The sequence below is a fragment of the Cyclopterus lumpus genome, chromosome 10 (assembly GCF_009769545.1).
Source record: "Cyclopterus lumpus isolate fCycLum1 chromosome 10, fCycLum1.pri, whole genome shotgun sequence".
Classification (NCBI taxonomy): domain Eukaryota; kingdom Metazoa; phylum Chordata; class Actinopteri; order Perciformes; family Cyclopteridae; genus Cyclopterus; species Cyclopterus lumpus.
This window is the reverse complement of record NC_046975.1, coordinates 5,221,372-5,293,460: the sequence shown is the minus strand read 5'-3', so window position 1 is coordinate 5,293,460 and position 72,089 is coordinate 5,221,372. Positions and strand designations below refer to the sequence as shown.

The 72,089-nt window shown below is 43.2% G+C and overlaps 1 protein-coding gene across 1 annotated transcript; it reads left to right on the top strand.

Moving 5' to 3' along the window:
* Positions 1–34,233: 34,233 nt before the first annotated feature.
* slitrk4 (SLIT and NTRK-like family, member 4) lies at positions 34,234–36,804 on the top strand. Its single transcript, XM_034543729.1, has one exon. It carries the CDS (start codon positions 34,234–34,236, stop codon positions 36,802–36,804), a length of 2,571 nt encoding a protein of 856 aa, XP_034399620.1.
* The last annotated feature ends 35,285 nt before the right edge of the window (positions 36,805–72,089 follow it).

Genomic DNA, 72,089 nt, shown 5'->3' with positions numbered 1-72,089 from the left:
TAGGAGGGTCAACCATGTAATTATTGTCCCTTCAGCTCCGGCTAAAAGCACATTATTTGAAGCTGTTGTGTTTTGAAGTCAAATCTCTCAAGTTTCCCCTGTCTCTCAACTGCACAGTGGGCATTTGTATTCACCTCAATTTGATCTCACTGTGTTGTAAAGAAAAAGTTATGTGATGGCAGAACTGACAGTTTTACAACACAAAAAACATCCAAGAAGAAGTAGTACAAGTGGGAGCTTCACATTCCAGCTGCTGTTCTTTTTACCTCTATAAGTGCCCTTCTGAATATTCCAGGTAAACATGTATATCATCAGCTGAGAAACGCATGCAAAGCATTTCACTACTACATATATAAACGGGGACAATGGTGCCTCAGTATATAAAAACAAACCTACCATATCTGGGACAGTGTAGTTTGTATTGGGGTGACTTGAAATATGGATATGCATTGCAATTTCTCATATTCAACGAATTAACTTTGCGAATGAGCACGGTCTATTAGTGAGAGTTTTAGATAGATATCACCTGGATTCTGTATTTCACTAAACGTTCAGCTTCTAAAACAGTCTTCCTAAAGGAAATTCATGCACAAAAGTCCCAAAATGAGACGAATTGACCCGACCTTGTCAAATACAATGGTTGGTCTTGAAAGAATATCCAGGACCTCGGGTACCGTGGCCGCAGGAAATTCAGGATTCAATGAATTCAAGTTTAACAATATTTAATGGCAAAGATGATGTCATATAGCGTTCACGGCCGTGGAGCCAGAGTGAGGAAAGAGTCCACAGTTCTGTCTGTGAACAAAGGTTACGGTCATTAGCCATGCAAATGAGTTCACACCTAAAGGTTAGTTTGATTGGCTAGTTTAATGGAGACGTTCTGTTCGCTAAGCTAATGCATTCTAAGATGGAGGTCAAATGTCACACTTCAGGTCAGTCAGGAAGTTCCTTCCAGAATAAAACCTATTATCCTGCCTTCAGAATAAAAGTAACAACTCAGGTTTCAAACGGCATCCATCTTAACTATCCTATCCAAACAATAAAACATTGTTCATTCTCATGCATCATACAGGTAATTGTTACATTTGTCATCAACAAACAATAATAAAACAGTGATCATCTCTTACGCTTTATTATACATTCCTCCAGAATATTCCTCATAATATCCCGAATTAATCATCATATCTTTCTTTATGTATTAATTCATAACATAAACTCTTATTCACATGTGCATGTATATATATAATCCACTACAACTCTACAGTCTCTCCCTGCGTCTGGTATCAACGCAATGAGAAGAGACCACTTAGGGCCTGAATGCAAAACACTGCGCGTTCAACTAACTCCAATGTAAACCCACCTGTGTCATTATTCAACATTAAAAGAAACTGACCTAGCATATGGAGAGGGATAGTCCACACCATGGAAGGGGAGGTGGATGGTCAAACAAACACAGGACTTGTGTCCAGAAGACAGCATTTTGCGTTCCTTGCCAAACTAAAAGTAATTCATAATTTCCTTTTGTCACATTAGTCAAGACTCACGTGATTCACTCGTTGGTTCAATCGCTACACACATGACACATTGGTCAGTCGGTATTCGTGGCGTGAGTTGGTAGTCCAGTTATTGCCAACCACGCGAAATGTTGCTATTTAGGCTTTTCAGGGGATCTCAAGAGGTCTCTGAACACTGGGACCCTCTGTATTTGACACATTGTTCAATGTGCTGTAAATGAAAACAGCAGAAAGTGAAAGGAAGTAAAAAAAAAAAATTGAAAAAAACATTATTATACAGTAGCGTCTGGGAGAAGGAAAATGAAGGCAATACAAGGTTGTCACGGGGGAGAAATGTGGCGTTAAAGTTAGTGACAGGATGTGGAGACACCCACTCAAGACTGGGGACCTGTTGACAACGCACCGGGGATCAAGGAACAGGATTGACAGACAGCGTGAGGAAGAGTTTGACAGGAGGGACTGAAACGAGGAAAAGAGGAACGAGACGGCACGGATGTGAATCCTCCTACTCAGCGGTGGGACCCCGCTGAATACATCAAATGGAAAGGAGGGCGATTTGGGAGCCAGGTTGATGTTTGGTTTTCCTTTGTAGTAGTCACATGGACACCGCTTTCCTTTGCTTCGAAGAGACAAGTTAAACATTATTTTATTAATATAATGTGTCACTTCCCAGAAATATGTGGTACGTGATAGTGTAACATCTTACAGTGTCTGGAAGTGAAAGGGGCTGTCAGTTGGATACAAATCACATGGAAATGCTCAAGGAATGCACATTGTATAAAAGGGCCTGTTTTATTCTTGATATTGGTGTAGTGCTTGGCAATATCTATAAAGGATCCAAGTGGATCCTACATTTCTCATAATTCAACCAATAGCATATTTTTATTAGAAAATTCCTGACGATTAAAAATGTTCTAACTCTCCATGCCTCCAGTCACACAAACTATTAATTCAAAAGACATTCATAACTTCTGAGTCCTACAATTGTTGGCAACCTATTCCTCTTTTGTCGGGCAGGCTATACTCTGAAAGAGGAGGTTGATATCAGTGAATATGAAAGTAAATAGCTCCCAAAAACTCTTGCTTCCTACACATTTGATTCATGGGTCTCTCTGTTCCGTCAAAGGTCAGGCACATTTTGAATGGGCAGCGTGTCTATGTTCCCTCAATCCTATGTTCCCTTCACCCTATGTTCCCTCAATCCTATGTTCCCTCAATCCTATGTTCCCTTCACCCTATGTTCCCTCAACCCTATGTTCCCTTCACCCTATGTTCCCTTCACCCTATGTTCCCTCAGCCCTATGTTCCCTTCACCCTATGTTCCCTTCACCCTATGTTCCCTCAGCCCTATGTTCCCTTCACCCTATGTTCCCTTCACCCTATGTTCCCTCAGCCCTATGTACTCAGATGACTACGACCCTGCTCTACAAGTGATGAGCAGGGTCGTCCTTCAATCAGAGGATCGGCGGTTTGATCCCCGGTTTCCGCTAGACCATGTCGATGTGTCCTTGGGCGAGACACTTAACCCCCAAATTGCTCCCATAGCTGTGCCTACGGTGTGTGAATGTTAATCCTGACGGGCAGGTGGCACCTTGCATGGTAGCTCCTCCCATCCGTGATTGAATGGGTGAATGATGTCAAGTAGTGTTAAAGCGCATTGAGTGGTCGGAAGACTAGAAAAGCGCTGTACAAGTCCAGGTCCAGTTACCATTTACCTCTGCCGATGCCATAGCATTGTTTCTACGCCCAATTCTAAAATCTCGAAGCCCATTATTGCTCCAAAACTAACAGAAGCACATAGATTTTGTATTATGCAGAATGAAGCCACTGGACATTCCTGCTTGCAATATTCCTTTCCTACTAAGCTATGACCTGCCCTACTCTGCCTATTATCGCAATATCCAAAAAGAGTCACCAACAGATTTATACAAATTGTCAGTATTAATAGTACAATTAAGGTCAATGATCAGAATGATAAGCATAAGCCCTGACCATTCTTCACATTCTCATCATTTCCAGCACGCCTCTGGATGTCTTCCCTTTCGTGGCGGCGATGATAAGTCGCACTTGAGGAGCGGGAGACGACACAAAGCAGCTCACAGGCACTTCAGTATTTAACGCTGACGCTCGGTTTGACATTTCAGTTACTGTGATACATCGGAGGAAAACGAGGGGATGGGATGGGGGTTGAGGGAGTTGGCTTTCTCCTTTGCCGCTCCATCATTGTCACTGCATTTCTGAAGCATCATATTTTAATATAGCAAATAATCGAATTGTGAACCTTGTGAAACGGCCAGCACATTAGCGACACTTTTTGCAAGCTTGCTTCTTCTGCAGATTTTCAATGATGGAGATGATTATCTGCAGGCAAGCTGATGGATGTACGACTCAAGTCATGATGCGAGTGGCTGTACATGTATGGAACTGTGTAGTTCAGTAATATGCCGGCCTGAATATGTGTGTGTGTGTGTGTGTGTGTGTGTGTGTTTGCTCTAACCTCTCTATTTTCTCAGAGGCCGGACAGAAAATGTCAGCAAGTCAAAGCAATGAGAGCGCAGAGCCGACCTTTCATTCATCAAGCTCTAAAAACACATTTGTAGTCAGAAACATACTTTAAAAGTACACAAATTAAATTCTTCCTCAGACAAAATACAGACTGGATCACCTAAATGTCACATCAAGCAAAATATTAATATTCTATCAGAATGCATTCATTACATTATTAGGAATTGGCACCACATAGTAAAATAATTTTGACAAAATAAACAAAATAAAGGCACTTTGTTTAAGGATTTTTAGCTGCAGAGTAATTTCTTTGTCTTGATGCATTCTTGGGTTTTTTTTATTTTCAAAAAGGTGGAATTATGCACATAAGAGGAATCATACTGAAAAAAAAAAAGTTACGTAATGCTAGACAATCAATAAAGAAAAAAAAGAAAATACACATAATTAATATATTTAATGAGAGAGGGTATGTGGCGGCCCCCGGACCTCCCAACCCGACATCTGCACACGTCCAAAAGCGCTCATACAACCAGTGGTTACAGCTGAGACCCGCTGTCTTCACTCACATTAAGTCACTGCTGATGAAACCGATTTGAATTTTCTACATCAAAACAAAAGCTTTTAAATTACAAAAAAAAAAAATGTTGTTTTTAAATGTGCTTGTCGCTGAGCTTTGGTAAGCGGCTATTCAATAGAACAAGTCTGCCGTTACATTTTCCCTTTGTGGAGAATTTATTGGAAATGTAACGTGTTACAATCACAGTTTTACACAAATGAATGACCACAAAATATATCCCAACACGATGCAAAGTGTCTTCATATTGTAAACTTCGCTTGTCGTTGGCTTGTGCACACGTCTACACAGGACCCATCACCCTTAATGCGTTCTATTTCTTTAAAGGGTCAAATCTGCTTCATTGGCCCAGAGTAACAAAGGATTGCTGATCGCCAACTTTCCCATCTTCTTTCACTCCGGCTCACTGGTTAGGTCTATGGGATGCTGCCAACACTGACATTTCAAACCTCACAGTAAAGGCTTAAATGACACTTATCTGAGACTACAGATGTAATCACACCTTTGGTTTATTTTGGTTCCGGTTTAGTGTCAGGCATTTACTTTGCTGGATTCAGCAAGGATTACTGTCCTGGGAGAAGAACAGTGAAAAGTGGATTACATTAGATGGCGAAGCTTCCGAACTTTTTAAAGTCATCTTTTGTTGTCAACGAATGTTGGATGTAAACGTTACGTTACGTGTGTCGTTGCTGCGCCCCAGGATCCATGCGGGTGACGCCCAACCCTGCCTGCAAATGAGCCTCCAGCTGAGGCTGATTAGAGCTGCAGGTGGATAAGAGGCTGGGGAAGCCAGCCAGACGACCCCGTAGCAGAGTACAAGCTGTGTATTGGTGCTGTTGCGTGTGGTCGATAGTGTGCTATTTGTTGTACGGTTCGTCTTATTGTACATGTTGATACTGTGAGTATTGTCGCTTCCTCACTTTGAGGAAGTAGTTCTTGTTTTTCCTTCGGTTAATAAAACCACCTTTTTATCGCTTCATTGCCTGTGGGTTATTCTTCCTAGGGTAACGCTACATTCATTGTTCCTCCCCTAGGCTTCAGTCGGGGAACGTAACAATTATCCTGTAGAATCGTCCACTGTGAAGATAATTAAGGGAAATGGTCTGGGATGCAACAGTCAATATAACATATCAGTTTATTTCAGGGCCACTGCACATGAGTCTCAAACAGTGGTGCAAATTAACTCCGGTCACCTGTTTCTTCCGGAGGGAAAAGGCAACTGTAAATGTCATTGCAATGCCTTACCACCTCCTGGTTGGACTTTGATTTCTAGCATTATGTGAGTCACCTTCTCATTGACTGTGATCAACAAAGCATGCCGGACACAATTTAGTGCACCAATAACTAGTGGTGTCCCAGACTAAAAATGTACAATCTGATTGGTTGAGTCTTGCTCATTGACATATCTTGCTCATCCTCTATTCAAGCTTTTTTAAGAAAAATAAAGAAAACGACACAATATTTGGGCGACGTACATGTGACGTTCGTTTAGCTGTTGGATGGAAAGCTGTGTATGAGTAGAGAAGTGACGCTGTCTAATTTAACTTTTGGTCCGCTGCCCATTTTTCCACATTGATGATATTTATAGACAGAAGGTAAACAACATAAATGAGAGAGAGAAGCTAGCCACAAATGACTGCTTACATGCGCCTCCCCCAGATGATTTATGACAATTGTTCATCAATTCTAACGTTCTTATTCAATTCAGTTTATTTTTCTATAGCTCAAAATCACAAATTTTGGCCCTGAGGGCTTTAAAATCTGTACAAATACGAAACATCGGATCAGGAAAAACTCCCCCCAAAAAAACCTTATGCGAGTGCTCTGATTAATGGATCGGTCGGGACCGTAGATTAGATTAGATTTGACTTTATTCATCCCCAGGGGGAAATTTCTTGACGAAGCAGCCTTATGTTTTTGGTATATACATTCTATGTTAAATCAGAACCCATGTGGCCCCTAATTAAATTACCTTTTGACTCATTGCTACATTTTCCTGCCACTGCGGCGTTTACACTGTGGGCCTGGCAGCTGATTTCAGGCTGCGGTTCCATTGAATAGTCGACTCGCCAGGGTCACCTCCACGGTGCGCAATCATTTTAACTTGACCTTTTGACTTTGGCTCTCATGATTTGGCTAAATCAAATATTTGTACCCATCACATACTCGTGTACTGTCACTGTGTCTCCAGATGCAAAATGATGACTAGCTGATGCCCTGTGTCTGCAACCTGGGATGAAGCTGGTGACCACCTACTACCATAACTGACGGGAGTGATGGCTACAATGAGTAAAGTTAGACCCAGGCTGCGCTCTCAGCTCTATTGAAGGATGATAACACGTTATTTTCATTAGAACTTGTTCCAGTTGGCAAAATGAACTCAATTAGATGAGCAAATACGCCACACATCTAATAACCCACTGCAACGGTACTTAGGAGCGAGGTATCATGCAATGGCCTGTGAGTAATACATTTATTCTCCACAAGCTATCTCTTGGGGGGAGCACATTCAATCAGATGTACGCCTGTTTCAAATGTAGGTTCGTAAGGCCTTGGCTCAGACATAAACTCCTTACAGTGCAGGTATAACTATATACTCTTTGTGCATGGCCCGGTGTTTGTGTTTTCTCACAGCATAGTAGGTGTTTCTCTTTGGTTGCAGATAGACACAAACCTAGTGAAGCATGTCAGTCTAACACCTCTACTGCTGAATGTGAAGTGTGTAAAATATGCACACCCACCAGCACTGCTCCTCCAAACGGCAAATTTAATCATACCGGTGTATGTGTCTCCACCATTTTCATCACTTCTTCCTTAACATAATAAAATGGGAATGTAATCAAACACATAAGCTTCGCCAATTGAAATTCTCAGCAAAGCACACATTTTCATATATTTTTTTATCCCCGCTGCATTCTGATTATGTACTTACTCAATAAGCGCTCCTCCAGCCGTTGTGCTGCCATTACCTGTTAAAGTGGCATCACTGGGGCGTTGCGGATGCCTCTTTTCATTTGAACTTGTCATCAGTTAATGCATCACACCCCCTGGACTGAAGCAAATTCACTGCTCACTTCAGACATTTCTTCACATCACTGCGGCAAAAGGGTTTCATCTTCTAGCTGCTAGCGTGATACGCTACTGTGTTTTCATAGCATAGTCAAACACACTGTCAGAGACGTTTTCTAGCTGCTATAATTTGTCAGTCAGTTTAGGCTTTCCATTTCTGCAGTTGATACATTGCATGATGCTTTCTGGCCATGGCAGCAAAACACATTACCTTTTTAAAGAACGGACACAACAGTGACGCCATTGAAGAAACTAGCCGAGCGATGTTCAGGTCTACCAACAATCCATAACGGTAACACAAAAACTCTCCATTCAAAGAACACATTTACCTTTCAACTTCTGGGTCTTGACCTCTTTTGTCTATATCTATATGCTGCAAATGTAGACATTATTGTAAATGTACCACGGTAAAACCCAGAACGTGACCTTTTTTAATAAATCTGGACCTTTTTTAAAGCGACCTCCCGTAGTCAACGAGAGTCCCGATGCAAAACCAGGCACAACAGAGTTGGGTTTGAAGGAGGTTCGATTTAGAACGGTTATGGATGGGTTGGAATCAGGGGCTTTATTATTGTCGTTTGTAAATGTTCCCGTATCAGATGAAACTAATACCCGTAGTCAACGATAGCACCGACGCAAACACACCAGGACAGTAGAGTCAAGCTTTCTAGGATTCCGCCAGAGGAGCCGCCGTCGGGTTTAAATAAGGTTTGGTTATAGCCGATTGAGTTGGAGTTTGGGATAGGGTCTAGGGCTTTTTTATTGATTCTAATGTTCCCGGCAGTGGCGGCTGGCCAATAGAGGGCCACGGAGTCCTGGACTCACCTTGAGCCACAACAACAAAAAGTATACAAATATCATAATATTTATAAAATATACAAATTGTCAATATTTGTGTTTTGAAAATATGGAACACAGTAGTAATTGTAAAATAGGATATCTGCGCAAAACATATGCTTTTCCTGCACGTCCTCTCCCAGATCAACCGGAAGAAGACAACAGACTGGCTGAAAGGGAAGCGGCACACAAAGCTTCTGTAGAGCCGGAAGGTTTGGCTACCTGGATGCTGTCGTAAAAACGCTGTATTTTACTTTATAAATCACCGGGGACACATCCAGCATGGACAGTCACGGGAGTAAGGGACATGAAGCACTTGTCGGAAAAAGTTAAGAAAACATGAGAACACCAGGACACACATGATAACTCCGTCAAGCAGCCATATTGGGCAAAGTGAAGGTCACTACCAGCTGGACGAGGGACACGGGATTACGGTGAAGAAACACAATGAGGTGGAAAAAAACAGGCACACTTTAACCCTAACAAGATTCATAGGGGCATCTTAATATATAAACATGTTATATTAGTATGTGATTTATACTATACAATATTTTTATTTTATTATTATAATATATATATATATATATATATATATAACCCGTTCTTTGGCTGTGGGGGCGTTGTCGAGTCGTGACTACAAAAGTGGCTCGCCGGAGGGGAGGGCGAGCCGCTTTTGTAGTCACTAATATTAATATTTGATGGGATGCGCCACTTCTTTCAAATAAAACTGCCACCGTTGCTTCTGCTGATGTAAAAGCTCTGTGGTTAAGATTAACCGAGAGGTGTGAGGGGGCTGATTGGGTAGGTGGCAGATGCAGTTAAAGTAAGACATTTTGGGAGGTGATATATATATTTGAATCATGCATAATATTAATTGTTAAAAGAACAGGAGCGGAGCATGATTAGGAATTGTGTCATTATAGCGATGGGATAATGTAGTTTGATTTTAATAGGTTGGAAGAGGTTGATAACAGTAATGGTAATTAACAGTGTGTCAGATATACTTAACTCTAAAAAGTATAGGTTATAAGTACATTATTGTTGTAGTCAAGCCGTTGTTGGCGGGGGTTGACGAGAGAGGTCAGGGAGTCCGACATACTTCACTGAGGCATTCAGATCAATTTCACTCACTGCTGTAGTCAAACATTTAATTTCTAATTCTTTGACAGACTGAGACCCCGTTTACACGATGGGAAAACGCATATATTTTCATGCGTTTTGGCCTTTCATTTACACAAAAACTGAGGTTTTATCACGGAAAACGATCATTTCTAAAAACTCCGGCTAAAGTGGAGATTTCTGAAAACTGTTTTTGTGTTTGCGTGTGAACTCGGTCAAACAGAGTTTTAGGTTGTCAAACGTCACAGTATGCGACTAAAAATGATTCACGTCACGTGAGCGTCCGATGTTTACAGTTAGTGTACTTAGGCTACTGATCATGGATGGAGTCAAGGTAGTGCTCATTTGTGCGTTAGTGCAAACCCTTTTGGCCCGTTTGTATTTACAAACACAACTGATTTTTTACATCGAGGAGCAGAGGTTAAGAACTGCACGGAGGTCAGCAGTCCTTCTTCAGCTTTCTATACTCCCAAGACGTAGGTACATTGCCTGCCAACGAAAAGGAAGTTGATCGTGTTTTTCGTAGTTGTTGTTGGTTTTGAGACTTCTGATTGGTTTGCATGTCTTTATCCTTCTCGTTACACTGCAGACTACAGGTTTGGCATAGTTATGATGGCGCCCGGGGGCGTATTTATGCGGGTTCATATAAACGGAAACTTTTTTGAAAACGACCTTGTGTGTACAACGTTATTTTTGAAAACGGAGGGGCAGAAATATTTGTTTCTGTAAATACCCGGCTATGTGTGAATGTGGCCTGAGAGGCATATAAGAGTTTTCAAATTGAGCTGATCTCCTAGTGGGAAATTTACCAACTGGCAAACCCAAGCCAATGATAAAATACAGACACATTTAAGGCAAATCGGATGCAATCACATCAAGATTGATGCAGTAAATATGAAGTATTTAGAGAGCTGTGTGACAAGTTTAAGCAATTTTGCCGCACAAGGGATAATTTCACCTTTTGATGAAGCCTTGGATCAGTGGTCGGACCACCGTGTTACACAAACGAAACTTCCATTAAAGTTTGTCCGGGCCTCTTTGAGCGCTATCAATCACGAGCATAGCTTATGTGTGTCTACTGACATTGAGGACAGCAAGGCCGGTAAGTCAATTACTACAGATTGTTGCAAAAAAATAATATATATAATGCCACAAGAACAACAAGAAGTTGGATAACATGAACACATTGTTAAGCATTGAATGAAATCAAAAAAATATATATATGCCAGTGTGAGTATCAGGCTAACATCACATGACAGGTTGGATTATTTAAAGGCGACATATCAAGAAGAAATGTTAGGGTACTGGAATGTCTAGGTTTATTTATTTGCACAATTCAAGCAATACCATTAAAAGATAAACAAACATAAAAGAGATAAATGAATATCACTGCACTGTAAAATGTAATGTTGACTTTACTTGAAAAACGTGAGGAAACCGATTGCCTCAACATTTCTAAGTAAAGTAGCTCAATAATTTTAAGTTCATAAAGCTTGAAAAAAACGAGTTTAGGCAACTCATATAATTGCAGTAAACATTAGTATAGTTAACTCAAAATTATTAATTAGGCTAACTATAAAATTTAAATTCAGATAACTTAAAAGATATGAGTGAAGTTAGCTCAAAATCTTTAATTATGTTGACAATAAATAGTCAATTCAGATAACTTAAATATATGAGTGAAGTTAACTTAAGATCTTTAATTATGTTGACAATACATATTCAATTCAGACAACTTAAAGATCCAAGTTATATTAAGTAAGCAGTACTAATATTAAAAAGTTATCTTTACTATCTAAGTATCCACATTACTAGGAAATAATCAGGAAACCAATTGCCTTAAAATTCTCAAGTAAGCTGAACTACAAACTATAAGCTGTTAAAACAAAGATAGAACAGTTATAATGGAAGACAATGTTTATTTATAAGAAAAACACACATTTCTCAAACAACGTGCTTAAAACGTTAGACATGTTGCCAGATTAAGTTTAGTAACTGATGAACACAGTTTTGGCAAATTTGCAAAATTCAAAACAATCAAGCAGATGAGTCTGTAACTTCTAACATTGTTACATATGTTTGACATTAACATCCTCAACTTTTATAAAATCAAAATGCCTTTTTATCACTCTGAAAAATGGTGAACTGTCGTGTTTCTGAACTTGACCATCATGATGTGTAACAAACAAAAAGATAAACTCAAACGACTACATGACCAAAAAAATCATCATTTTCTATAAAAGAGTTCTATTGGAGATGCACCATGCACATTAACTTACTGCATCAGTAGATTTTTGAGCGATTGTATTTTCGGTTTTAGGGTTTTCGGTCCAAGTGAGAGAAGCACCCTGTGTTCCTCAGTTGTTGAGGGTACTCCAAATTCAGGGCGTAAATAAGTCCAAAGAGTAGCTCCATGGCATGCGGAAGATTCTCAAGGTCACCCATCACTACTCTTCCTTCCAAAACTATGGCAGTTGTAGATTCCAGGTGCAGCGAGTGAGGAGAGGCCACAGTGCCTTCGGCAATCACCGTCAGGATACCCATGGAGGTGGGACACATGTCCAGTTTGGTCCGATAGTTGCCCATTTTAAACTTAAGGCTATTTTTCCAGCCGTTACATACATTGTAGGAGCCTGGCTCAGTGAGGCATGGATGTTTTTGAATGAGTGCAGTTGCGACATCATTGAATTCTTCATCTCTGGGGTATGCCTTGAAGCTGTAAATGGTTTTGGCCAATTTTTGAATTTGCCTAAAATCAGGTAGACATGAACAAGCACCAATAGACAAAATCATATCTGGACTGTATTTGATGCTATCAATGCTCACAGATGATGCGACAAGGACAGTGCTCTGAGCAGCATACCTCTCCAGCAAGTTCTGAATATTCTCAGGGAAAGATGAAACCAAAGTAACTGTCACCTTGTCCATTTGTATGGCTGGCTTAAAAAAGGAGGACGAGTCCATATGGTATGCCATCATTTTTTGATGTCCGACAGCAAGAGTTTGTGGGATGTTTTTGAAGTTTTTTGTGTTGCGAATGACTTGTTTGAAGAATTTATGCTTTCCCTCAAAGCGCATTGTCCACATATCTCTGAGCGGCCCATACATCCTCATCAACTGCGAATAATGTTCAATGAAGTGGTGCTTGGGGCGCAATCTGAACTGAGGAAATACTGTTAAAAGTAAACCTCTGTGCTCTGAGATCTTGGCATCAAGGAAATCAAGAGTCTCTTCTGTGACTCTAAACGACACAGTTATTTCTACGATGTCCTTCAAAAGCATTACAATTTCCCATGTGTGATCATTTTCTGGGACATCAAAACCAATCATGAGTGGGAGAAGTCTTGTAAGTGCCCAGTTTTCATGGCCGTTACCACCAATGGTACCTCTGGAGGCATATGTGGCTGAGATGATCTGAGGCTGATCAGTTCTGTCTGTGAATTTGTAGGGGAAAAGCTTGATAGCTTCATTTAAGGACTCAAGGGAGATGTACTTCTTGGAGATCAAATCATTAATGCACAAGGACATCTCAATGGGGATTATACCCTCCAGGAGGTCATGCATTATGTCTGGTGGAAACCCAGTGACTGTGTGGAAATGTTCCAACTTCTCTGTTAAAACACAAGGACGTTTCACACCATACTCTTTCACCAAATTTGGATTCTGTAAAACCTCAGAAACTTGCCTGTCATGATTCTGTTTGGTTCTGCGTTCAAATGCTCCTGACTGGACCTCCTTCTGCTGAATGTCGCTCTTCTTTGCCATGCAGAATCGACAAGGATGCTGTACGGTGAAACCAGCCAAAGAATGAGCACCTAGGTTATCAGCTGACACATAGAGCACAGTTCCTTTCACACACTCGCCTAACTGCTCAACATAGACTCCATGTTTTTTAAGAGTATCAATATCTTGAAGAAGTGGGTGGAGGACATCTGCATAGCCATACTGTTTGACTGCACTTGCTTTGCATAGTATTGCTAGCTGAATAGAGTGAAGAGAGGAGCGATGTTTTGTGGGAAGATTGGCAAGAACCCAATAAACACCACACAGTTTGTGTTTCTTTTTTGAAGTGCCCAGGGGATTTGCAATCTCAAAATCATCAATGTAAAGACCTAGCACAATTCTTAAGGTCTCAGTCTTAAAAAACTCATTTCCATCTCTATAAGTGTTAAATCCATCAACACTGTCATCATGAGTCAGAATTGTATCCAGAACATCAGCCCTGTTTAACAGTTTTTTGTAGCAGTTTCAGAATTGGCACGTAAGTGAGTGACTGATTCTCTTTCAAGCCTGTATTCAACTGGCGTGACCATCGGAAATTTTTTCTGAAAATATGATGTTCTTTTACTGGCCGTAGAGAGTGCCTTGCCAGCATCAGTCATCTGCAAGAACAGGTTATTCTCTTTGACAGCATTCACAATCTCTCTTACAACTGAATCTGTGTCACTGATGCCATGTTTATTGAGAATTTGCTGAATGGCATTACGCAAAAGGGGCTCTGTTAGAAGAACAATTTGATTCAGTTGTTGGATTACCTCTTGTAGTGCCATGTCAGATATATGCAAGACTGCCTGCAGTTTAAGAAAGAGTGAAGCTAATTCATGCTCCAGTTGAGGCTGTAAAAAATCCAAATTTTCAGCTTCAGCCTCTTCCTCATTTTTTTCTTGGAAATAATCTTGAGGATCATTGGAAAGAGACTCTTTTCCTGGTACATCTTGTGCCACATCTGGATCTGAATTGTGAGGCATTATGTGCACGCCAATGTCAGACTTTAACTGCTTCTGACTGGGAAGCCCATGTAGTTTACATTTATGAGCATTAAATGTCGAGTAGACATTGCTCTCAAAAGTGCAGTTTTTATATGGACACTGAACTGTTTCCTGTTTTTTGAGATGTTGCTGCAAATGGGATAAAAAAAGTTCTTCGGTGGAGGGCTCTTTACAGTTTCAGAGAGGACAATGGAATATCACAGGGATTTCATCAGCTCCACTCATCTGCCCATCATGATTGTCACGGGAGTGAATTCTTGTCAAAGCACTTTGAGGGCATTAAATGACTTGAATGAACACAGACAATCCGTGTAAAGACATGGAATTGGAGTCAATCTGGCATAGCTTCCATGTTTTATGCAGTAGTGTTTCAACAGTTGAGCCCTCTTTTCAGAAGAAAACAATCAGTACTTACACTTCCAATTCATTCTTTTCAAGATAATAACAATAAGTGCAATATGTGAAAAACTAAACAAAACAAGTTCAAATATTTGTCAATAAAGAGTTTTACATTGTTTTCAAAACAATAACGTGCAACCTGTGCAAAACAAAATGAGTACAGTGTGTCAAGTTGTATTAGTATTAGTGACTGCAATGAGCTGCTTTCCACTACAAATCTTTTATTAAATGGGGTTGCAGGCTTCTTAATAAAAGGTATTTCTGCATTTCCTCCCACCTGTAGTACCACTGCGCCCCACTAGAGGGGCGCGCCCCACAGTTTGAGAACCACTGACTTAACCTGCTGCGTTCACACCAAACGCAGAGTTTACTCGCGTGAGTTTGGACGCCCGACAAGTTGTGCTGCGTGCCACACCAAACGCGCGACCAGATCTCATGCAAAGTCAATGCACAGGCGCGTTGAGACGCGAAAAGGGGGCGTGGCTTATCTCCATAAACAGCTATAACTACCACCGTCCGCCATGAAATAAATAGCCACTATTTCTACTCTATACTTGTTGTGTAAATCCCACAAACGTCGGAACACCAGACGCCCTCATATTTGGGTTCATAACATCACCCGTCGCCGCACACAGCTCAATGAATTTCACCGTCTTCTCCAGGAACTGCGTCTGGATGACTGCCGCTTCCAGCGCTACTTCAGGCTAACCTGTAGCTGTATTAAAGAGCTTGGGCGTCCGCAAACCGCTACGATGTCCTCCATGTTTTTCTGATTCAACAACGGCAGGACAGTGACGGGTGGAGCATCTCAACGCTGATTGGCTATCGCCCGAGGCGATTTTTATCGGCCGACGTCAAAGTTTAAATATTTAAACTCGGGCGAAAAATTAGATTTGCGTCTAACGCGCCGACGCGAACTCGCATCTAAACGCGAACTCGCATCTAAACGCGTCTGTGCATTGACTTTGCATGGGATCTGGTCGCGCGAAAAATTTGCGCCGCATTTGGTGTGAACACAGCATTTTAACATTACATTTAATCTTAATTCAATTACAGCAACGTTGTGTGACTCCCGTAATGCGGTGCGTTTAGTGCACATGAGTGAGACAGCAACGGTTATTAATAACCGCTAACGTCCTGTCTGCCATTAAAAAAATGCTTAGCGATAAACTCCTTTCGAATTGTGACTCGTTTCCCCACGAGGTCTCTTCCACCCATTTACCACCATCGACAATAAAAAAAGACATGCTTAGCGAATTAAAGAGTGGCCCTGAAAGATTGACATTATCATTGCACCCGCTAATAAGCCCGCTAAGTTTGCTGATACAAGTTGTGGTTATATTTACACTAAAGCTCTTCTAGAGGGGTTACACATGGTGGACTTGACGGGCTAGCTAGCTTAAACGCTAACGTTAGCTTTAAAAATAGAAGACATAAAGTTAACATTCAACTACTGATATAGCGAAGAGACAACAACGTTTACTAAATAGATGAACGGTAGCGTTTTATTATGAAGCTGACACTTTCCTTTAAAATAACTTCACACAATGGCGCTTTCTTCCCGCTTCGTCATTCCACCTCACGAAAAGAACGTCTTCAGTGGTCGACTGCGTATTCGAGTCGAACGCTGCCGAGTGTGGCCGAGTTTCTCCGAACTTTGCAAATGGGTCCTCCTCACTCGTTTTTTTAAAGTAAAGGTTACTTAAGATGATAAGTTTAATAACTTTACTCACCAGAAAGTGTTCTTTACCAAGTTTCTTTAAGTATGGTCAACAAATTAAGCAGACATGAGTTAAGCTCACTATTTTTTTTAAGCAATTACATTTTACAGTGTGTGCAGAAAGAAGCAAAACGCCAACTGGGCTTATTTGAAGCCTCCACCTGTATAATATTAAAATATTTTGCAAAAGTACAAACATAAAATCTGCATAAAATATCAAAAGAAAACTAATGAAATTGTGCTGTGTGTGCATGTGAAAGTAAGCATGGCTTGTTCAGGGATGTTGGATTATACCCTGAGGTAAGTGAAAAAAACAATAAATGTAGATATAACAGCTAAAACAACACTAATACATAACACTCTTACAAAACAGCAATAAGAATTTCTTTTAGGCATTTTTAAAAACATTTTATAGAGGGACATTTTTTTGTTATGTGGTAAAAGTCATTCCATAATTAGAATGAAACTCAAGTATCAGCCTTAAATGGTGTTTTGTACTCTTTTTTTTTTTTATACAATATATCCCTTTCAAATTCTTCTGATGTCATACAGTTTTGTTTTGCATAAAAATGCGACAATTGATGTGCAAAGTGCAGTTGATGTGTTGCTTTGGCTCATCATTCCAGTGTCCCCACGAGGGCTTTCCACTTCTCAGGTCATCGATCTGTGACCTCTAATGAGCCTAAAGCAGCGGATCCTCTTCTCTAAACTGTGCACTGTTTTGCTGATGTCTCTCTGAAGTGGTTCAGGACTCAGAGGATGTCTGCTTGCTGCTCCGATCAGTCCTTTCGGAGCGAATTTGTAACCCCGTCACACACTCGCAGCGGGTAATCTTTTCAGAGCATCGACCCAGCGGCGTCTCAGATCAGGATTTTCCTTCCAAATGTCCGGATATAAAATGACCTGATAATCTTATAGTGTGTCCCCAGCCTCAGAGTGATAGATGAGATGGGCATGTGGGTCAGATGGACGCTTGTGTAACAGAAAAAAGGTTGGTAGAACTCTTCCAGGGATGCTGACAACCTGTCTGCAATATAAGCATTTATTTACAATGAACATCAGAATAGTCTTTCAAGTCTTACAAGTCTTTCACGACTTTCTCAGATCTATGAAATAGAAAAAAAATAAACTGTCCATTGTTTTCCTGTGATTATTGAGCTTCCACACAAGTTTCTTTTTGTATTTCCCCCACTATTTACCATTACACATCACTTTGCTGTATGCTCGAGGGCAACTGAGCCAACAGACCACGCTGCTTGACTGCTGCTATTGTTTCCACACAGAGCTCAGTGACTCATGGCCTGTGAGTCACTACCGTTTGTCTGCAAAAAGAAAGCCCTAAAAAAACACTTTTTCATTCTCCCATGTGTCATTATTACGTTCATTTTTTGTCAAGGATAGTTCAGCCTTTACTCGCAGATCATTGAACTCCTTTTTCTTTCTATTTCTGATAAGATTGCACAAGTGTTACGGTGGTTCTACTCTCCACAAGTCAGTCAGTCAAAAACAATGTTGATTGGCAGAATCCGTTTTTGGATTCCTTTTTAAAATAAATTCTAGCTATACACTCTGGATTTTGAGTTTCTTGCTGTTTGGAAAACGCATGTGACCTATCTACTTACGCCAAGCACCCAGTTCTGCATATTGGAATTCAGAACGTGTTTCCAAAAAAGCACCAGTACCATACACTGGCCCTGTGTAGTAGTCTAATAAGACAGAACGTATAGACTATTTGTGCTAATGGCAACCCTCCTTCTTCGTCTTGCACGAGATAAAACAATGTAACGCAAGTCGAGAACTCTTCCAACTGTTAATTCTTGATAAGGCACAACGTTAATGTTCAATACAAAATAGCACATGTCAGTGTCAGGGAGGCTTTGAGTGTTCTGGCCGCCGTGCACCCCGGCACCATTGAACTGTACACTCCGGCGTCAGATAATCTGAGAGTTGGCTCTCGGCCCCCGGAGCCTGACCGCACAATGGCTCCTTTCTCTTACTCCTCGCCGTCTTATATCATTATCTCCATGTACTGGGGGAAAGATAATGATATGTACATCGATTCAACCTGGGTGACATCCCTCGAAGAGTCACCGAGCAGACAACCCTCTCTCTCCCCTCTGCTATGTTTTCTCTAACAATGATTTATAAATAGGGTACTGCTCAGCATATCAAAAGACACTCACGACGAGATTGAGTGAGAGAGAGAGAGAGAAACGGAGATATGGAGAAAGAGATAAAAACGTATTGGCAAGACGCAAAGAAAGAAGAAGAAGATACAGAGTTTATGAACTCTGGTATCTGTGGCACTGTCACTCAGAGACCGTGTTGATGGAGTGGTTAGCAGACGGGGCTGCTTTCTGCGTTAATGAGAACCTCTTGCTTTTAGGCCTCCGGCCTTCACAGACAAATGTCACTCAGAGATGCACGTACCAACCAGGGGGAGGGGAAAAAAGACCAAAACAACGACAAAGAGATGCAAGGAGATATTAAACAACTATGGTCATTTGTGCATCTCTTGGTAAAGAGATACACAACAACCACAAAAAAGAGAAAACCACAGAGACAATAAAACACAGGTGTCAAACTTGTGGCCCGCGACAGCTTGAAAGGCATACGATCTTCTTCAAATGTAAAGTCTATGCTGCTTTACAGTGTATGGTGACCATAAACTACATCTCCCACAATGCATGTCGATTTTGTAGCCCGAGAAATTATAGCAGTGTTTCCTTATCGGCGTTTTAACCAAAGCAATTTTCTAACGTGATTGTGTTGAACAAGATCGATTTTATATATAATCACAAAATGTCAAGGAAGAGAACAATTGATACAGAGGGAAGGCAATTTAATGAAAGATGGGAAACCGAATACATGTTTGTGCTCCAAGGAGAAAATGTTTTTGTTTTATGTGTCATGAGAAAGTGTCGGTGATGAAGAGAATACAATTTACGTCGGCATTTTGACACCAAACACAGTCTCGGTAAGCTAAATTTAGCCTCCAAGAAAAAACATCAAGCTGTCGAAGAATTAAAAGGCAGACTGCTGAATTTATTTACAAAATCTACAGCCAAAAATGATGCAGCTGTGAAAGCTAGCTTCATTGTGGCTGAAGAAATCGCCCGAGCTTCCAAGTGTTTTTCAGAGGGTGCATTTTTGAAGCATAAAGGTATGTGACCAGGTGTGCCCCGAACAGATACAGACTTTAAAAAATGTCAGTTTGTCAAGAAACACCATCGCAGACCGAGTTACGGAGCTAGCAGGAAATCTAACAACACAGCTAGCCCGAAGAGGCGAGCAGTTAGTTGGCTTTTTTGTTAGCTGTTGATGGAAGCACATACGCCACGGATACAGCGCAGCTATCCCTTTTTAGAAGCGGAGTGAAGGCGGACTTGACTGTCAGTGAGGAGCTCTTGGTTGTAGCTGCCATGCATGGGACGACGACGACGGGTAGGAACATTTTTGATGCAGTGGAGAGTTCCATAAGTAAAACAAAATTACCCCGGGAAAAGTTGGTGGCGTTAACTACCGATGGTGCACCTGCAATGTGTGGTGAAAAAGCAGGCTTGGTTAGCTAGTGAAGGAGAAATGCAAAAAGATAACTGCCATACACCTCTGATAAATTATCATTGCATTATCCACCAAGATGCTCTGTGTGGAAAGGTTCTGGAACTCGATGCTCTAATGACCACGGTCCTGAAAACCATGAACTTCATTTCGGCGCGTGGGCCTGAATCACCGTCAGTTTCAGTCGATTTTAAAGGAGTTGGGCTCCGAGCATAGAGATGTGCCGTGCCACATACAGAAGTACAATGGCGGAGTAGGAGCACGGTCCTCAAAAGATTTTTCGAGCAGAAGAAATTGCTCAGTTCATCCATTTTCAATACCGCTTATCCTCATTAGGGTCGCGGGGGCGCTGGAGCCTATCCCAGCTGACATAGGGCGAAGGCAGGGGACACCCTGGACAGGCCGCCAGTCCATCGAGGGCACATGTAGGATCAATTAACCTGCAGCATGTCTTTGGACTGTGGGAGGAAGCCGGAGAGAACCCACGCTGCCACGGGGAGAACATGCAAACTCCACACAGAAGGACCGCTCCGACCGGGAATTGAACCCGCAGCCCTCTTGCTGTGAGGCGACAGTGCTAGCCACTACACCACAGTGCAGCCTTCAGTTCATGCAAAGTTAAGGAAATCCCTGAACTGTCAGATATTTACCGTCTACTAAAGTTTGATCTTTGAGTGATGTGGGTTTCTTGACCTTAAATGAAATGGATGTTATTATAACAGAGAAATTTGCTTTTTTCCATTTATATGAATGCATGCACAATATGAACTTGAAACGATAATCAAATGCAACAACAGTTATATATATATATAATGTTAAGGGAGTAGTTACATTTATACTGTTATAACCAGCCCTTTGAGGGCAACCATAATGCTGATATGGCCCACAGTGAAAAATAGTTTGATACCCCTGTACTAAAGAATAAAGAGACACAAAACGACTACAAAAACCCACAAAGTGACACAAGACAACTTCAGACTTAAATATCTATAAAGTCATTGTGTGGGGCCGTGGTGGGGTCTTTTGCATGTCTGTTCCCAGGGGCCCATTGTCCCGTAATTCTCCACCGATTAGTTTGCATAGTTCTTGTGTGAAGCAACATGACCACTAATTCGGTAGTTGCTTGGTAACAATAAAAAAGAAAAGTCATAACTATGATTTCATTAGATTTGTGTGTTTTTGTTACCTTAGAATGAGCCCTTCACATCTATATATTCAAGTGTGGGTTGCAATCTGCACTTTAATGCCATTAAATCCTAAACACAGCTCAAACGTGAGCCATTACCATGCAGAAATAATAATTTCACATGTGAAATGTGCAGATTTGCTGAGTTCACGTGTGGTTTTATTTGTTTTTGGGACTTAAAGCTCATGTTTAATAGTGTACATGTGGTATTTTGTCCATTTGTAATGTGAAATATAATTTTATTCAATTTATTATTATTGTTATTTATCAACAAATTAGCCTACTTTATACATTACTATATGTAGTGTGTGTGAGTGTATTTATTTATATAGCTACATATTGATCTATTGAAAACATTACTCTTGTGTTTCCTCATATAAGGTATGTCATGGCTGCTAGATACACAGCTGAAATGGTCCTACAGATGCTGGATGATGGAGAGACAGTAACGGGGTTGGACTCTGATTCTGAAATTTCTGATGATGAGGACCCAGACTATTGTCCAGGTGGCAATGGCAGTCGTCCACCTGGAAATCCAACTGAACAGGATCAATCTGACTCAGAAGATTCCTCTTCTGTGTCCTCTGAAGAAGATTGATTGGATTGACCCTGCTTGCAGGAAGTGAGAAGAACTGGGATGTATCAGTCTGTGAGTTGTTTGGGAGTCCTCTACATAATCCCATGTACAAGGCCACTATGGCTGTTGGAAGATTTGAAGACATTCGCCGTACCTCGATGATAAGAGGATCAGAGCCTTCCGACTGGAAACAGACCATATGGCAGCATTCCGCTATGTATGGGACCTGTTCCTTGTCAACTGCAGACAGCGATTCATCCCCAGTGATTGTGTCACTGTGGACGAACAGCTTGTGCCATTCAGGGGTAGGTGCAAGTTTCTACAGTACATGCCAAGCAAGCCCGCCAAGTACGGCCTAAAGATCTTCTGGGTTTGTGATGCACGCATCCCCTATGCAATACACAGGGAGACAACCAGGGGAAGAAGTTCAGAAGAATCTGGAGGAAAACATTGTCCAGCAGTTGTGTAGTAGATTTAGAAACACAGGTCGCAACGTCACCATGGATAACTTTTTCACCAGTGTGCCTCTTGCACAGCATCTCCTGGAGAAGGATCTCACTATTGTGGGGACTCTACGTCAGAACAAGCCAGACATCCCTCTTCTGATGAAGCCTTCAAAGTCCAGGGAGGTTCACAGCACAGAGTTTGGATTCAACGACAGCCTTACCATGGTCAGCTATGTCAGAAAGAAAGGAACAGCTGTTGTGCTCCTGAGCACGATGCACCACGACAAAGTAGTGAAAATAGCAGAAAGAAAAACCCAGAAGTGATCACATTTTATAACAAGACGAAAGGAGGTGTAGACACCACTGACCAAAGGAGCTTGTCACACCACACATGAGGAGTCGACTGGAAGGCTGCCCCCAACTGCAACACACGATTATTGAAGCAACGGAAAGGTGTGGGGTGAGAAAAGCCACAACCCAGCCACAGGAAAGAAGCAGACAGGGCCAACCAAATAGAAAGAGGTGTCAGATCTGCCCAAGTAAAAAAGATCGCAAAGTCAACAATAGGTGTGGGAAATGCAATGTACCTGTGTGCAATGATCACAGCCAGAAACAGGTAGTTTGTCTGAGCTGCATACAGTGATGAGACAAGAAGGCAAAACAGGGAAAAGAGAGAGGAACTGTCGATGACTGGACAGTTACACACACACACACACAATGGATATTCACATTTTTCTATTGTTGTTCTGGGTAAGTGTCTTTTTCAAAAATGTTAAAAAGTGAAAGATAAAGATATTTCAAACATGAAATCATTCTTGTGTGGTCCTAAATACAATACTAAATATTACTATTAAGTGATTATTCTTAACCAAAATTACAAAAATGGCATAAAAACACATTGATTCTAATATGGGTCATTGTTGACCCACTTATGGAAGAGTGTAGGGTCCAGTCACTCGTGCATCTAAGGGTTAAAATATGAAAATGTGCTTTTTTTGGTAAAGCTTGTGTACGGCTTTTCATAACAGTGATTTAGAACAGCCAACGAGATGTTTGACACTCCCGAGTCATTATGCCAAATGATCCTATTAATATAGGGAAACAAACTACATGTACTTCTCGTCTCCGTGGCTCCTCTGGCCAAATCTTTTGCAGGAGCACACAGATATACAGGAGCCCTGTTTTACTGGTCAATATATGGATGCAGCAAATTAGGGAACAAAGAGTTAAGCGTCAGACAAGAGTTTTGTTTTTTTCCCATACAAGGTCACTTAAGAACTGGCGGGTGTATTGATCACAGTAAAGGGGATGCTGCAGACACAACATCTATGTTGTTAATTTAATGCTTTTGTAAGCATCCAAACAGCCAGAGACCAGCAGGACCGTCCAAATTAAGTAGGATATGGCAAGGAAACACCCTGTTTCTGTATTGTCCCACTTTCTGTATGACATTAAAGAAAATAAAGAGAAGCCGTGTCTAAATAATAATCCACCTTTAACTCTTTTTTTATAATCAGTTAAAGGAACAGTTTATCATTTTGAAAAGTCATTTAGAAATGACACTGCATGTAATGTCATCCCCGACACGTCGAAAAACTGACGCTCGAGGGGACACGAGGGATTCCAAGCTTCAGTATTGGACGCGTTGGAGGTTGAAAATGTGCTGGCTGGTTAGCTTAGCATTGTAAAAACAGCTAGCCGGGCTCCGTTGAAAGGTAACAAAATGAACACACCTCTAACATGATTTTTACGTCTTTGCAAACCGCGGATACGAGGAATGTCAACATTTCCTTTATCAGGCTCGCATGAACGCGCAACGCGAGCAGTCAATGTTGTGAAATGATTGGCTAGGTTCAGGAAAAAAAAAAAAAAAAAGATGAATTAACAAAGTAACGAAACAACGGACACACTTAAGTTGCAGCAATAAATAAGTATTCTGTAAGACCCAACTACCTGCTCTAAGTGGACTTTCTCGTTATTAAACCTTGTAACTTTCAATTAACGTTTGCTCCGACCGAACGCGAAACCATGCGCACTCGACTTCTCAGTGGTTTGAGAAACTACTAAGCCAAAAACAATAATTCCTGTGACTTTGCTGTACAATGCAGGTAATGATAAAAAAAAAAAAAAATGACTCAAAGAATTCATCCAAATTCAGCCCGGGATTCCTATTTGCTGACTGTAGATCTAACACTCAGCTGTGTGTGACCAGACTATCCCACAACGGGGCCTCAACTGTGACTGCGACCGTCCATCGGAGTGCAGTGAACGAAGCCCCCCCCCCCCACCCCACCCACGTGTTCATGTGGGACACGCGGGGATAGGTCTGAGTCTCGGCTGAGTCCACCGGGGACGGCGAGGTGCGCCTGAGCCCAATTAACCTCTGTCTGTGTCTATGCGTGTCTCGGCGGACGAGGGAGACGAGCCATGGACTAACATGGCACGCTCACATGCTGAGTACCAAGTACCCTGTGAAGACACCACGGACAACTGGACACATCCTCAAGGGGGGTTTGGTGTGTATTTACAGTACGTTGCTATTACCAAGACACAACATGGTTTTACTTATAAACAAGTATTACTATTAAGTTAGACTATCTCATTCGGCTTTTCTATTAACCAGTTACCTTAAACCATGGGCACGTTGTCGGCTTTTCACTTATGTTAGTTAGATATTAAACACATCTTTTCTTTTTATCCGTTATCTACTTAAACATAATTCAGGACTAAATGACTGTGTTGTTTCTAAACACTGCCGTGTAAATGCCACACTCAATTATCAATCACCTTCCCCCAGAATGCACCTGTGCAAAACACCTGGAACCAATTCGATCACTTTTTCTTTCTTTCTTTGGAGGCCAATAAATGGAGTAATGGACTGTAATTTAAAACAGTATTTTGTTGACGGAACCACACACAGTTACTATGTCCAGTTAAAGTCATATTTAGGACTGAGAATAAACCCATTGCATGTGTGTTCATACAGCGTGCCAGAAATGAAAATGCCAAATACTCTGGTTCAGTGTATATTGCACATTAGTGTTCAGTTGGCATGTGGAAAGAACTGTTTATTTTGTGTTTGTGTGTAAAGTTCTGATGAAAATAGAGTTAATATAGCTTTAAATTAAGTGTTTTGCTTTTGCGAGATATATTTTTTTTTATGTATGAGGGCCCCAGTTTCAAATAATGATGTTTCTGCTATTGCAAAAAGAAAAAGAGAAAAAAGCTGTAAGCAGCACATCTCATGTCCCCCTTTCCCTCTCCGGGACATTAAACAGTCCCCGTAGTCTCTGTGTTGGCATATTTCCACACACTCTGTACACCTCAGCTGTTTGTAATAAATGGGGTAGCACCTCACTCCACCGGTGCACGCCGCTGAATAAATAACGAGCTATCAAACACTGCCGATTTATGTAAAACTGGCCGGCATTGTGAGCATTCATTGTTTTTCCTTCTGTCGTGGTTTGAGCGGAGTAATGGGCTCAGAACAGGGCGTCTGTCTGTCTGCGGCCCACTGTTTGTTTGTTTTTTACCCATTCCTTACTGCTTTTGTCAGGTTGCAGGTAAAAGAAGCACACTTATTATTTTTGTAGATTGTTATATTTAAATACGATTTGAAGCTAAATGTGTCGGACTAACCAGGCAAAAAAAGTCAAAACGGATGAAAGAAACCGTAGTCTGAAAACAACGTGTTTCTTTTCTTCTTTCCTATCCTGTTAATCGCCACTGTTTCTTAGGAATATCTAATTTGCGACACACAAGAAGAAACAAATGCTGCAAAGGAACCGAAGGTGACTCCGATAAGCATAACAGCATTTTAATCACCTTCTCTTATCCCCCTCATCTGGATTTCCACAGCTGGGCAGTCAGAACAAGCTTTGAAAAGATAATGACAAACATGTTCAGTTTATTTTTGTTGAGAAAATATAAAAAGACCAAAGCGTCTTCCAAAGAGATTCAATAATCACTGGAATGATCAAAATAGAAACACAGACATAAACTAGACAAGGTGCACTCAGTAGATTGCAGATCACCGCCAGATGTGTCTGCAGCTCCAGCTGCTGTAACATGTGATTGAATTCATTCAGCCCACACCTGGCTAACCCCCACGTCTAGACACCAATAAGGCATCGACAAAGAAGAAAAGAACATTTCATTTGAACTCAAAAAGCAGCAGCGATGGAGGCATGCTAAGTCATTGTATAAGACACGTCATGCAATCTTGCCAGAAACTAAATTAAACTCCCCCGAGCTGTCCGACCGCGGCGACGTATGCAACCGATGGGCTGTACGACTTCATTAAACGCACCTCCCGCCATCTCAGAAACGAGCGGCGACGTACGCAAGCCCAAGTTGTCGTCATGCCATCTCGTCGTCAGCCCGCTTAAAGGCTGCGGCCGGGTACAGCAGTGTGTGGACTGCTCCGTTCCATTCTGTTCATTTCTGTTCAGCCTCTCCTCTCTCCCCCCCCCCCCCCCCGCCCAAAGCGCAGATCGGGGATCGGCGATGCACTCGGCTGTGTAATCACCAGCGGCCCCTAACGACGTGGGCGTGACGACGTTACGACGGGGGCGTTTTGGAGTCAGCAGGCTGTGAACAGCCGCATGAAACCGTTTTTTTTTTTTTGTTGAGAAATTGCGAGTCACCGCAACCTTGAGCATGCGTCAATAACTGGCCACGCAGAATATTATGCAGTTGGCCGCAGCAGAATCTGAGATCATACATGTAGCTGGGCCCAGCGGTCTAAGGCTGCGCCAAATTGTAACAGACATGCAATGCAAGATGAACAATAAAGAGACGCAATTCACCATAACGCCATGGAAATCATGGACCCTCCAAAGAGGGTGGTCTGTCCAGGGGCCTGCATGGTGCATTTCTCAATCTGAAATAATAATAATTGCTATTTGAGTGAGTCACTCAGTGTACTACGTCTGATTGACATTATCCGCACCATCATCTTGCATATTTGTAATCAAGTGTGTGCATACTAGTAACACTAATAAGTAATAAGTCATTATTTTGTCATACTTTTCCTTCTGATAGAGATGCCACTTCTTCTGCCTTGGGGTTGGTCTATTGCGTCTTCTAGAAAGCCAAACCTCAGAACTGGCAAACACCCTCAGCCTTGCCATCCACTCGTTATCGACTTGTGGCTCTTTGTTTTGTGCTCCTCTAAAGATAACACGGAATAAAAATATAGAAATAATAACAATAGCTAAACATACACATAACCATAGTGTGCTGAACAAGTGCATACTTAACAACAATGTGAGCTATTAGAGTGCATAGCTATGAGTATAGTGGCACAGTAACTACACTGATAATGTCAGTTATTTATACATAACTATTTATTTATAACTGTCAATATTCGGACGTTTGAGTGTGATCACTGGATGCATTACAGTAGTGTTTATACATTTATGGACCTTAATGTTGTTGCCGGTTATGTTATTACACATTACGTTAGCGCTCGCAAATTTGCTAGCGTTGGCTCGCTATGCGAATGTACAAATGACAACAAATTACTTTATAGAAATACAAAGTTTATGACCATAGGGGAATAGAATAAAAACGTGCAATGTAACAGACGAGTTGCCGCGCTTGCGCGATCACTGACTGCTACACCGTTTCTCCAACACATGCTATTACATGTAGTTACGCTATTGCTAGCAGATGTAACGTTTACGAATAAAATACACAGATACTGTAAATATAATGTAAGGAAAACTTACGTTTGACAGTATGTGTATGTCGTCGACACGTCCAATGTCATGCCTGATCTTGTTCGTGCTACGTAACCTGCGCGAGACTTGTAGAGTGTGATTGGCCGAATCCAATGTGACACCGCAGCTCCAAATCATTGTTGAGCGAGCACAGCGATTGGGTGCTAGACAATAGATGTTGCTGGCCTCGCCCGATCCAGGTAGGATTAAAGTTCCAGTCTTTCTGGGTGCGAGGGTTCGAATCCCACCGCTGCCATCGATTTCGGGGGTGGTAGAGCAGTGATCTTCTTTCAATCAAAGGTTCAGCGGTTCGATCCCCGGCTCCGCTAGTCTATGTCGTTGTGTCCTTGGGAAATACACTAAACACAGATTTACCCCCGCAGGCTCTTCCTGTGGTTTGTGAATGTTAGTTATTCCTGATGGGCAGGTGGGACCCTTGCACAGTAGCCTATCAGGGTGTGAATGACGACAAGTTGTGTTAGTGCGTTGAGTGGTCGGAAAACTAGTAAAGCACTATGCAAATACTTTACCATTTACCTTATCCGTGGACACAAAGACAGGTGAACACTCACTCAGGCCTGTATGCATGGACCTTCTGGGGGAGATGATAATATAATGTAATTTTCAAGACCTCAATGGAGGCAGAAGACAATTGTTAGTGGCAAACTCCACAATGTGGGGCCAACAGTATTTTCAACCTGAAACAGGGTTTAGACTTTCTTCCTTTTTAAATCATATTTAGAAACACTGATTTAAGAGGATTTAAGATCATTATTATTAACATTAGAAAAGAAAAAGGAGTGCAATATATTGGCTTCCTTGTGTGTCTAATGCGTTTTCATTTGTAGAGAAATAAACTGTCTGTCTTGCTAATACCAGATTGGTCTCTTTAGTTTTGCGTCCTGCCACAGCTGTTTGCCAGCTGTGGTAGGACAACAGGTGTCTGCGATCCTAAAACAGGCCGGCGCCATTGATCAGCCGATCGTGGCGTGTGTGTGTGAATAAAAATAAAAGTAAAAAAATTAAAAAAAAACAATTCTAGGAGGAAGCAGAGTGAACAGTCACCCGAGCAGTTTCACCTGCATGTCTCGTTGGTGCGCTGCAGTTACATTTCCGACCAGACGGGGGCGACACATCAAACACTTAAAACCCTTCAGCTCAGGAGGCACTCACAGTGGCTGCAAGAGGGGCCGAAGCAAAGAGCAAATTAGGGGTCTGCGACACACGAATCTCTTTTATTTATTTATTTTGACACATAATGCTTTTATTTTGTGGGATTAGAGCAAATGAGATTGAAGGGTTTGTCTTTATTTTATGTTAACCCCCACCCCCCCCCAGTGTTTGGACACAGGAAGCAGTGTCTCGGCCACATGGCCAGACTACCAACGACAGCTGAGACGGAAGTGGAGGCTTTGCCAACTGTCTGGCTCATTCTTCTAGTAGGCCTGCTTCCCTCAGGCCACTCACAGCCAGTGCAGGAACACGTCCAAGGCTGTCAAATATCAGCACACACTTGCAGCCCCCATGTGTTAATCTACACACACTGGGTAAGGGGGGGGCTGCTCGATGCGCTGCTTCCATGCAGGTGGTGGCACTGCTCCTTTAAGGCCCACACCCCAGTTTTGATTGTTTTGTTTTTTGTTGCACTGATACTTTAGATTGAATTATTATCCCCGATGAATGAAAAACAATTGAGGCTGAGTGTTCTATCAAAACAGGATAACTTGCATGTTGAAGGGTTCTTAATTACCAGCAGGCTTCTGTCGAGTTGGGGGGGGGGGGGGGGGGGGGGGGGGCAGGAGGATTGCATGAAAGGAAGACAAAAATGTCAAAAATGCATATTCACAATCCACCACCCGTCCTTCAATGTGTGCATTCTTCTTTTGTGCAACGGCACAATGTGTCCGTCAAGCAAGTACAGTTTGAGAGACACACTGAATACATCATCTGAGCACAGTTTCTGATGAAGGCGATACATTACATGAAATTATGAGCCGCACAGAACACAAATATCACAATTCAACTCCGCAGCTAAATGGATGAATTAGTATGTGCTACGACTGCTGTCACACGTAATATACATTTCACTATTTCATTATTTTTAACATGGAAAGGAAACTGGGAAACACTGTTGATGATGCATTATAGACTTGTCAGTCATAGACAAACGCACACTATGGTCTTAGATGTTCCTGAGTGACCAGCAATTATGAAGTGATACTTGAACATATTGGACTATGCAATGCTTTGTAATGTGTTTTGTTTATAAGCAGGTTGTAACATTATATTATAACGCATGATGAGTCAATTATCCATTATGGATCTCAAACCTCTTCATAAGCAGGAGGCATGAATGTATTTTTGCATTTTCAGTACACGTTGCCTATTAAGATTTAGTTTTGGGAGTCAGTATTAGGACAAAACAATTCCAACAATTTTACTAGCTTTTATGTGCATGTATTACATGGTTGTTCAAATAAAAAAAAATTCAAACAGTACATATATATATGTGTGTGTGTGTGTGTGTGTGTATATACTGTTTGAATTATATATATATATATATATACTTTCAAACGGAAGTGGTTTTGTCACATCTCATCACAAACACATAACTTTTGTGTTCAGTGGGGGGGTGACTTCACACTAGCGTGTCAACCACACACACTTTAAACCAAACACACCGGCGCCGCGGGGCGGGGCTCTGTTGACATCCACACTTCCCATCTTCCCTTTCTTCAGCTCGGCTTTTTTGTTTTGTTTGCGTGCGTCACGTGGCGTCGGTCAGCCAGGAAACCAGAGGTTGCGGGGCTTCCGGTGAGACCCGAAGAAACTCTGTTTCGGGTTTCAGGCGCGACTCACTTTTTGTCTTTTTGCAGCTGGGAAATTGTCAGCTGCATTGTGGGGGCAGGAGCGTGCCGGGCCGCGCTGTCACGATACACTCCTCCCGGGGACTCATCACGCATGAATAAATAAATAAACGGGGGAGGTGGACGGAGAGAGAGAGATCGTGTCAGTCATTTAAAGTAGCTTGTACAGTTGTTGGAGGAAAACAAGAAGAAGAAGAAGAAGAGCGGTGTAGCCGCGCGCACCTCACGTGCGCTCGTGTCCATCTCCTCTCCATCCAACTCCTCTGCTCCCCGCTCCGATCTCTCTCCTCTCCCTGCAAAGCACACAGAAAGAGGGGGGAGAAACAAATGTGAACCGCGTGAGCCCTCTGATTGACTGATTTCCCCACCTCCTCCTCCCCTTTTCTCCCCCCTCTTGCAGCCCGTCTGACTGCAGCACTCTTGAATAATAACCCCCTCTCCTCCTCCCTCCCTCTCTCTCTCTCTCTCTCTCCCCCTTCTATTTAAGATGCCGCTCACAAGGCGCGCTCCCGTGCCAGGTTTTAAGCACACACACACACACACACACACACCGCTCTCTCTCTCTCTCTCTCTCTGATCGGACCTCGGGGTCGCGCTCAAGCCGTGTCGCGCAAGTCAAGTCCAATGCGACGATTTGGCAGTTTTTTTTGGGGGGGGGGGCACTTTCATCCCCTTGGAGGTTGCAATAAAAAATAAATAAAGCAGCCTCCTTTTTAAATAAAAATACAGGTTGATTAGAATAAAGTGTCTAAAATAACGCCATTAAAGTACGCGCTCAAATAACAGATCTGTTTCAAGGTCTGAAGTTATTTTTTTCTCCTTCATTTTCATCGGGCTATGTAAGAACCCCCCCAACTCACTCCTCCCTCCCTCTCTCCTCCCTCTCTCTATCATCACTCTCTCTCTCCTCTCTCTCTCTCTCTCCTCCCTTTCTCTCTCTCTCCTCCCTCTCTATCTCTCTCCTCCCTCTCTCTCTCTCCCTCCCTCCACTTCTCTGCATTCACCTCTTAGTCGTGTGGGAAGCTCGGTGAATGCGGCTGCAGAAGAGCCAGCACACTTGCGCGCCTGATACGGATACTGTTCTGTCTCACAGGAGGTGTAAGGGGGGTGGGGGGGGGAGACCACAAGCTCGCTTCCCTTCTCTTTTAACTCCCTCAATTTTCTCCCAACTGGATGTTGTTGTTTTTTTGATGGGGGGGCATTAAAAAATCCCCACATACACTCCTGCTCTAAAATAATTAGTGTGTTTCATTCCTGTGCACGGATGGATGCGCGGAGTTTCCAGCTCCTCACTCGCACCGCAGCGGACTAAAAGGCTGAATAGCTGCATTATTCATTTTTCTTTCTTTTTTTTACGCACCGGTTTCTGATGACTTGTTTCTCTCTGTGCGTGCCTTTTTGAAATGCGTCCTTTTTTTCCCCCTTTTTAAAGAAAGAAAAAATCCCTCCCGTCGGGTGGAGACTGAAATGAGAATCTCTTCTGCTGCCGCCTGCAAATAAACTGCTCGGGAAAATCAACTGTTTTTTTTCCTCCTCTTTCTTTATTTTTTGCAAGAGGCTGGTGGGGGGGGGGGGGGGGGGGGGGAGAGGGTGGTCCGGGCAGAGACCAGGATTTTAATGCTGCCTCGATGGAAAATATTAAACTGATATGTCGAAACTGATGGGAGTGTTTTGGCCGCTTTCGCCCTCTGAAGCGTTACCTCCGTGTGCAACTTCTCTCGAAACTAACCAGCATTTTTCCATTGGATCGTTGGGGGGTTGCTGAGCCGAGCTGAAGCCAGACGCACAGTGTTGGCTGTCCTCTGTCCCTCTCTCTCTTTTCCATTTTTTCTCCTCTCCTCTGCTCATCCTCCTTCTGTTCAGTTTCTTCCTGTAAAAAAAACTCCAAGCTCCAAGAATGACAGACTTATTTCACCGCATCACCGACCGCCTTGCGTCTTTTTTCACACCTTGGAGCCGCCGGACACGCTGTCAAGATCTCTAAAAGCTTTCTCTCTTTTTCTCTCTCTCTCTCTTTCAGTCTTCCCGAATCTCTCCCCCCCCCCCCCCCCCCCCCCCCCCCCCCCCCCCTCCTCTGTCACTGTCTCTCTCTCTCTCTCTCTCTCCTGCAATCAAATGAATGCTCTCCCATGGAGGTAGTGCAACCACCTTGGGGACCGAACGACCAGAGGGGTGATTTTTCCAAGCAAGAGGAGCCCGTCAGCCAGAGACGCATCGGGTGAAATCGGAGCCCCCCCCTCCCCCCCTCACCTCTCTCCCCTCCCCCCACCTCACCTCCTCCTCCTCTACCCCCATCTCCACCACCAGTTTGCTTGGCTCGGTTTGATATACAGTAGCCTACGTGGGGATATAGGGGGCTGGAGGAACCTGTAACTGTACGCGCTCTACTTCAGCTGCTGGGCCGACTGTTTGTCTCCATCCATGTCTCACCAATGCTGCCCCGTGTCTCCAGAGGGAGCCGCATTCAAAACCGACTCAGGTTTGGGTAAGTCTGTTTATTTTCTTCTTGTTCTTTTGAAGATATCAGTCCTGTTGAAGAGTATTTTTATTCTCGTGTCACATGCAACGGTTATTTATTTGTGCGGCTTTAATCCTCTCAATATGTCAGCAACGGGCACAGTACCAATTCTTCATCTTTTCCCCTTTGCGCTCACAGTTGCTTTCCTAAATAACCTGAATGTGCTGCTCAGTGGTGGTGGTGCGGCGGCTGCTGCTTGCTTCAAATGAGACCCCTTTCAAAAAAGAAAAAGAGAGAAAACTGCAGCCGGTTGACTTTGATTATGTGGAAGACGCTGAGAGGTGAAGAATAACTCGTCGTGCTGCTGTCTTAGACGGTTTCCAAGACGATGCTCAATGCTTTGACTGGCAGAAATAAGACGCATAGATGTGCAGCAGTTCATGGGTTCAAGTCATTTCTAGAACATGTAGCACTTTTCCTGCAGTCCCCGAATAGTCTGCATCAAACATTTGTGCTGTCCAGATCATTAGGGCCAATCATTGTTTCAAAGCCAAAACCACTCTCTGCAATATCAATAAAAAAAGTGCAATGGTTAGAAATGTGCACCTTTAGCATGGTGATTTGCTTATTGTTATATTTACACAAATAAGTCATGATGCAATCCCTGAGACTAATGTTAAAGAATGGATTACATATTGCAATTTCAGTGTAATCAATATCAAATATGCATTTTTTGATGGTGTGCTTTCTGTGTGTGCATGTGTGTGTGTACATCTTTGCACTTGTTTGCACATACGTGTGTGAACCTGCGTGTGTGTGTGTGAATGTTTCTGCATGTGTCTGTCCCTTTTTTTTCCTCTCTAAAAGGTTACTAAATGGTTTTCTGGGGGAGGATTTCTAACCGGCGAAATGCTGCTCGTACTCCTGCTGGCAGCCTTTTCTTCCTCCATCTCCGGCTCCCTCTCCTCCTCCCCCTCGGACGGACCCCAGATGGCGGACCCGTCCGCCTCGGACTTGATGGCCGAGACCTGCAGCGCCTGCTCCTGCATGTCCGTGGAGAACGTGCTGTACGTCAACTGCGAGAAGGTCACCGTCTACCGGCCCACGCAGCTCATCCCGCCGGCCTCGTCCCTGTACCACCTGAACTTCCAGAACAACTTCTTGATCATCCTCTACCCAAACTCATTCCTCAACTTCACCCACGCTGTGTCGCTGCAGCTGGGGAACAATAAACTGCAGAACATCGAGGGTGGAGCGTTCATGGGTATGAGCGCGTTGAAACAGCTGCACCTGAACAACAACGAGTTGAAGGTGCTGCGAGCGGACACTTTCCAAGGGATAGAAAACTTGGAATACCTTCAGGCTGACTACAACTTGATAAAATACATTGAAAAGGGAGCGTTTAACAAACTGCACAGGCTTAAAGTGCTCATCCTGAACGATAATCTCATACAGGCACTTCCTGACAACATATTTCGCTTTGCCTCGCTCACACACCTGGATATAAGGGGGAACAGAATCCAGAAGATTCCCTATTTGGGGGTTCTGGAGCACATTGGTCGTATAGTAGAGCTGCAGCTAGATGACAATCCCTGGAACTGTACATGTGATTTAGCGCCTCTCAAGGCATGGCTTGAAAACATGCCCTATAACATTTTTATCGGCGAGGCCATATGTGAAACACCAAGTGACTTGTACGGGCGGCTTCTGAAAGAAACCAACAAACAGGAGCTTTGTCCCATGGGCACAGGAAGTGACTTTGATGTTAGGATGCCTCCGCCCGATAATGGGCAGTCGCCCTCTAAAATGTCCCCAACCTCTGTGGCTCCACTAGTCACGAAAACGCCAAAAAACACTGACTCATCCAAGATTTACGGTAATGGCATTGTGGCTGGTTTACCCCCTTTTGGAAGAAATAGCCAGATTATATCTGTTCAGACACGGCCCCCTCCGATGTTGTGCCCACAGCCCTGCAGCTGTAAAGCCCACCCTTCTGACTTTGGCATCAGCGTCAGCTGTCAGGAGAGGAATATACAAAATTTAGCTGATCTCCTTCCCAAACCCCCAAATGCCAAGAAGCTTCACATGAGTGGAAATTACATCCGTGACATAAGCCCGGTTGATTTCCAAGGGTTCGAGGGCTTAGATTTGCTTCATCTAGGCAGCAATCAAATTGTCACAGTCCAGAAAGGTGTGTTTTCGAACCTCACTAATCTGAGGAGACTGTATCTGAATGGAAACCAGCTTGAGCAGTTACACCCAGAGATGTTTTTGGGCCTCACAAACTTACAATACCTATATTTGGAATACAATGCCATAAAAGAAATCTTAGCGGGTACATTTGACTCCATGCCGAACCTCCAACTCCTGTATCTGAACAACAACGTCCTGCGGAGTCTGCCTGCTTACACATTTGCGGGTGTCTCTTTAGCCAGACTCAATCTGAAAAACAACCACTTCATGACCCTACCAGTGAGTGGGGTCTTGGACCAGCTGCGATCATTAACCCAGATAGACCTGGAAGGGAACCCCTGGGAGTGTTCCTGCGATCTTGTCGCCCTCAAACTCTGGCTAGAGAAGCTCAGTGATGGAGTAGCTGCCAAAGAGGTAAAATGTGCTTCCCCGGTGCAGTTTTCCAACATTGAGCTGCGCCTCTTAAAAAATGAGATCCTGTGTCCCAAGCTGGTGGCAAGACCGCCGTTTATTCTCACCGCCGCCACCCCGGTTTTGACCACAGTGCTGCCCACCGGAGTTGGCAAAGCACCACCAGGAGGGCCCGTGCCCCTCTCCATCATGATCCTCAGCATTCTCGTCGTGCTCATCTTCACTGTGTTCGTGGCCTTCTGCCTTCTAGTCTTTGTCCTGAGGCGGAATAAAAAACCGGTGGGCAGGCAGGAGGTGCTCGGGAATCAGGAGTGCGGCTCCATGTCGTTGCAGCTCCGCAGACACAGTCACAAATCTGGCAAAAAGGGCTCCATCCCGGGGGACGACCTGGGAGGCGAGACGTTCATCCCGCAGACCATTGAGCACATCGGCAAGAGCCACACTTGCGGCATCGGACGCTCCTCGGACATGGACGCCGGGTTCAAGTTCGCGGACTCACAGAGGCAGAAGATCATCCTCCGGAACAGCGCCGACAAGGACAAGGACTCGCTCTCCACCCTGGAGCGCAACAAACGTCTCAGCACCATCGATGAGCTGGAGGAGTTTCTCCCCCACCGAGAGCCCAGCATGTTCATCCAGAACTTCCTGGACAGCAAGAGAGATTTCAACAGTATAGGGATGGGCGGCTACGAGATCCGCTACCCGGAGAAAACGCTGGATAAAAAGATGAAGAAGTCGTCGCTGATAGGCGGGAACCACAGTAAGATCGTGGTGGAGCAGAGGAAAAGTGAGTATTACGAACTGAGGGCCAAGCTCCAAGGAACGCCTGATTACCTGCAGGTGCTCGAGGAGCAGACTGCGCTGAGTAAAATGTAGGGATTGTTGTGTTGGGTTTAATGCATTGATTACACACACAAACACACGGAAGTAAGACACGCATACAGGCAGACAGACAGCCAAACACATCTGCCTTTCTCTGGTTCTTTCTCCCCCTCTGGCCACACACACACACACCATTCAACCCCCAAGATCTCTAGTTTTCTGTCTTCATCTCCCTCTGCAGCTACACACACGCACACACACACACACACACACAGAGAAAAAGTGCCTTCTGGAAATCCTTAATGACCAATGCAGAGATGGACAAAATGGCTCCACACTACAAAAGCTAGAATTGGCGTGGATCTATTTCACAGTAAAAGACCTTTCGGATTATCCATGCCACTACATGTATGAATCCCACATACATATACCACAGGACACCCTAATGAGCAACCAGACAGTCATGTTATAATCTTTATTTTTTTTGTTGCTGCTATTGAAATGGGTACTTATCATCTTTTTTTCTTTCTTTTTTTCTTCTTGTTTTTTTCTCCTCCTTCTGTTATTCCCAACCAAATCAAAAGGGTCTTGAAAACAGTGCTTGAGAATATACCTCGCCGTCTTCAACCCCTCATTTAAACATAAAGAGAGAGAGAGAGAGAAGACAAGACGGCACGCGGTTGTTGTTCTTTTGCTCTGGAAAGTATCCAGAATCACCTCTTCTGGGATGAGATTAACAGAGTCGGTGACTCAATGGATGCTACTATTTTTTATTCGCGGGGATATGTGTTTGTTCTTGGGAATGCCCTCTGGAGTCAGAGGCAGACTCTCTGCCACCTTGTCTGGATTACACACCAGTAGCGGGACACCTGCTCCGGGGTTTTTTTTGTGCAGGGGGGGATTTCCATGACTTGTTCTCTTTCTGTAAGGAGCCATGTTAAATATAGTGTCTTCTGAATGGAGTTGTGTTTCTCTTCAAAGTTGCTACTTACAGTTCCTGTATGTTTTGGGTGAAATCTAACGGGGCACACACACACACACACACACACACACACATACTGTCAGAGGACGTTGTTTCTGAAAAATGATAAAAACCCAAGGCTAAAAAAAATAGAAAAGAATAATAATAATTACAAAGCTGCTTGCCGTGTAAGCGTAACCTGAAATTTATTTTGTAAGTCTTACATTATTTGTATCTGTGGGACTGGTTTGTAAATTACAAGGAAGGACAAACATCTACACACACACACACACACACACACACACTGTACGACGGAGCATCATCATCAAGAGACAGAATTGTCAAAACTATAATTCAACCGGTGATCCACCTCCCCTTGTCAGCTCTCAATTCGTAGTAAAAGAATTTAACAACATAGTTAATTTATTTTTCTATGCAGGAATTATTTAAAGAGTTATCGGTATTATTTAAAAAAAAAAAAAAAATTTAAAAGAGAGAAAAAAAAACCCAGAATAATACACAAAGAGTGGAAAGGACTTGACAGAGGGATGCATCTGAGCTAATTCCGGCCTGCAGAAGTGACTGTTGAGTCGATTCAAGGGTTCTTGTTTCTCCCGGTTCTCCGGAGAACTCGACCCCGTCGGACGAGGGTTGTGAAATGTGATCTGTGATGTTTCCTTTTCATTGTGTCGCACGACAAGACGAGGCCTGGTAGAAGTCTGTGAAGTCTCGAGCCGTTTCCTTATTCTCTTATCTCCCACAGTATCTTGTAAAAGGTTTCTTATTAACATTATGCAACCAAAATAAATGTGCATTAAACTCGATTATGGTTCCAGAATTGTTGGGATGGTGATCTGAATGGGGACGAGGAAGGCGGCTAATTGAAGCTCTAAATTGTTCGATCCGGGCAGAATCATATCATGAAACACCATGTGCAATATTAGTAAAAGAAAAAGGAAAAAAATAAGAAAAAAGGAAGAAAAAAAAATCAATATTTGCTCGGTCATGACGGCTTCAAACCACTTTGTTTAATTTATTTAATTTTGAGGTTATATTGTCAAGACAAGTTCTATTTCGAAATTCTTTTCTCAACTTAACTCTATCCGGTCCTTATTTAAAAAAGTATTGTTACGTTGAACTTCTGAGTGTTTATTGACATTACAAATGAATAGAATGTATCTTGGAAAGTATAATAAATACAATTTTCTATCGGTCATAAATCTCCTGTATATTGGTTAATTTTCTCTTGTATAATCATGTTGAAATCAAGGTATTAAAATCAGCACCTATTTGCACTGTGTCCCACTATTTCTTTTAGTGCGCATCCTCTCGGCTTCTCACGACTGCTTTACTTTTAAGGAGAAAAACAACAAACAACTTCTGCCGGCGAAACCGGCAACTCCTCCGTTGCCCCGGCTAGACCTTTTTTTCCGAGGACACGTTGGATTGCGCAACAGCTCGGTGTAGGACAGAGTGCGATCCGTTCAAGGAAACCCGCTGCTGGTTACGCTCCAGGCCACGAAACCAGCTGAGCGTTTGCGTTCTTCGTTTTCTCTGAGCTCAAATTAAAATTTAAGCGAAACTATTCGAGCTGAACCAAACTTCCGAAGCTTGAAAACATTTACACAATGTGTTTTTGTTGTTTCGTTCTGGTTCAGGTCTCCTTGTGGCCCTGGGAAAAAGATGGCAGTTAGTCCGTTTTCAAGTTGTTTGCCCCTGTTGGTGTAGCGTCATACACATTCATTTCTTTCTGTTCTTTCCACATCTGAATATCCCGAATCGTACTTTTGGCTCAGGTCTTCTCGTCTAGCAGGTATCATCGCTCCATCTGTTTTTAGGCACATATCAAACATTCATGCCCGTTCCACTTTAGGGTTAAAAATTCAGATTTCCTGTTTCAGTGTTAATCCAACCTATGGGGCTTTTGGGAAACCAAGTAGCAGAAAGTATGACTCATCCGGACGCCAGAGAATTGTCCTCATTAATTATGAATCCCCTTGGCAGTTATGAACTAAAATAGGGATGTGGTGGTGTTGGCGTTGGGGGTATACAAGTGTGATACGGCCGCCCCCTCGGTCCCTCTCCCTCCTCCATCTTTCTCCTTCCCTTTGTCACATTTCCGATCATAATGTTCCTTAAATATAATTTGTCCACTTAAAAAAGAAGAAAGACTGGCTGGAAAAGTGTCTTTTCCGTCCAACATTTTACTGCAGTCACTTGGCTCCTGGGCAGGGTTCTGTTCCTGGAAGCTCAAGGGGTCCTTCAGGTGATATATATATATATATATATATATAATATTTCATTAAACTCGCCAAACACGCGTACAATGAAACCTGCACAAGAAGCCTGATTGTTTTTTTCTCACTTTCTTAATGAGAGACAATGATGCCATTCTGTTCTAAACTGCTCTCTGCCATGCCTCAGAGGGCATTCTGTTGTGACGGGCCTTCTTGGTGAAATGCTGATGGGAGGGGGCAATGGGGAGTGTTTGGAAAGCAGTGCTTGAATAAGAGGGTGCAATGCGTTATGTCTGGGATTGGCCACAAGGGGCGCTGTGAGCTAAGGACAGCGCAGAGAGAGGCAGATGGTGTCATGGGGCTGCGGGAGGATTGCTGTTGTCTGAGAGATATTTGTAATTTATTCTATTTCTAGTATTGTCTTAATGTGGCTTTTATTCTGGGAATGCAAAGGTGAAGAACATTTCAGAGGGTGCACTATGGTTTATGATGATTTTCTCAAAATCTGCAGGTGAATTACTTTCTATTTTGCACTGCATGACAGTACATTTTACTCTAGTTTGTCATTGACACTTTAGGATTCTTGTTTTTTTTAATGTTCCTTTCTGGATTGGTGCTGGATTATTTTGTCTGCTTTTGTCTGAACACACCTTTTACACACACCTTTTATTTGGGTGAACACACATTGTACACACACCTTTTATTTGGGTCCAAGGGGTTGTGAGATGAATAGAAACCTGACAGATTATTATTATTTTTATTTATTTAATGTGATGTAACTTATATTGTAAGCCAAGCAGTTAACAAATAATTAACTTTTTGAAATGTCAACATGCCAAGAGAGCTTACAATTACAAGAGAGAATACACTGGTTATTTTTTATGAAAAGACGCTTGTGTTGTGTGCAAATGTTACTACAATATGCAGTCTTAATTAATGTCTTTTCATCTCTGTTCTATTTTCTTTCTTGTTTTGCTGTACATCATTCTATTCATATTCCGTATTTTTTATTATTGAAAATGAACAGGAATAATGCATTTATAAGGTAAAAGAGAAAATGTGATTAAAGCAAACAAAAAAAACTGGACTCATTACAATATTGTATTAATGAATTAGCAAGTCAGTAATCTTAGATGGACACTTCTACACAGAATGTAAGAAAAAAAACAAATTTCAATGATATATAATATTTCAATGTGAATACATTTTGGTACACTGATATTCTTTTCTACAGCTGTCAATCATAGAATTTCTTTTTTTTTTTCTTTCCATCAAGGTATAAATATTAAACAGATCTTCATGACCTTTTTAACCCACGGGTATCCTTAAAGTGCTTGTTTGAGTGAAATGAGAAACAACAGGTTTGTTACATATAGTTGGAGTATTACAGCAAGTGTGAATATTCAAAAGACTTCTTAACTACATTGACATCTTCCAAAAACACATTGTCATGTATTGGTATTTTCAATCTTGATACGTGTTTGCATGTTTGAACTTCTCTCATTTCACAACATTTTCATATCCATGCGGTGCATTTAGGTTTTTTTGTTAATACTTTTTGATGAATCCAGGCACCATTGGTTTCCATTGATTTCTTTCTTGTATAAAAGTCAATCAGCAGTCTATTGAAACTCGATTGTGTTGTGTTATTCAGCACAGTGAACATCAAGTCTGCATCCGTTTGGGTCAAAGATGCATGATTGTTGTATCCTCGTGCAGTGTGAAGGGGCACTTCACCAGTGTTACACATGAAGGTCGGTCTATTTGTCACAACAAGAGCTATTGAACCTGGAGAAACAATTGTGTAATGGCTTCTGTGGTTCTGGAGGAGCTTTGTTAAGTCTGAAATAAATAACCTTGATCATGTCATCAGGGCTTCAGACGACAGTTATGAACAGTGGAGACATTTACCAGGACATTTGTTCAGTGGCCCTTCTGATACCGACCCCACTTGTTAGTGTCTATATGACAAGCACCCGACTTTCAATTAACTCCAATGTAAAGCCTTCTGCATCATTATTAGACGGAGCAACTGGGAGGATAAACAGCGAGGAGGTGCCGTTGAGGTTGGATGAGTCAAACAAACACTTCTGTCCCTGAGATCAATGTGTGCGTGCTGCCTGAAACCAAGTCAACATTGAGTTAATCTACCGTTGTTTTTTTACACATACTTAAATAACTCAAATTACTTAACCAACCTACTTATTTTAATCCAAACCATTTTTCTAAAACCTTACCAAGTGAGAACCTAAAACAAAGTATATATATATATATATATATATATATATATATATATATATAAAAAAAAGTTAACTGATTTTCCTGTGAACACAGAAGTTAATTCTTTTAAAGACACTATGCATATGCGGAGTGGAAACTGACACGTTCACAATTAGAACAAAACCAATTCTAAACTAATGAATGCCTGGAATAACGTAAAGAAACTGGCATTGTTTTCACAATAGTAAGTTATGGATTAGTTTGAATACATTCCAGAATAGAAATCTGAACATTGGATGAAGCCAGGTTCCAAATTATTGTTTCATTGTGTTATATTAGAGCTGAAGATTTTTAAAGAAGGAACTTACAAAACAAAATGTTCCAGAAATTGGGCTATGATTGACGTGTGAACAAACCCCTCTTGTCAACCCTTCAGAATATAGACATATATGAAACTGGAAAGGTTGGTGTATGTAAGTACTACTGATGTGTATAGTTCTGGCTCAGAGTCTGAGAACAACCTCATTTTGAGAAAACAGCCTTTAAAAATATGCATTTTGAAATGCCATACATTTTGAAAGACGCGACAGGAGAATAGCGTAAAAAATCTTGAATAGACATCACCGTGAAACTTCCCCAGTTTATTACTTTCATGAAGACAATCATTTTCATGGAGTCTTTCACGTTGGGAGTATTGACTCCGTCCTCGTTGTTCCCTGTTTGCGCTGTATGAACTGTCACCTCCCCTTTAACACCATTTGAAGCTGTGGCGGCTGAATTCCAACAATGTGCTCAGGAATGGGCTTTTTTTTTTTTGGCACCCGACGCAGACAGGCGGACATTTGAGGTGGGATGAAAGGGGATTGCACCCCCCCGCCCCCACACCCCCCCGGTTGTGACAATTTACTCAAAGCATCCCCAACGAAAGGAAAACAATGCCTCGCCCTCCCCACCAGCTGCCGCATTAAACGTGGACAAATCCCCCAGGGCTGCTCCATTGAGGCTACTCGGCTGCCATTTCCCCACCATTTAGGGACGTTAACGAAAGCCCGATGTCTCTCCCCGTTGAGTCCATCACAGCCTCCACAGAGTCAGCGCCTCAAGTGATGACAGGCACAAGGAAGTGCGTGTGTTGCTTTCACCACCCGAGGTCATAAACCTTTGCAGTTTCAACAGAGGCTCGACACCTAAACACGAGACGGCGGCACGCTCTGATGTGCTCTTCTTGAAGTCTTTTTTTTCTTTCTTGCTTTAATTTAATGCCACATATTAAAGACCGTACTTAAGGTTGAATTTCACAATCCCCTCCAGAGCCTATTTGGCCTCCGTGTCCACACCATTAAATTAATTCCCATTCAAATTCTGTCCTTTGAATATTACTTCTTTTTTTTTTTTCCCCACCACCTTTGTCCGGAAAGAATATCGAGTTCCTGACCAAAATTGATATCGAAATTAAATAAGAAAGAATTGTCACCTGCTCTCGCAGAATAATTGAGAGAATGAAAGTCACCATCAATGGCACCATTATATCCTGTCTTTAAGGTTTTCCTCTTCAAAAATGTTTTTGACCTCAAGAAGCATCATTTATGTTGAGAAAATCCTGTCCAATATGATTTCTGCTATCCACACATTGTTTCATACAATCTTTCTTCTAAAACGCGATGTACGATGACCTCTGTTGAATGAAAAAGGTCAATGTGTTCACTTCAATATCGACAGGTGTATGGAGTGTCTCATGCTGCTGTGAGATCCTCATACATGAGCAGGTTGGTGGACTTGGATCTCCAAAGTGTGAGGATTGGACATTTGTTGTTTGTGTTAATTAGTAGCACACACCCACAGTTTAGATATGCAGCCACTAAACTACCTGTGATGTAATGGCTGAGGGCCAATGTACATCCATTAATATCCAACTCTCACTCCCGTTCTCTTCTGGCAACAAGTTCCCATGACACACCCAGAAAGGTGCACACAGTAGACCGCAGATCTCCGCCGGCTGTGTGTGTGCATCAATTACCGCTGTATTGTGTGGTTATTAATGAATACAACCCACAGAGGGCTTACATTGCAGCTCGTTTAGCGGCCGTCATCTGTCAACACTGGACCGACGTCTGAAATCGTCTTCCCCCATGAGTCACTTAGACGAGGGATTGTGGGAAAAAAAGCTACCCTTTGATTGACATCTGCCTCACCTTCCTGTTGCTTTGGTTCCACCTATTTGGAAAGGACAACTCATCCGGTTATCATTGTTATCGGTACATCTTTTTAGTTTGTATTTATTTCACAGCGGACCTTTTTGAAACGTCATAGCAGCAAACACACGAGAGGCAGTTGGCTCAGTTCCATCGAGTCCCACAGTCGGCCATGACAGTGAGCCGGCGTGGACAAAACCAGCAACCTGGAACTCGCTCACATGAAATGGAATTTCGGGCCCATTTTAAATGTATTGATCAATTACACCGCTGTGTCTCCTGCTCTGGCGAGCCAAATGTCTGCTGTGGATACATCCCGGGTCTCTGAATTGCATCCACGTTTTCTCCCTCACGTTCATCTTTTTCCATGCAGGGAGAGAGGAAACAAGGACGTGTGTGATTTATTACGAGAAATGAGACGTCCTCTCGTCAGAGATGTTGGAGTCGTGTGCAGCGACGTCCGTTTCCGATGACCACAGCTGGATCGTCGGTCAGGCTTTAACAGCTGGAGGGACTTGTCACGGCGTGTGTGTCCGCACACGTGAGCATTGTATTAATACTAATAACTACACACAGTAATTAATGCTGCCAGAGCAGCAGTGTTGGCTGTATTCTGTATATATACTGTGTGCTGTGACCCGCTTAGAGGCTACGGGATCGATTTCTACTGGCAGAATGCGTTTGAGTTATTTATTCATCATTTGCGTCTGTGTTTATTGATATTCTAATCATTATGTCATTATTAAATAAGCTAGGATATGATTACGGTGACATTTGAACACTGGAAAGTATTTATTAAGATAAGTGTTTCGGGCCAAACATTGAAATGATGTAACTCATCAAACCCGACGCTCAACAATGATCAGCCTCGCATGACGATAATGTAAACATGGCTTCAGACAGACTCTCCTGCTCTCTCTAGACTTTAACTATATCCACAATAACAGTTATGAGGGAAATAACAGATCATGAAAAGACACATCTTTAAAAAAAAAAGAAAAAAGAAAGTTGTTTGTGGTCCTTCTGTTGTACAGACGGACAATCAACATACATTTCAAATATATAACTTGAGAGGGAGAGTTTATTAGTGATCTTTATTCACACTGGTATGAAACTTCAGTCCAATCGGCTGCAGCGTCCAATCAAATAACTGATAGACAGTGGAGGGGGCGTGACCTCGCCGTGTCCCAGTTCCATTGCACTCTCCATCATAGTTCTGAGGAACCTTTTTGAGCACATCGTGGGTTCCCACTGGAGAAGTGACTAAATTGAGTCTGCTGCAAAGACTTCAAAAGAGTTGCGAAGAAGAAAGTATCAAATCTGTTACGTTTTAATTAGCAGAGGCATGCTTAAGTTTCCAAACTGACCTTTTAAAAAATAAAATAAAATGTGCGCAGATGTTTGGACTCGTCTTTGCAGGAAAGAGCAGCAGGTGTGACACATTTAGTTAACGGTGGCTCAGTTCCAGTCCCATCACGGCACCCTGGAACTAGCTGGCATGAATGGAATGGGATCGGTATTAATGCCATCAAATCCACCGAAAGGTCTATTATTGCCTGCTAAATGCATACAGTATCCACTGTATGAGTTGGATGTAATTACCATGAAGTAATTGTCCCACTATCACAGTGAAGTCGTACTGTTTGATAACGGGCTATGGCTTTCTTTCTTTCTTTTGTGAATGCAAACATTACTTTATGTATTGTTTAAGGTGGTCTAACTGCACATACTGTTGGCTAGTTTAGACTTCTGTGAAAGAAACGAATAGTTCCTCAATAGGAAGGAGCAAACTACTGTCCTCGGGGAGAGGCGCTGCAGTGACGGTGTTCAATGCAAATCAAGCAAAGTGCCATCAGCTCCAAATTATACCTCAGGAAAGTACTCGATGTACTTGGCTACTTTACACCTGTGAAGCTCTAAATCACAGTCATTTTGGAATCATCGCACTTAAGCAGCCGAAAGCCTTGAACGTCACAAAAAACCTCCACGGTTTGAAAGATGAGCCTCGAAGAATGGTTGTTAAAGCGATGCGCGTTAGCTGTGATTAATGTGCTGCCGTGTCATCTGAGTGCAAACCTACATCTGTTTCTGTTTTATTACATTGATCTATGAGCGATCAATGAAGGCAAGGGGAACCATTGCAGACAAGTAGAGGAGACATTCTTTAGACCTCTCGGACTCTGGGAGGTTGTGTGTGCAAATCTGTTTCTCCTTTGCGAGACATCGTAGAGGGGCGAGAACATCGGAGGCGTTCCCTCGCTGATCAATAGCTCGTATTTGATCACGGAACAACACTGAAAGTCTTGCCTTTTCTGTCCATTTGACTATTATTACATGTGTACGATAACTTTAGTTACTTTTCGGGTTTAGAATACAAATAAATGACGACAACGTGTTACCACGCATCTATATTCATCCCTTGGTGAAATTCACAAGCTACCCAACATGTCAAGTAAAGAGATGCAACATTAAAGTGATCAACACATTAATTGAGTCGTACTTATAAGTCAATAATATGATGTACAGTATACTGGGATGGACCAATGTGTATTTCTCCTCTGTGGTGTTGCTACTTTTACTCACGCAAAAGATCCAAACACCTCTTCCACTGCTGTTGACTGGTGACCTCTAATGACTGGAACACCAAGCAACTCATGGGACAGTACCACCTTAAACTGTCCGCGGTTACGTCTGCAATCCCCCCCCCCCCCACCCCCTGTCTCTTTTGCCTTTCTTCACCTCCATCCCTCGTCTCAGTTTCCTGTCTTTTATCTTTGCTGTACCTGAGCTGAATTATGATCCGTAGTCTTCCCTGATACATTGTGATTGATTGGGCTTTCCAGCTAACTAATGAATTGGCCCCTCAAGGACGTGCAGCGCGCCAGCGTTGGTATTAATGTGGACTCTGCTGAAGGCAGCTCAAAGACTCCTGACACCACAGATTTAGCGCTTACAGTGTTTATTTGGATTTGGCTTGTTGGGGTTTAATTTTATAAATAGCTACCAATTGCATTCTAATGGCTCTGTGCATATTGTCTCATAGAGCCATGCAGCAGGGACAGCATGGTATTTCTGTTTTGTTGTGATGATATGGCAAATAACTGTATATTAATACACAGGTAATCGCGCAGCAGTCCCTCAGAATATCGACTGGAATATGTTTTGATTTTAAAACTGTGACATGGTTGATATGCCTTGTGTGTATATGTATCAATTATGTTTACATTAAGAGTATATCAAATGTGCAGTGTGACGGGTACACAGGTAATTATCGCTAACTCTGCAGTTAAATGGACGTTTTTAAGGGTCGGAAAAAAAAAAACAGTTCACATTTTTAAATGAAACAAAACTACTCTGTTGGATTTCAGGAAAAGATCACGTTTTAAGTTGTAATTCTGTTCGGTTGTTGTTTAATTTACGTACTTAACTTAAGTCAGAACGTAAGTTAAATGATGTTCCGTACACAACGTAAGTTAAGTTACTTACATCCATTTAAGTTACAGTCACAGTCCTGTGTTGACCCATCGATTCCCCCACGACCTCCTACCCACATGGACTTTCTACTACGTCACCTGACCTCCTCCTTTGCCTCCGTCATAATTGCTCCTAGCCTTCTGAACCCTTTCCAGCGATGTCTATGAGGCTGATGACCTCCGACAACGTCGGTTGAGAACTTTCAAAGCGTGTCTACGGAGCGCGTTGCCGTATTCCTGCTGGTTCTTTTTGTTCTTGCAGCCCTCCATTCAGGCTCTCCACTGTGTATGTATCTGAATATTTGACCAACATCCAAAGCACCTTCTGTCGGTCTCCAGTGAATGAGCATCATGGAAATGAGCAAACAATCAGCCTTATTCAAAACAGCTGCATGCTTTCACATTTTGGGGGGGGAGGTGATGGAACCAACCACCAAGAGACCACACTGGTTTAACATGACTGAACATGAGTGGCAGTGGTTATTGCAGTGCTGGATTGCACTTTCCTAAACCTCCTGCTGTGATAGATTAAAATATAGATGTGTTTTGCATTCATCATCTGCTTCTATGTGTGTTTATTTAATTTTGCAGAGCGCAAACTGAATCAGCGCCTGCTGCGATACAAGTGTGCTTTTTACAACGCCGATGTTGGGCAACTGAACGCATCCCATCTTTTTAGTGAAACATTTGCCATTCATTAAATAATTCTCGTGCCGTTGTTTTGTGTCAAACAACAGCACGAGGATGGTAAACACTTTTATTCTTCTCTGCATTATGTGATGTAAATGCCATGCAATGAAGTGGAATATGGAACCGTGCCATTTGCTGTCGAGCAGAGGGAGGCAAATCAAGATGAAGATCAATGTCAACGTGCATCTGGTTTGAAAAAAAAAGAGGTCAATCTGTAAGTCACTGTGTGTGTGTGTGTGTGTGTATATGTTTCATCACTCCTATGAATGGTAGGCGGAAAGAGGGCACGTTTGTCTATGCAGCACCTTCAATATTTGTTTCTGCTCTCTCGTCTATTCCATCATCTTTGAGTCACAAGATGCGTTCCGCATTATGCAACGCATAATAATAATGTCACCGGTCGGACGAGTTCCACGGTTGCATGAGCTGCTGTTTGTTCAGCTGATGATACATCCGCACGCCCTCCGAGTAACCAGGATGGATATGAGTTTAATCCATTAGTTTGCATCTGGTGATGGAATGTTTTCTTTGGTGTGTGTGTGTACGTGTGTGTGTGTATGCTGTGTTTCATTACCTGCAGTGCTTTCATGCTCTCACACCATCTCTCTCTCTCTCTCTTTCACATCTCTCTCTCTCTCTCTCTCTCTCTTGCCAAGCCAGCCGGTGTTTACGATGCACTAGCTGTTGAAAGAGAACGAATGTGTGTGTGTGTGTGTGTGTGTGTGTGTGCGTGCTGTTGACAGAGCTGAGAGATTTAATTGACACCCACAGAGAGAATTATACAAGCTTCCAAATACTCTCACTCTCTCTCTGTGTGTGTGTGTGTGTAATATTTTTCATCTATGTGTGTTTGAGTGTGTGCCCACCCATGAAAGCTGTGCGCATTTCTGAACAGGGTCTCTAGTGTGCATGGAGTGTGTATTTTCTCCGTGTTTCATAGAGGACATTACTGTTTCGCTTCTACCCCCCCATCCCCCCGCCGTTCCTTTCCTTCCCACTCGCCTCGTGTTCACTTTCTCTCGTGCGCATCCGAGTTGCCGCTCATCCTCTCGACGCGCTTACGCGATGAAGATCTTTCATCTACGGCCTTTTTTTTCGCCGCCACGCCGCAGAGCGAACTCGAGGGGATGACGACACATCCCGCAAAAGCTTCCATCTGCCCCGCCATCCGCCCCCTGAGTCGTTACCCATCTGCATTCGCCCGCGAGTGTATCCCTACGCCTGTGAGCCCGCCAGCGGTGTCAAAAACTACAAAAAACTCTGCGACAAGCAAATGTCCGACATTCTATAAAAAAATGTTTAAAAAAAGATGGGATGGCTCCGTCGAACCCCACTGTGTGCGCCAGCATCCTGACAGCTAACAACCCGGTGGAGCATTTAGGGATGTAGCGACAGGAACTTTCTCTCAGGAGTCGGTGGAGCCCAAAAACAAAGTGTCAATAGGGAATATTTACCCTGGATCCGTCATAAGTGATGTAATCACAGTCTGCAGAGAGCCCATCAGACGGCGACTCCTGGTGTCGACATACAAACTCACCGGTGTCGTCGCGGGAGAAAGAAGAAACAGGCATTAAGGTTATTAAAAAGTAAGAGCTTTCTCTCCCACTAATAAACGGCTCCAGAATGTGATTCAAGGGTTGCTGTTTGTTATTCCTCCAGAATTGCCGGCTCCCTCCCCAGGAGGTCTGACCTGCGACCTGCTTGTTGTTTACCAATGCATTACAATCTGGAAAATGATCCTGCTTTCTTCAAAAAACAAACAGGTGTCTGATAATTGTAGTCTGGTAGTGTAGAGTAATGTAGCAAATAAATACAAACAGAAAATAGAAATACCCATGCAACATATACAAGCTATACGAGCTGATACAGAACTTGAGTAAATGTACATACTACTTTTCTATGTAGTACACACAGTATTGTGTGCACAGCGTGATGTGCTTACAAACACACACTAACAGAGTTTATTACACAGCTCTTCCCATAAGCAGTGAAGACTGTGCTGCCGTCCCCCACAGCGGTGTGTGTTTCAGTTGATGCGAATATGTAATTTGTCAAAAGTCTTTCCGTAAGAAAGAGGACCAATGAGGCGTCAACATGAGCAGCGGTGTGTCAATATACGCTCATTACATTCAGAGTTCTTTTTTTCTAAATGTAGTTTACAAAGACACTCACAAGGTTTAGGAAAAGAGCGTGACTAGCGTCACACGACTGACCAGCGGCTCACGTGACTAGCGTCACACGACTGACCAGCGGCTCACGTGACTAGCGTCACACGACTGACCAGCGGCTCACGTGACCAGCGTCACACGACTGACCAGCGGCTCACGTGACTAGCGTCACACGACTGACCAGCGGCTCACGTGACTAGCGTCACACGACTGACCAGCGGCTCACGTGACCAGCGTCACACGACTGACCAGCGGCTCACGTGACTAGCGTCACACGACTGACCAGCGGCTCACGTGACCAGCGTCACACGACTGACCAGCGGCTCACGTGACCAGCGTCACACGACTGACCAGCGGCTCACGTGACTAGCGTCACACGACTGACCAGCGGCTCACGTGACCAGCGGCTCACGTGACTAGCGTCACACGACTGACCAACGGCTCACGTGACTAGCGTCACACGACTGACCAACGGCTCACGTGACTAGCGTCACACGACTGACCGATGACAAAAATGTCAACTGCGGCCTCCTGGGAGAAAGTCCTGTGTTTTGTTTGACCCCCTCCCGGCTGCTCTGAGTGGACTATCCCGAACTTTAAAACCACGTCAGATGCTCTGCCAGTGATTGCCGCATGGTGTGGCTCCGCGTACACGGCGCTAGAGGAATACCTCGATCGCCGTGGTTTTGAAGCACCCTGGGGCCACTTACCGCCGGGAGCCAGAACGTACTGCACATGTCCGTCAAAAAAGCACTGCGGGGGCGTCAAAAGGTGTCTCCGTTCTCTCCGTCTCGGTTCTTAGCGTCTCTGCGTCAGTTAGCAAACTCCGAAAGCATTTCACCTTGAGTGCACTGTCTCACATCAATAATAATGTGTGTGAGAGAGGAATTATCAAGACAGCAAATGTTGGAGGGCTGGTTACAGTTCTGATATACATCCCGAAATACAGTTTGAGCATCCAAGAGCGCGACCATATGAATTATCGTTCTGCTCCCATGGCGGTTCATTGTGTTGAGTGCGAGACTGTAAACATTGGGGATGAATATAACCTCTGGACGTGGTTTGCTATGACCTCAGCATCCCTATGTTTCAAAAGTGAAAACAATAAATACCCAAGAAAATAGGTTAAAAGTCAGTGTGCTCTTTAAATGTAGAAGTGGAGCCCCGGCATTCAAGTTGTGTCAACGCAAAAAAAAAAAAACACGAGGGAAAAAAAGCAGCACGCAGCTTCGCAAAGTACCCTCGGGACAAATAAATATGATAGTTAGCTGCACAAACTGTGACACTTTGAATCCAGAGCAGCTGTGGCTTGAGAGCAGACGGCTCAACAAACAGTTGGCTTTTTGCTTTAAGATAAGATCAACTTAGGTATTGATGCCCAGAGGGGAAATGTAGTGGTTGCAGCGGCAAAAAAGACAGCAATGATACAAAATATATAATAATACAAAAAGAATGACAGTGGTGTTTAACATCGGTAGAGTCATCCAGTCTATTTATACAACGTAAACCACACTGATGATATGATTAAATCGTGACACTTGTTTTTCTGTTCAGTCTTAATATAGAGATGTAGAATATGAGAACATACTGCCATAATAAGTATAATGTGATACATTTGTGATGGTATGGTACATGAGCTTTAGTATAAAGGTCAAAGGTAGTAATGTGACACGCTAATATAATATGTAGTCCAGCATTATAACATAGAACAAAATAGCATAGAGTATCAGACAGTAAGTGTTAGTAAGTTAGTAAAGTACAACCCTGCAAAATGATTACAATTTAGTTTACTTCATGGAAAGGCCCAGAAAGAAAAAGAGGACAAATGAAATACAATAACGAATTGTGCAACGGAGCTTCTATGAAGATGAGGAGGACATAAGCAGAGATATAAAAACATGTGAATCCGGTATTAAGCTCACTGGTAATGTGCTGACCACAAAGGTGTCCTTGTTAGGAAGTTTAAATCAAAGAACCAGTTAGTTAGTTTTTTAGCCGTGCTGTGTGGCTCTTCCTTCTGTTCCATCGGTTGGTCCGTCCACTTCCTTTTGACTTTACTCAGCAAGTATTGGTTGGACGGCTAGGAAAAGAGTGTCATATCTTTGGTGATCCACCGCTCCTCGCCGATGGCCTGGCACAAAACATGTTCAAACATTCATGTTTCATTAATTTTTTTATTGGTTTATGACCCAGCTATAAACATGGCAAACATGTACCTACTTACCATACCTGCTAAACATCACCATATTAGCATTTAGCTCACGTTAGCATTGGGCCTTTACAGAGCAGTTCGCTCTCTCACTCACACTCTCTAGATGTACTTTTCTCCTCCCCTTTCTTTTAATTCTCGCCGGAATTGATTTCAGTTTCATTCCTTATCGAGCGCATGAGAACAGTGATGATCGTGGAAGCTCAACAACAACAAAAACTCCACTGTCAAGAACATCCTCATCAAGAAAAATCACTTTTGTCATCGACTGCAGTTAAGATGTCACCTCACACAGCAGCTGAATTAATGAAAGGATCACAAGATCACACGGAACTCCGTCTTGTCAGGCTACGAGTTAAGCGCGTGTGTCCGAAACCACAGAGGAACGGACCAATCAGCATCCTCGGAAGAGCGACTGGCAGCTACAGGTGAGACTTTGATGCCGGTGACGTGACTGTTGTTTCTAAAGCACAATGGCGTTTCACTCTTCCTCCAACTGGCTTCAGGAGGATTTTGATTGACAGATGGTTCATCCAATCAACTGCCAAGTATTACTTGAATGTGCCTTCCCTTTTCCAAACTGTTTCCAATGAAGGCTTTCCAAATGGCTTTGAACCAGCGAAAAGATGAATAGGAATGATTCAAAAATCTACTTTTTGTTGTTATATTGGCTTACAATTCCCAAACATACTTAACTGCAAAGAGCAGGTGAGCTCATAACTGAATGTATTGAGGCTCAAATCGCTCAAATAGCCTCAAACAAAGTGTGTTACTGTCAGAAATATAAAGCAGCTGTTTTTTAATAACCTAATGGTAGAATGAAAAGCCAGAAATTGAGTCAAGAAACTGATGACATCACGAGGAGACATCTACTGGAGTTGGTCCACAGCAGTGAAGTCCTGTCGGCCCCTGGTATTTTTATTTGGAAGAGAAAAAAATGGAAAAAATCCAAACGCAAACTCGAGGCTTCCAGCTGTGAATTACTAAACGTCGGCGGATGCCAAATAAGTCACTCTGGGTGCCGTCAGTGTTCAAGCAGTTGTTCCATTATTCACAGTCTGAGCAGAAGCTCCAGGCTTTGTCTACGGTCTGTTCAGCTTAGGAAGCTTGATCGAACTGTACAATATAACTGACGTGATAACCCACACGCCGGGAAGCATCCGTGTGCATAGATTTGTCAAAGTATTTCAAGATGTTCAGGCCTCGTGGGCAAAAGCGCACACGATTCGAGGAGCAAGCCGAGATGAGAACAAGGAGGGAACTTTCTTGTTGCGTGGCAGCACACAACATACTGGACAATAAATGACGACTCTCAGGTAAAAACAGAATGTTTCCAAAAGAAAATGCGATTAATAAACACAGCCCATCTGTCATTAGTTTGATTACACATTCAATTGGATATAACTCCTCTTCAGAGCTCTTCTTTTTTTTCTCTCTCTCTCTTCTCGATGCTGCTCTTTTTTTATCTGCCTCTCACCGGCTCTCCAAGAGGCCTTTGGCTTTAGCACCAGTGCTGCATCTAAAATTACCGCTCTCGAAGTGGGCCAAAGAGATTTAGATTTCACTGCTCTCATGTGTAGGTGCCCCGGTTGCTGAGTTGGAGAGGTCCTCGTGTTATGCCTCACGTATTGGGACGATTATTATCGCATCCGATCTGATTCGGAGACGGCGTGTTGCGGTCACAGTGCCAGATGACAACGCCATAAGACCCGGCAAACAGGTTTGTTCTTGTTTGATCGTGTCAGAGTTGAAGGGCGGCATTCAATTTTCACTCTCCGCCATCAAATGAAAGTCTGCTGTTGTCTCAGGAACTGGGTATTCTCTGTCACATTTACAGGATTTGAAAGGGAAAAGGTTTATATTCAACATGAACTCACGTAAATGTAAAATGAACAGTGTGCCTTCATTGTTAATGAGATAAAGAAAGTAGAATGTGATATAGAGGTGTAAAAGATGTTGGTACCTACTGTATATGGACACAAGGATGAGAATTACTGTGTTATAATTCATATGTTCAAGTATGCCCTTAGCTAACCAGCCATGTTGCAGTTTGCATCCACGTTTGACCAACATGTCATTTTTAACGAAATTGTCATAATTAGCATATTCATTCTTGAGTTGTGGTGGACAAATACATTTTGTGAGGTCACAGTGACCTTTGGCCAACCTAGGGTGTTAGTTTGTGCTATATTTGATGAAAATTGTCTCAACGCTGTCCCGATACATCATGGTAATGGGACGGACGTGAGGTCACAGTGATCGTGACCTTTGACCTCCAAAATCAAATCAGTTCATCCTTGAGTCCAGGTGGATTTTTGATGGAGATAAAATGAAAGCATAAAAATGAAGGGTCGAACTTGGTGCAGCAGGGGTTGAAACATCCTACTGTTGTTTTTTCCGCCCTCCAAAATCATTTGATCCTCGTCAGACGTTCTTGGCTTGGTAAATGCCCCACGTGATGCAAACTACAAACCTCCATTTTGGAACACAAGCTCTCTGTTTATCATTTGTCTACAAGCCCAAGCTCAGATAACCCTGATGACATCATACAGGCTTATTTTCTCCAACTTGACAAAGCTCCTGCAGAGCCACAAAAGACCTTCACAGGCTGAGTATTACTGTATTAAAGCTGGATTACCAACTGGTGCAAACTGGGCAACTATCCTGTTGTCCCGAGCCCCCCCCCCCCCTCCCCACACACACACCTACCCCGGGGGCCACAGATTTATTGCATTCAAGCTGGTTTTGGTGATGTGATTAAGTTTTGTATGGCTATGAAATCAATGACGAGTATTTTGACTTTGTGATAATGATGTTGCCCCGTCTTCCCTTCCGTCAAGAAGTTATTATGCCCTACACTGTACCTACAATTAAACAATGCAATTTCAAAATCAGCCATTTTCTCTGCACAATATAAGAACATATTCAAGCTCAACATATCCTGAGACAACCGTTTGCTTCCGAAAAGGTAACAAAAGCCCAGCAACATGCAGTCACACCTCACACACAGACGTTCTGTTCAAAATAAACTTCCGTCTTCACGAGAAACAATTTAATTTAATGAGGGTGATGCAACTTGGTTGGGTTAAAGAAAAGATTGTGAAATACTTCGTTATGTTGTGCAACAAAACTACTTGGGAAAAGATTGGGGTTTGGATTAAGCTACAAATTAATAAACTTTATCTTTGTCCTCTATACTCTTTTGCTAAAGGTTAGTCCATGTGACTGAAGTCAGTACTGCAGAAGTACCCAACTGTCCCTACAGGGAAGCTATGGGGTTGCTACACCTGAATACAACCAGAAGTAAAAGGTTAGTAAACCAGCTGAGAATCAAAAGCATGCAAATAAGACAACTTAAGTAACTGGGAGCAACAAGTCTTCTTTTCTGGCCGAGGCAGAAAGCCTCCTTACATTTCCAATATGTAGCATGTTTGGCAGCAGTCTGTCCAAAGAATGCAGAGCGCCCATTTCACAAGTTGTTTTGGATCCCATTTTAATGCACCGGACACGTTTTGAAAGTGAAACCTGACCTTGTGAATTCAAACAAAAACCGCCTGAGGTCTGAGGCAACACAACTACCTGGTTAGGGTTAGGACAATATCATGGGTTAGGGTTAAAACAAGTGCATTTGTTAGGTAAGAAAAGTATGCTAAAATAAGCCAGTCTTGACTTGGCCTTACTGGGCCAAAGTCTCGATTCGTTTGACATGTCAATCATCCACATCTTAGTTTCCCCCATCGTGCCATCAGCTGTAAGACCCGTTAGCCGGGAATCACCAATCGATAACCTCCAGGTCTTCTCTGCTTCAAAAGGGCCAACATGGAGCATTCAGTTTGAATCCCAGTAGGATATTATTCATTCTCTTTTTCCTTTGGTAATGGCTTTTTGGATCAGTCCTACATTTTGATCCAACAAGGACAGATTCACAGTTCTGAGCCTGTTCTCATTTGTATTTCTTTTCTTCATTATTCATATTCATCCATCTGCGGACAACTTCGGATGCAAGATTAACTACCAATGCCACATCTGTGTCTCTTAAAAAACGGCAACCTATATTTGTACTCTTCTGGACGTCTTCCGGACTTTAGATTTTGCATATGAATGTTCTCAATATAGTTTACGAATCAGAACCGCCACAAACATAGGAACTCAATGTGCTCCGAATGTAATCATTTGATTCTCGTCCAGCTTCCAGAAGAGATTATAAAAAAGGATCAAATGGGTTTTGCGCCCGAGTTGCCACTTTAGGTTTCCACCGGGTGCCTTTTTGGTGGCATCAACCTCCCGCGTTCCATTTCTCTCCAGCAACGCACATTTCCGCACCGACTGTTTTCAAAAACATGTTGTTGTTTTTTTCTGGCGTGAACATCCGAAACATGAATCCAAAGAGAGGAAAAAAACAGAAGACTGGAAGGGTATGAATAAATAAGAGATACTGTTTGCCGTCTTCTCCCCAGCTGCTTTCCGGGGATTGTCTGAGCAAACAGCTAATTGGCAGATTGACACGGTGGCCGTGTCATATTTCCCGGGTAAACACGAAAGGCGATGGAGGACATGGTGCCTAAGATGTTCCGACATACCGCCGCGTCTCAGGCTGGAGACGGACTGACTACCGGACTGACTTACAGCAGATTGGTCTTTTTCTGAAAACCAAATATGAACAAACATGTGTTATTTCCACGGCCGAGGAAAGTTCAATCAATATCTGTGAACACCAGCCTAATCCCTCTCGAAGCCAGAAAAACTGAGAAATGAGTCTCAAACTTTTCCGGCTGACACCACAAATGTTGACTTTCAGCACTCTCGCTTTTGGATTTGGGAAATAGTTGTTCACGGTTACTCATATTATTCACATGTTATTTTATTTATTTTATTAACCGATGAAATAGCATCTATGATCCCTTCACAACCACGAGACTTTAGTAGGTTCCCTGTTGAATGTATTCTAAAGATAGCGTACACTTAAACTGATATTGATGGGTTTTTTCCGTTGGCCTTTATTTTAGGTGTCCGAGATCCCGTTTAGGTAACTTGCTGACCCACAAAAAACACAACCCAGGTTTGCAGAAGCACTTTCCTTGCCCTCCAGTGCGACCTGAGGCTCAGATGAGTGACAGCATCATCCTCTCGACAAGCAATCGCCGCAGGAGCATGGGATGGGATGCCGGTCGCGCTCCCTGAACCCGACCCCGGCTGCCCCGGAGCGGTTGAGAAATCAGACGGCCGTGTTGTTGTTTCAGAGACGTGACTGGGCCGCCGCAACACCTGAGATCAGCAGAATGGGTTCGCGGCCCCATCCTTGCCCTCTCTTGTCCTTCCACTCTCCGCTCATCTCTCCATCATACACCCCTCCCCCACCCCCTGCTTAACCGTCCTCTTCCACAATCTGCCTCTTCCACCTTCATACACCCTTAGTCCCTCCTCCTCTCCTTTTTATCGTCCCTCTTTTTCTTTTTCACTCTCTTCTCGCCTCCTCTCTCTCAGAGATGCTTTCATTATTCTCTCTAAGTCTGTCGGTTATGCCACCCACACATAGCCATACACACACACACACACACACACAGTCCTCTTATTTCCCGTCAGCCCGATCCCCATTTGACCTTAGTAAATGCAGCCATAGAACGCCTATTGATTTATGCATACAGATGTAGTGTGTGTGTGTGTGTGTGTGTGTGTGTGCCTTGTTCACCCTTCTCAATGTCACATCCTCGTTTGCTGCTCAAGCCTCTTCCAGTGTGTGTGTATAAAAAATACAAGAGTGAGTGCTATGTGCATGCTGCTTGTTTGTGCGTGCATATCTATATATGTGTGTGTGTGTGTGTGTGTGTGTGTGTGTGCGTGTGTTCGCTCGCCAAGTCCTGTGTGATTGAGATGGAGAGGGTGTTGCGAGGCCCGCTCCTCTGCATTCACAATCACCCGGACCCCTATATCGCTTTGACGGGCGGCTCCTCCGCCCAATCCGGGGCTCAGCGATAAGGAGAGGGCAGCGCTGTGATTGGCAGATGAAGGAGACGGATTAACCCAAAGGGGGGGCTTGCGCTCTCTCCCACTCTCTCGTTCCCATGCTGAATAATGTAGCTGTTTGTTTGATGAAGAAGAAAGTGAGGGTATGACAGAGAGGCATGTTGGTGGGTGGTGGTATCGAGCAATCTGGGAAATTAGAGTAAATCATAGGAGCATGGAATCCAATCTGCATAAAGGAAGATAAATCAAATGAGGGGAGAGGAAGCAGAAGGGGGGGGGGGATAACAACATGAGGATTTAAGTGGAAGCATGACACAAGAGGGGGAAAAAAACAAATAAAATCAATATGGGTCAGACGATGCAAAATAGGAGAGGGAGGCTTGAGAGAGAGAGAGAGAGAGAGAGAAACCTCACGGAGAAAAGAGGAGGAAGAGACCGAGAAGCTGTTGATACGGAGGAAAGAATGAGCGAGACAGGAGAGGATGGCTCAAGCACCTTCAGAATTGCTTCACAGTACCAGATATGAGTTAGAATAAACAGTGATTTATATAATTTTGTTGCATCTTTACAACTCCCTCTTCTTTTATTATACTTTTTTTTAAATCTGAGGTGAAAGCTTCTTGTGCTCAGCAGTAAATAATTCAAGCTAATGGGATAAAAGAAGAGCCGGGCTGAAAAATGGTTTTCAAATGTACTGCAAAATGTGTTTGCAGTGATGCTGATACTATGTACAGAAATACATGAGTTTTCCAAAATTGACAACAGAATTTCCTATGATGTGTTTTTTTTGGTCGTGAGGCCCAGCTGGTCTCAGTGCTGCCTGCCACTCATTTTGATGGTCTGTCTAAAGTGAAACTCTGTGGAGCCTAAAGCCAGTGTAACCCACATCTGGAAAGCCTCCATGTGACAGTCAGCCTTCGATGACAACAATATAAACTGATGTGCACAATATTTTTAAACTGGATGCGCTGCAGTGAGTCGTCTTTTCTCAACGTTCTCCCACATTGTTGTTGCTGTGACCCCCCCCCCCCCCTCCCCGCCCCCCATGCGGCTGCTGGCCTCAGGACAGCCACAACTAGCTGGCTACTAGCCACACCTACTGTCAACAACGTGCCAACTGCAAATGGTTAATGCCCTCAAGCCAAAAAGCAGATTTTTGGCAAAAATTGAGGATTAAGGCCAAACAGTTACTCGCACTAAAACTGCAAAATATAATCTCCTTATTTCCTCATTTAATTGTGTAAACATGTATACAACACAACTCTACGATATTAACTATCATAACTGACTGAATACGGGGTTCGCTTTTTTTTTCCACACCTGCCAAAGCTCCTAATTATTCTTGGATTGTTGGATTGAAAAAGGTTACAATACCCCAGTTTCACATGGGGCACCTCTTATAGTAGCTTTAGCCAAATCTGGCTTTGCTGGCGGGAGAGGGGGGGGGGGGGGGACACATCATCGGCTCAGCCGGCTCGGGACAAATGCTGGAGATAACGTCTGTAAAGCAGCCAGGCCACTGTGAGGCCCGGCCAAATAGGTCACGGGCCCGAGACCCGAGCAACGTTGTGTTTTTGGACGAGTCCGGGGGCCTCGCGGCAAGGCTCCGCCCCTAAGGGACGACGTCGCTGCAGTATCCTTGAAAACCTTCGAGTGCGTAAGCTCGCATTTGGAAGGACGGCTAGTGTGTGTGTGTGTGTGTGTATGTGGTTAATGTAATTGGCATAGCTGCTTATCAGCTGTCGATGAAAAATTGTTGACCATATTGGGGACTGGATGAGTGCCTCTCTGGTTCAGGGACACTCTCTGTAACAAATCTGCCTTTCTAAGCCGTAGTAAGCTTCGCTAAGCCAGTTTGAAAGTTGCTGCCGGTCTGCTGTATGCCCAGAGCATCGGGTGACGTGTGTGTGTGTGTGTGTGTGTGTGTGTGTGTGTGTGTGTGTGTGTGTGTGCCATAATGCCCAGAGGAGGTTGTTGGGCTGTAGATAGGCCACATACAATGCTCCCATTTGAGAAAGAGAGAGACGGGGAGAGAGAGATGAAGGGAAACAGACAGAACTGGAGAGAGGAAGTGAGTATTTTTGGGTCATGTGGGTTGCCCTATTTAGCCCTATATTGCCGACATCTCAAAGGCACAGTACACACATACACTCATAAATACACACACTCCTGCACCCGGTCACACAACGATAACCAGTTTTGCTGAGTAACATCAGAAATAGGTGTGTTTGCTTAAACAGCTTTCCAGTAATACGAATCTAAAAATAATCCATTCTGTTTTCACCCATCCACCACTTTGGAGACAGGAAGTGGACACCAGCGTGGTACTTGAGATCGGTCATAGTCTCAAGCCCACTTTTTGAACCCGGTCTTGTCAAGGTCTCAGGCGAAGAGGACTCTGGATTTTGATCGTGGGGACATCCCTGAACAGAAAGCAAAGGAGAAATCCCCACACGTTAACATCTTTTGATTGTTTCATCAAGACATTTCGTCATGGTTTACTTCTACATACGCATATATAAAGTTTATATGACACTAAAAGAGGTGAATGAAGATGAACGCTTCTTTGTTTTCTCTGGGTGTGAGGGCGTGGTTTACAGTAACGTGACAAACAAGTCCGACCCGATAACATCAGTTTGACATTATAATGTAGGGTTGAGTATCATTAGTGGAGCCAATTTTTTCATACCTTACAATGGGAAATGAAAACGTGATTTTCTACAAAAAAACGTATTTTTTCTTCCCCCGTGATCAATATCCATCTGGCTCCCTTCGGCATCAGAAACCAGGGAACATCAGTTTCAAAAGGAATTCTTCCCCCCCCCCCCCCCCCAAACACACAGAAACAGAGTCACTCAGTTGCGTGGTTACAGTCAGGAATGTGCCCGTCCTCCGAGGTCGGCCATTGTGAGACGGCTCCACTTGCAACAGCGGTTGTCAGTCGTGAGCCCGCTGAGGCCCGAGGATTCTGCAGATGTTTGACTCGCTCAAACGCTCATTTCACTCTGTGGGTCCAGCGTTGTCGAGGACGCGCTGATCAGTAGAAGCAGCTGCTGTCGCGCTTGGCTGGAATGAACAAAAAACAGCAGACTCTCGGGCCTCGACGGGACGCGTCTGAAAAGGCATTGATGTGCAGTATGAAGCGGGCCGACTACAGGATGCTGAAATGCTTTTGAGTCAGTGGAAGACACGACAACAGCATTAGCACGAAACCCATTATCCCACCCACGACTGGTTCTGGCTAGCGTCGTCCCGAAGGAGTGTTGAGAAGTTAAATGTCAGCCACCTGCGTCAGTGACGTTAAGTGACTTGGGTTTTTTTTTTAAACTTTGAGCGGGACTACATCATTTTGTGAATAATTATGAACATCTACCCTAAACAAACCGATGTGCCTACTTGGTTGGAAAGGTGTTTCAAAAGACAGGGCTTTCCTGACGGGGTCTCGGTACAAGCATAAACCTGTGCTGTACGGTTCAGGGACAATTAGACACACATTAATAGTGTTACCCTCCATTTTACACTCTGCGCCCAGATGGTTCGGTCATATTTAACGGCCACACTGGTATTCGTAGCTCTGAGTTTGCAGAACAATTGTGGCTTTCAGATCCCAGTGGTGCTGTTGTCGTGTGTCCAAAAGGGCCTAAAGGGGGCGGACCAACAACCATGAGTACAACGTCTCTGCTATTCTCCCTCTTCTCATTTCCTGTCATCGTTCCACTCTCAACTCAATAAAAGGCATCAAAAAAAGACTTCAAGTTTGGTCAAAAATAAAATAATATCCCAAAAAGGGGGAGATGGAAATCAATAATTCAAAATGAAGTTCTCAGCTCTGCATAAATATCTTAGAAGTGGTGAGACAGGCACATTGTCAGGGAAACCAAAGAAGTTCCTCTTTTTCCCCTTCTTTTTCTGCAGGTATCAGCTGAATGATGAGTTCAATCAAGTTACTGACTGTTACATCACAAAGAAAATAATGTGTCTGAGCATTTTAAAACGGTTTCATCATCGCTACACAATGTGAAAGATTTGATTACAGACTGTCTCCGGCTGCAAGCTGTTAAACATACTTGTGCTTAATACTTAAGTCAATAAAGTCAAACCTCTGAGACTTATGTCATGGTATTTGATGTTCTGTACAAAACCACAGAAAACGTGGTCGGATCGACCTGGTGACTTTTGTTTGTAATTTCTCGCTGGTGTCAAGTTACACTCAAGGTTTCTCCACCCTGACCTCGTCATTGCTCACAAACTATAATGGGGTCCACGGGAAAGAGTGTTTCTTTTGCCAGCGGGACTACAGACGTGTTTTAGTGTAAGAAAACCATCAGACAAGAAGCAGCTCACCTCACGGCCGCTAAGGTCATCAGGTATAGTCCACATGCCCCTTTTATCTGTGCTAACTGGGAATTAAGCAGGCTGTCAAAAAGGGCTGTGCAGACTCAAAATGCAAATGCGTGCTAGTACATGGCAGCAACTTCTGCAAGGCGGCTCCGACTGGGTTATCAGCGCGGGGTCAGACTCGGCTAACGGACCGCTCCTGAACCTTTAAGTTGTGTTTCGGGAGCTGTCACTGGGAGGTTTGAGAGACCCGGGACCGCTCGTAAGTACGATGCCAATACCGCGCACTCTGCTCTGGACTGGTCTGATTTGACCTCTAATTTGCTTCAAGTTGTATGACGTGTATTTGAAACCGGACTTTCCCTCGACCGGTCCATGAGACAACGTGATGATATGATTCTAGTGGAGGAGCCCACTGCCTAAAAATATGCCCATCACTATAACATCATCTGCCAACACAGCTACTACAACACACACACACACACACACACACACACACACTCTGCTGAGGACAAGCTCTGCACTTCCCCTGCTGCATGTTGTGCACAAACAAGTCATGTCAGTTTTCCGGTCACAGCCGTCCTCCATTGCCAAAAATTTGAATGGACGGTGATCCATAAATATTTAATTGGCCCTTTCATCCCCCCCCCCCCCCCCTGGAAGAGACCCCAAACTCTCAATGTCTGACTAACAAGACTGAGGGGAAGAGGAGGAGTAAACTCCTCAGCGCGGAGGAAGAGAGGGAACAGAAATGGCAGGAATGAACATTTGATTTCTGTGTGCGTAAGAAACCACCAAAAAAGCGGAGAGAGTGTGCTCTTCTGAATGGCTGGAGGCATCGCGGCACAGCGTGACAGTGATGTTCCATTGACGTCCACGGCAGGAAGGGAGAGAGGGATAGAGAGAGAGAGAGAGAGAAAGAGGGAGGGAGAGAGAGAGAGAGAGGGAGGGAGAGAGAGAGTGACGGAAGGAAGGAAGGCTGAAGGGGGGGACAAGGAGGAAGGGCAAGAGGGAGGGATGCTAAAGAGTGACACGGGGAGAACAATGCAATGCCATCCACTCTAAAAGGAGATGAATAGGCTGAGATGATGGGGGCGGGTTGGGGGGGGGATGCATGATGCTAATGAGTGATGGATGGATGACAAAGGTGACGTAAGAAACTGGAAGAGGGAGAAGGATGAGGAGGAAGATGGGATCAGATCTTTATTTTATTTTGTCCGATTTTATTTGGATGAGTGATTCCGCCTATATAAAAGAGAAGAGAGAAGAACAAAAATGATAAGATGTATGAAAGTGATTGGACAGAGATTTGTCCCAGTCGGTGGTTCCCCTTAAACCAGTGCAACCTTCCCACCACAGAGTGGTTGTAAAGGAGTTTGGGAACTGAGCTGCTTTTCAAACGCAGTACAGGAGGAGACTTCATGGAGGCGCCGCAGCCTGGATTACATATGAGCCGTGATTAGATTACAAGGCTATTTTTCTCTCATTTAATGTAACAATAAAATTTATTAATACATCACTTTTCTTGTAACGATGTTACAAAGTGCCTCACAAAAGAAGAAAGAAAAAGAAAAGAAGAAAAAAAGGCAGATAAAATGATAATAAGGCTAATGGACAGAGACAATACAATCAATAAGATCAAACAAATAGGAGTAAAAAAAAAACTGTATAAATGTACACTTATATCAAATATTTCCAAAAGCTTTCACAGAAAGAACAGTTTACAGACAATATTTAAAAGGGAGCTCCAGACTCCATAGTGTGAAGGCTCTAGTAGCAAAGTCTCGATCCCCCTCTCCAGCAGGGCTCCATCCTTGGATCTGCACGGCGAAGAGGGCACATACCCCATCAATAAATCAGAGATGTATTTGGGGGCCGGGCGGTTTGAGGCCTTAATAGAAGTATTTAAAAAACAATATGAATCCTCTGATAGGCTGGGCATTGGTTGGAGGCAAACAACTTTAAGTTTTCGACTCCGAGCGACTGGAACGAGTTATTAGAGGAGGGTAACGGAATGAGGGCGTGGGCTTCTTTTTCAACTCGTTACAAACAATAGTCTCTGATCCCGAGTTGTGAGATGTGCCACGCTACGAGGATCCATCAGAGTATTTTAACAGCTCATATAGAGCTAAGTGCATACTTGAACTCTTACTCTGTGTCTGCGAGTCATGTATTTGAGTCCTCCATCTGCTGGTTACCAGTGCTGCATTATAACATGCAGTTATTGTTAATGGTTGAGCATTTTTCACTCGACCTGCAGATGCTTTCCACCTTCAGCGTTCGTTTTGCATCCAAACAGAATGTAAAATGTTGCTGTAATAATCTTGTATGTGCTCAAACAGATGTGACCCTCCTCCACCCCAGGCTCCTCCAATCAGCATTCAGTCCTGCTCATCATTCAACATTGGGTTACAGCAACTGATTGAAATGTAAACATGGTCCAATTTGAAGAAATGCTAAATTTATTTTGAGCTCTACGAGCTTTGGCAGGTGTGGACAAAAAAAGCGAACCCCGTATTCAGTCAGTTATGATAGTTAATATCGTAGAGTTGTGTTGTATACATGTTTACACAACTAAATGAGGAAATAAGGAGATTATATTTTGCAGTTTTAGTGCGAGTAACTGTTTGGCCTTAATCCTCACTTTTTGCCAAAAATCTGCTTTTTGGCTTGAGGGCATTAACCATTTGCAGTTGGCACGTTGTTGACAGTAGGTGTGGCTAGTAGCCAGCTAGTTGTGGCTGTCCTGAGGCCAGCAGCCGCATGGGGGGCGGGGGGGGTCACAGCAACAACAATGTGGGAGAACGTTGAGAAAAGACGACTCACTGCAGCGCGTCCAGTTTAAAAATATTGTGCACATCATTTTTATTCTGATGGTGAGGTCGGTCCAAGAGTTAGAGTTTAAAAAGAACCATGGTTTGCTAAGTAATAAGATTAAGAATTGGAATTTCTGGAGGGGAAAACAAAAAAAAAAAAAAAAGGATAAGGAATGAAGGATTCATGGGGAGAGAACACCATTGGATAAGGAATGAAGGATAGAGGGAATAATAGCTCAACTAGGAAGGGAGCAGTGAAATAAAGCCACGGGGGGGGGGGGGGGGGGGGGGGGGGGAAGGAAACCGAGTAAGACAGAGATAAACTGTGTTCTGACCTCAAGCAACAGCATCACTGAGCTGCTGTCGGTCCGATTAGAGCGGCTGCACACTGACTGTGGCACCAAGGACGCCACAGTGATAGGCGGGACATAAGGGGTATTAATTAAGCTATGACCTTTTAGTGACCTCTATTGGAGTAGAGTATTAATTGCCACAACGTTAATAGAAAAATCTGTTCCAGTGTGTGCCTCCCCACCACCCTGCTCCATCCCTCCTGTCCACTGAAAGCTACAGAATGGCTCCGGAGGACACAAATAGAAGCCAGTTGTGGCCCGTATACGGCTGCCAGTTGTGCATAGTGAACAATCAGCCAGTTAGGAGCAGCTCAGGGAAGCTTTTGGGCTAGTCTCGGTAATATATATATATATATATATATAAATATATATATATATATAGTTCACTGGGGACCCCAGACCAGAGCATCTCTTGTTGAAAAGTTGATTAAACGTCCACACAAAATTACTTAAAATAGATTCAATATGACTTAAAAGAAACACAAATTGACCACAAAGATGCAAAGTGACTGATGAGACACAACATGATAAACACACACAATTGTATCAATTTTCCAGTGGCTCGTGTCAGGATCTGGAGTAGTGGGTCTTGTTTTATTTTGATGTCCCCGTCTCTCGTGTCCTGCTTCCCTGCACTGTCCCTGTGATTGTCTGCCATGTCCCCGATTTCCTCCTGTGTCCAATCACCTGCAACATCCCTGTGTATTTAAACCCTGTTTGTGTCATTCCCCGTTGTTGGTTCACATGTGTGAGTTCATCTTTTTGTGATTCCTCTGCTTGAATAATTCCACGAGTAAGGAATAAAGTTGCTTTTTCAACGTTGTTGGCGTTTGGGTCCTGTTTCCTGGTGGCTACACCTGACAGAACGACCCAACCAAGATGGACCCAGCCTTCAACCCTTTTTCCCCGCCTGTGTTCAGGTGGACCTCGTGGCCGTAGAAGGGGATCTTCTAAATACGAGGTGGACCCAGCTTCTAACCCATTCGAGGGGACCCGCTTGGCTGGGAAGGCCTCGTAGCCTCCAGAAGGGGACTATCCAGCCATACTCTGTTCCCTCTCCTCTTTTGGCAGCATCAGACATTGGGGAGGATGAGGAGGAGCCATCTTCCGATCCGGAGAACTCACCTGCCAATGAGGAGAGGGCGGAGATGTCTGAGGAGTATTGGCCCTCCTCCAGATCCCCTCCGCCCACCCGGCGTGGCTATTGTTTTGGGACGTCAGGAGCCGTCCCTTAGAGGGGATTCTGATTCTGATAATCTTTTACATAATCAGCTAGTCCCGTCAAGAACACTTCACACTGAGCTGCCTCGTTCCAGTCGCTAAGGCGTGCCTTTGTGCGAAACTCCAGGGCATAATCCGCAACTGTCCGGTCCCCCTGGCGCAGTTCAGCCAGTCCCTCGCTTGGATCTGGACCCCCGGAGACCGCCCGAACACCTTGCGAAGCTCCGCAGAAAACAGGAAAGAAGAGCAAGCTCGTGCTCCTCTCGAAAATAATTCCAGCAGGAACAGAACATTCTGGAACAGAGAAACAAAATGCTGGCAAACTTGGTTGGAAAACACAAGACAATCTGGCAGAAGACAAGTGAGGTGATCTACATAGTGAGTGACTAACGAGGGAACGGGCTGCAGGTGAAATGGGCGTGAGAACCAGGTGAAGGGAATGAAGGATGATCAGGTGTGAAGCAGGATCTGGAATGACATCAGAGTTAGTCAACAGACCAAATGAAAACAACTATTAAAAGAAAAGTGTTAAGCTGAACTGTTACAGCTCTAGGCTATTTTCAGTTTAAAATATTATTTGGAGCTCAACGACCACAAAGAGATACTCGATTACCACAAAGAAAAGCAAAAAACAACCACGAATGAACACAACACCAATGAACATGTACAACAAATGTCAACAAAAGGACAGAACATTACTCCAATGAGAATTGACCACAAAGAGACTCAAAGTGGCTTCAAAGAGACAAGTGACATCTTGAAGAACACAACACAATCAGAGACACAAAACAACCACAAAGACACAAAACTACTGGAAATATATACACTAAATGACTCCAAAGAGACAACATGCTGCACTATTGTTACGCTAAGTTTAATCGAGATGCAAAACAACCACAAAGAGATGCAACATGACTGCAAAGACATAAACAATGACTAAACATCCACAACCTACTATAGCTCCAAAAAACTTCAGACGCAACACAGTTTGTCAATGACTAAGCTATTTGGAGATAGAAATATAACTTCATGTCAGAATATGTATAGTTGTTTATTTGGCATTTATTTATGAAACCGAATAAACGATGGAATAACACTTTAAGCCACAGACGTTTTTTAGCGAAATTGCGAAAGAATTGCATGCCCATACTAACATGCGTTTATCTCTGCAATCACAAGGGCTATTTGAATACTTTTTGGGGTTATAATAAAGGTAACACTTGTGATATTTGGCCAGATGTGTAGATATTAGTACATATATTTAACTGGTTACGAGTAAATGAAAGAATACACAAATAAATAAAATAAGCACTTTCAGGATGCTTATCTCTTTGGAATGATGCAGCTGCAGGTCTAAACCTCTCCCAAATCATAGTCTCTGTGCAAATTGTAGTTTATTATTGCCAAGAACCAGGGCTTCAAAGTTGAGTCTTAAAACACTTCTACTCATTTAAAGAGAATGTGCCCCCATCTAAGATTGACGACGTGTCAAAGTTTTGAAAAGTGCCTCAAACATAGTCGTCTTCGTTGAGAGCTTTTCTCAGACCATAATGTAAAATGAATGCCGCGTCCGCGGTGACGTGCCCGCTTAACTTTACTCCCTGTTGTTAAATCCTCGGTGAGAGCCGAGATACGAAGTGCGAGAGGTGCAGGGAGAAGAAAACGATAAATAAGAGAAATCGTACCGACGGAACAGCTAGATGAGGGGGGGGGGAAGAGAGTGGAAGGCAGAGAATGAGAAAATGAGTCTGAAGAGGAAGTCGGCGAGTGGTTTTGATGGATCATTGTAGCCTCAACATCTTCACTAGAGACGCTCATTCCTTCGCCTCCTGCGTTCTCCCCACATCAGCTCCTTTTCTTCTCCGCCTCTTAATTCCTAGACAATATGACAGCCTCTTCCTCTCGCATGGAATAGAATCAACGAGACGTTTTTTTTTTTTACTCGTGCAGCCGCTCTAACTTCAATACATTCTTCTTCTTCTTGCTCCTTAACAGTTAGGATGTCTTCAACTCACTAGGTGGCCAAAAGCAGGTGGAAACGATTGCATGTGAATCTTACTGCTCCGGCATACAATGCTATTCCGGTAAGGGTTATTCAGCCAGCTTTCTTACGCTAGCTTGTTTACTCATCTCCATAAGAAAATGTCCACATATGAATGCAGAATCTGTAGGCACAACATGGCTGAAATGCCATTTCTAAACCCAAGGGCTAATGCCTTCATTGACTCCCTTAATTTGGTACTTTTGGAGAGATTTTGGATCATTCTTTTGATCAATTCTCAAAGGGTAAAAATTGGTTAAATGTAGTGCAGCAAAGGGTATCATTGAATGTCCTATTCATTCACGCATGTGATTTATGGCTACTGCTGTACTAGCTGGCTTAATCAAGAATTTGTGTTAAATCAATACCTTTTAATCTGTATCCCGTCTTTGTGGCAGCGCTCTTTATATTGATTTGCACTTATCATTAAGTCAACAGATTGTATGTGTGGCCCGAAAGACGAATGTTGACATGCATGCCACAAGTGCGAGTTATTTTATGGGGGGAAAAAACAACAACTCGTCAATAACCTCAGGGAATACACCCTAAACACAAGGATGTATTGGTATTTATCAGTAAAACAGTTCCAGTTAAGTTCCGCTTAACACAAAAACATACAGCGCTCTCTGCTAAATACCTATAAGAGCGCCATGTCTGCGAGCACTTATCAAATGGAAAATAACTAATTTGTTTTAATAATTTGTACAGAGGACCAGTTTTCCACAGTGCAGTTGTGTGTGCACAAGGAGCACGGCAGCCCGAAGGCCGCCTGCTCCAGGGAATACTCTTATCACGAGCTGTGAGTTGCTCAGACTGAGGAGGGAAGGGCAGAAAGTGACTACCTCGCGTCATTAGCTGTCTAAACTCATGAGTCACCACAGACGTGTTGGCAGTCACAGGCCCACAGGTTGTGCTGGGTAACAGGAAGATGCACTGCTCCCAGGTCAGCCAGCACTTTCTTTTATTGGACGTGACAAGGCGAGAGAGGGAAACGGCAACAACCAAAAGAAGGGGGGGGGAAAAGGGTAGAAACACTGATGGGCTTAATTTAAAAATAATAGGATATTATACATTTAGATTTTCTTATTGTGTACGGTGGGAAAGTAAAAGCACCAAGGGAGCACCTGATTGGACCTAAGCAAAAGAAGCGTTTTTTATTATAATCCATTCGATATATTTTATTTGTTTTGAGATGTTTCTTCCGTTTTTCTTTCTTTTTCTACACACATATATATATATATATATATATATATATAATTATAATTTTTTTGGATCTCAGACCATAAAAGATCATATTTGTGTATGGATTGTTTTTCTGCGATTTGACTTTCCCGATTCTTTTTCTCAGATTATTCACTTGGATATTGGAGCTTCACTGTGTAAAATGACACATGCAGAATTTGTATGAAAACAAACGTATCATCTGTCAAAAACTAATGGAAAAACGAAATAGAGCGAGTCGATTTCAGTCGAGCACAACGGTTCTTATATCTTCCTAAGACAATTGTGTGTGTGTGTGTGTTTTCCTAAGAAAGTTTAGCAAAGTGTGTCAATTCTTGCTTGTTACATGCAATATGTAGACTGTATATATCTGCATTTCATATTCACTGTGTATACTGTCCAATACTGTGTATACTCTCTATTGTATTTATCCAGCACCTTGCACTGCACTTCTACTGCTTTCTTTTGCACTTCTGGTCAGATGCTAAACTGCTTTTCATTGTTCAAGTACTTGTACTCTGTGCAATGACAATAAAGTTAAATCTGAATTGAGTCTTTTCAAGAACAGTTGTCACAGGAAACTAGACAACAAAAGTACTTGGGCAGGTTTAGGAAAAGATCGTGAAATACTTTAAAAAGATATAATGGTTTGGGTTTTAAAAAAAACATAGCAGGTAAGTTACATGACAAAAATGTTTTTATGTTCTGGTAAAAAAAAAACATGGACCCAAAAGCAGCACGGACAATCACGGTTAAAGTTTATAACCAAAAGGGTTTATTAATAGTATTCAAATCCAAAAAGGTGGAGAGGGCAGGGTTGCTCAGCGTCGGACCTGGCTGGGATTGCGACTGGAAGTCCTCGAGGGAGCGAGGAGAGCGAGCAATGATGTCGCAGAGTGAGCAGGCAGGTAAGCAGGAAGTGGAGGCAGCTGGCAGGTAGGTGATCCAAAACTCGGGAAAAAAAGGGTTCAACGTGAGCAGGTACAGAGTCAAGCGCTAACCAGTAAGACAAAAGCCGGAATAGGTAGCTATGGCGACGAAACCATCTGTGGATGAATGGCAGGAAGACCAGGGTGGATATGCTGCACAGTGTGTCTTGATAGAAGATTGGTGCCAGCTGAACCACCGCCCAGGAGAGGGAGGAGGAGATGGCCACGCCTCCACCGCCCAGGAGAGGGAGGAGGAGATGGCCTCCGCCCAGGAGAGGGAGGAGGAGATGGCCACGCCTCCACCGC

What these genes read in the sequence shown, in the direction of transcription:
- slitrk4 (XM_034543729.1), top strand. Translation starts at nt 34,234, where the DNA reads ATGCTGCTCGTACTCCTGCTGGCAGCCTTTTCTTCCTCCATCTCCGGC.